At 38.2% G+C, this 72,089-nt stretch overlaps 2 protein-coding genes across 5 annotated transcripts in view; one reads left to right on the top strand and one right to left on the bottom strand.

The window, feature by feature from the left end:
• Nucleotides 1-2,447: 2,447 nt before the first annotated feature.
• Nucleotides 2,448-55,625, top strand: helz (helicase with zinc finger). 3 transcript variants are annotated; one of them, XM_016679221.1, is made up of 34 exons: nt 2,448-2,549; nt 12,847-13,089; nt 13,304-13,340; nt 14,605-14,729; nt 15,491-15,547; nt 15,628-15,676; nt 15,877-15,952; nt 17,088-17,286; nt 18,190-18,297; nt 18,432-18,573; nt 20,471-20,626; nt 20,723-20,993; nt 21,587-21,713; nt 21,888-22,100; nt 22,432-22,562; nt 26,766-26,945; nt 29,394-29,495; nt 31,145-31,323; nt 37,390-37,508; nt 38,669-38,814; nt 40,124-40,271; nt 42,604-42,787; nt 43,556-43,784; nt 45,422-45,743; nt 48,316-48,361; nt 49,786-49,973; nt 50,079-50,283; nt 50,392-50,474; nt 50,576-51,080; nt 51,845-52,100; nt 52,243-52,888; nt 54,480-54,723; nt 55,123-55,175; nt 55,206-55,625. In XM_016679221.1, exons 2-34 carry the CDS (start codon nt 12,865-12,867, stop codon nt 55,515-55,517), a joined length of 6,063 nt encoding a protein of 2,020 aa, XP_016534707.1. In that variant the 5' UTR covers nt 2,448-2,549; nt 12,847-12,864; the 3' UTR covers nt 55,518-55,625. The 3 variants fall into 3 exon arrangements, with proteins under 3 accessions (XP_016534707.1, XP_007567277.1, XP_007567278.1); XM_007567215.2 differs by having other exon boundaries at nt 55,123-55,625; XM_007567216.2 differs by having other exon boundaries at nt 20,474-20,626; nt 55,123-55,625.
• Nucleotides 55,626-61,010: 5,385 nt separating this feature from the next.
• The window catches only part of LOC103148437 (voltage-dependent calcium channel gamma-1 subunit), a 19,363-nt gene continuing 8,284 nt past the window's right edge, over nt 61,011-72,089 (bottom strand). For both annotated transcript variants that reach the window (XM_007567218.2, XM_016679222.1), the window contains 3 exons: nt 66,784-66,858; nt 63,185-63,331; nt 61,011-63,084 (listed from right to left, as the gene is read on the bottom strand). In XM_007567218.2, the coding sequence (XP_007567280.1) occupies nt 62,852-63,084; nt 63,185-63,331; nt 66,784-66,858 (455 nt within the window). In that variant the 3' untranslated portion in view covers nt 61,011-62,851. The remainder of the gene's footprint in view (nt 63,085-63,184; nt 63,332-66,783; nt 66,859-72,089) is intronic.

Below are 72,089 nucleotides of genomic sequence, written 5' to 3' on the forward strand. Positions count from 1 at the left end.
TGTCTGAATAGTTGCCCATTACTGGCTTTTCAGCAACTCTTTGTCATATTATTGAACAGAAAACAAGCAATGTTTTTATTCCGTTACTCATTCAAAGCCTAAAATATCAAATTTGTGGTTTTGTTTTGTAGTAATATAAACTTTTTTTTTTTTTTTTTACCATGTATTGCTTGTTGGCAATACACACTTTAATCATTTAATTTCAAAGACTCACTATTGCAGCTTTAGAGTCAAAACATATTTGACAAATGGCCAAAGTTTCTCATCCCTTTTTTTAGGAAGTCATATTTTATAGATCAGTAAACTGTTCTGACTTTGAGGTATTTGAAATGTGGCGTCAGCTTGTTCAGCAAGCGCTTTTGATGCACACTTTTAGGATAAAAGCTGTTCAGTTTGTGAGCCGCAGGGCCAGTTGTTTAAAGCAGTAAGTTTGCATTGGGGCTGACAGATATTAGGCCGCTAGCCAAGGATAAGGTGTTCCCCAGGAGGTCACAGTGTACCCTCCATATTCTGATGCGTAGCAGCTTTATGTAACCCGTTCCTTTTCTTTTTTTTTTTGGCCATTAACAGTTTTTTTTTTCCTGACACAGTGAATCTCCCAGTTGTTCCTCCGTTGTTGTTTTTGACATATTCTTACTTTCAGGATGCTTTTGTGCTCCACATCAGCTGACAAATGATAAACTCACCAGACATAAGAGGGGCTTATAATCTGCAATTTATGGTGTGAAATGTATTTTTGTATCGACTACAGATGTTTTTTTATTTTAGCAAAATCCCAAACTGTTTGAATGTCTGGCTGTGGCTTTAAGTGAACTGGATCAAAAAGCTCAACGTTAACCTCTAGCGTGTGTCTGCTTTGCTAGGTTCCTCCCCTGCTTAATCCTGTTTGTTATAGTTGTTCTCAGTTTTTCCTGTTTGTCTGACCTACTGCTTCTTGCAAGGATTCAACCGGCGAGAGATTTCAAAGTTGTTAATAGAATCGACGGTTTTCTTAAAATAATCTGTGGAACTATCAAAAAGTTGTGACTTACAACTGGTTTAGTCAGACTCGGTCATTTGTCGCAGCTTGTTTCAGTTCTTTAATTGTGGAAGTTCAGGTCTAAAAAGGCCGGCTAATCACCGACTGCCGCCACGTTCCCATTTTTTTTTAAACGCCACGACGGACGCCGCCGTTCGTCTCCTCCGAGCGAACCTCACGTCTCCAGAGAGACGGTGTCTTCATCGTGAGCTGCACCCAGAGATGATTGTTTTGGTTCCGCTCTTGTGGAAATCTGTTGCAATCCGTGGAACAGGAGCACATGCGTTACTGTGGGCGCCGGGATGAGCAAGCTTTACTATAAAGTCTTGATCTTTTACTGAAGGACACAACATTAGCTGAACCGTACCGTTTGTTTGCCTCGTCCACCAAATTCCTCTCTGACTTTGACTTCGTATCTCGCTGAACGTTCTGTTTTCATGCAGCAGAGCGGTTGCAACATTCTAGTTTGGTCTAATGAGTCACCATCAACTCATCATCTCAGCCCCTGATGTAACCAGCTACTTACTCCAACAACAAAGCCAAAATAATAATAAAATTGTCCTCCTTTTTTCTTATTTGTGTTTGGGCTGAAGCCTGTGCTTTCGGATATTGATGAGACAAAACACAGGTTGGAAGTGATGCACTGATTCCAGGAGAAGTGGCATCTGACGGTTAACATTTGGCAAATTTTTTTTTTTCCATCTCCAACCGTGCAACAATTAAAAACAAAGTAAAGTTTGAAATGCTGTTTAAAGTTTTTCTTAACAGTTTTTCTGCTATTTCTATTGGCAAACATTAACTANCTGGAATGCCCACGTGGGTAGTTCTGTCATTCAAAATACTTTCTTGCTATATAAATAAAGTATGAAGACAAAACGGTCAATTTGTTTGAAATTCTTTTTATGTACTCTATTGAGGAGTTATTAAAATTTTACAGTAGTTGGGGAAAACATAAGCTAAATACCTTTACTTTTCCCCCCCAAGAAAATGTCTTGATTAAAATATATCAACTTTGGTATGGATAATATAGGTAATATGTGTAGAAACGATAATGTCTCACAGATTATGGTATTTTTATTTCATTACATAAATTGTCCCAACACCACAATACTTCAAATGGAGAAATTTCACTTAAAAATACATTTAAAAAAAAAGAAAAAATACTCAAAATACTTATAGAATTATTTGTACAGGAGCAAACGTTATTGATATATAATTTGGAGTGAATATGCAGTGAACAAAAAAAAAAACAGTAATGCTGGGTTATCAATGACTTAATGATGTGAGACACAGAGGACACTGAAGCAGCTTTAAAATAATTCATTAATTCAATTAATTCAGGCTGGTGATAACGCTTATTTCTTCCACCGAGTGTTGTACTTTTTTTCAAAGCAAAACTTTGACTCGTAAACGAGGCCAAAACATTGGCACTTTCACAGCAAGTCCTCCTCAACCTTCAGATCAGTACATCCCACTATGCTTTGCGATGGTCTGACAAGTGGATCCAAGATGGCGTAGAAAGTAAAGCTAGGTAAGTGTTGACTTCCCATTTTTAGCTCCTTTACTTGTCTTTTTCGTCGCAAAGCCACCGACACGAATCCCCCCCACAAATCAGTAGCACGGTGACGAATGTTTTGACTCCATGCACCGGTAGGAACAAGATGTCATATGAATTATATGTGCCTAAACACGGTGGCAAAAAAAATTCAGGCCCGAGTCCGTTTTGTTTCGGCGAACCTAGCCAAGCCAGCTAGCCTGCTACCATTAACAAGCCAGCCCAGCTATTCTTGCTGGGAGCTCATCAGTTTGCTGCCAAGAAAAGGCCGTGTTTTTTGGCCGCCGTGCTAAATGTTAGCTGCTTGTCCTCAGTTTAGGAGCAAAACTGTTACAAGCGATTCAAGCAAAGAGCGGATTTGTTGAGCACATTTTAAGCGATCTTTTTTTTTTTTTTTTTTTTTTGACGCTGCCGTCATCGTTCAGATTTGCAGCAGTCAAGATAAGTTTTCCAGACAAACAACAGCTACAACTCTCCTCTGGAAAACGAAATAACTCATAATTGTTGTCCTTTTTTTAGTAAATGCACGTTTCCGAAATGTACACGGGTTCAGTTCTGATGAATTTGCATGTTTTATTTTTATGTATTTTTTTTTCTGCCTCGCACATAGTTGCTAGCGGTTGTGTCAGCCTAAATAACTCTGTTTGGGCTGAAGCACAATTTTTATAAATCAGCTCGTAAGCTAACTGAGCTGTATGCAGATATATTAGTTTGACTTTATTACATTAAATGAGTACGATACCCACCTAATGAGAGCCGCCAAACTACTTGTTGTGGTTAAGAAGTGAGAGAAATTTTGCTACATTTAGGTAGCAAGGATTTTTTTCCCCAAGATTTTTTATATAGTTCTCAAGTGTGAGCGAATATTAACTTAATATATTGTAACAATTTTCTATCTCGTCAACATTCTTTGTTGTAATTCAAGCACATTTGATATGCTTTGCTCTTATTGACACCACCTTGCACATATTACTGTTAAAATGTCAGCATGATGTTACCATAATGATTCTTTGTGACTCTCTGTGTGAGTCATGTATTTAAATTAGTTTTATGCTTCCAGCACATAAAAATATACTCACCAGCATCATGACCTTGACATGTACAAGGTATCAGTAGGTGCTGGACATTATAGAAAGCAGTGGCCGCTTCTACAATTAAAGTCTGTGACGGTATGAAATCTTTCTGAAGCTAAGGCCTCGCCCAGGCGAAGCTGGAAATTTGGGAAAACGAATGGATTTTTGTGTGTTATGGCCTGTTATCCACACAAAAACTTGCTTTTAACCAGAAGCTATTATTTCGAAAAACTCAGACTAATGTTTAGATTTCAAAAACCTTTTGTTTGCCTGAGTGTATATGGGAAAATAAGAGATTTGAGTTTCTAGCACATTACAGTCTGCAACAAATCTACCCACATACTTGCTTTGACACAATTCCCAATCGACATTGTCTTGTGTTTTGTTAACTTTATATCCTACTTAAGAGTAGTTCAACCCATGTGTCCACACAAATGAATCCCCTAGCACCATGTTTAATCCCTAATAGGAAGTTGAGGTTTTGAAGCAATCTGATTGGCTGATATAGGGTTTAGCGTTGCACTACACTGCCCCCTAGGAGTTTGGAACGTTTACGACAATGCGTATTTGTACGGGTTTGTGTGAATGAAAGTTATCTGAAATTGTGTGAATGAAAGTTATCTGATATTGTACCGTGCGTACAATATATATATTTTTTTAACCAATATTGCAGAGATAATCTCACCCAGTTTAACAATAAAATTTGGTATGACATTCATCTGTCAGTTTCGGACAATAAAGCATCACTAATCTTTATCAGACAATTATTTTGAAGAGGAAATTGTCTGCTAGGCATACACAACCTACAGAAAGACTAATGTTTTAGTCCAACACTGTATTTTCTTTGTTGTTGATGTTTTATTTCCAAAAGTTCCCATCAACTTTAAAAAAAATGTTTAACACAAAAACACAGTGTTTTTGTGTTAAACTACCACCAGGCTTAGCTTGTTTTTTGGAGGAAGCCCTCACTTTTACGCATTTTGCGTTATATGTGTAAAAGCAATTTCATCTTAATCTACTTGACTACGTTACACCTTAACAAATCATTTAATATCCTTGTACTTATTAGTCTATTTATGGAGAACAAAAGCCCCCCTTTGGTGACCAGATTTGGTCAATGTTCAATTTTACCGGCCTTGATCGGTGACCAGTTGGCCGGGTTCATATATTCATAAACTGGGTCTTTTTCTGATCAATGCCTGCATAGTTTGTAGCAGCTAATGCGTCACACCGGCAGCAGCACTAAAAAAGACTTGAAGTTGGTTACTTTCAGTATCACTGAGGTGTTTTAAAAGTCAGGAAGCGCAGAAAAGCCATCTAAAACAAAACTGCATTTCCTGTCGAGGCAATGTGGGCCATTCATTCAGACTCCTACAGCAGATAGCCAGACCACTGCAGGTGCTGCTGATGTTGTAATTTTGCTGATTGGGTTGTTTTGTCTTTTATGAGTACAAAATACAGCTGTGTGCCAGAAGACATCAATTTGTAGCTCCATTGGGAACATTTCTGCAAATTGTACCTGGATCCGATTTCAGCAGTTAAGAGAAAGTCTCAGTGTTCGACCTTTAATGCCAGGTTAGTAGATTTTTGACAATATCAGAATGATTAGGTCTGTATTCCCTTGAGAATACACACAGATTGATGTTTACTTTTAGCGATGCCAACTGCATTGGAAATGCTAGCATTTCCAATGCAGACTTAAATGTTCTAGACATTTAAGTCATTGGCTTAAATGTCTAGAACCCTGTTTTAAAGTGACTATTTTCTTGTAAGTCTTCACCTCCAGTCCTGTCAAAGTAATAGCAGTAACAACAGGAAAACTACAAACAATTCAGAATTGGTTAAAACCTCTATTGGCACATCAACTTTACCAAGAAAATACAATTTCGTCACAAATACTATTGTGTGTACGATGCAATGTTTGTACCGATAAATCCGTTTCCTGATGTGGCGGGGAAAGGGTTGACCATGTGGAGTTAGTTTGGTCATTTTAAAGTGATGAAATGTAGGTGTTGTGGTCATTTTCGCAGTGTTCAAATGGTAGGTAAATATTGGTATCGGCCCACATTTTCCTATCGGTACATCCCGAACTCGGAAAAGTCGACTCTGATGAAACACGAGCGATTCCGACCCCTGATCAAAACAAAGTAGTTCTGAGCAGCCACTGCCAAGCAGGTATTATTTATTGTAATCACATAATCGTATTTCACCACAGCAAACTGTAAATTATGGAAAATTATGTTTAAGCATAGGTTTTTAAAATGGAATGAAACATCGCCGGGGGCGGTCAGAACAGAGGCACGACATCTGCAGTTCACACTCCAAAAACCTCTAGCATGAAAAAAAAAATCACAACCACACAAGAATGAAACGGTGAAGCAGTGAAATGGCCTACTCCCATTTACACATTATGATGCAGTAACCACCTGGGTAAACTAAGTGCATACAAAAATATCTCCTTCCATTTACTCAATCAAGTCTTTTGAACAATGATACACACACACACACAGTGATGTGAATAGGATGGAGTTCTGGCTGCGGGCCTTGTGTGTTTTAAAGAATGACCCGTAACACTAGCCAGGGGTCACATTACATTAATGTACAAAACGCACAATTTCCGCTGCTATTTAAATGAGTTGGTAAATGAAGTCACTGATTGATTCTTCCACTAGTTATGGAAATAAACAGAACCACAAGTTAAGTAGACCATGAACCACTTTGATTGAACAACTCTGATATCTGGCAAATCCCTTTCATTCATAGGCTGACTCTGCTGTGATTGGCAGATGTGTTTCCTTTCTGTTGTCTCTCAAGAGATTTCCCTGTTTCATACTTTTAATGCCTATTTTTTTATTTTTTAAGGGGGTGGGGGGAAAAAACACTGCTTTTCCATTTGTATTCCAGTCATGTTGCTGTCGGTGAAGCAAAATGAGGGATAACTACGTCGGTCTGTGTTACTGCGAACCCACTGAAGTCTCGGTATTCCTTTGAACACGACGCGAGTCTGCATTAAAGGCGAGGCGTGGATTAATATAACTTTGGAGTCATGAGTCCTCCTTAGCTTTGCTTGTTAGTTACTGTAATAGTTGCAGCAAGTCCACTGTTTCCGCAGCATCAAACAGGAGGAAACGGTTTCTTAAAGTGTCCGCTGCAGTCTCATTTGCATATCAATATTTTTGGCTTCTCTGTTTCACAGCTATTTTGTGAAACACAACCACGCGTTCTTGTGAACTTGATGTGCATTTTAAAGTCCAAAATGTGTGTAATTAAAATTACATCTTCAACAATTTTTGGATTTTTGCTAGGAGTTTGTACCTTCACATTTGGAAAAACAGCAAATTGCTTGTCTGAGATGAAGTGAAACGGGAAGTTTATTTTTTACTTTTTTTGGTGAGCTAATAACACTTAAAGCCAATGTAGGATATAAATAAAAGCCTCGTGAATTTAATGTAAACTCTAAAAGCCATGACAATATGCCTGCTTTTATATCTGTCCTGTGACAAATTACATGCCAAGTGTTTTAGTTACTAGCGGTGGCTCTAAGGATATTAGTGTTACACTTAAACATCCTGGGGATGCACAGTGGCGCAGTTGGTAGAGCTGTTGCCTTGCAGCAAGAAGGTTCTGGGTTCAATTCCCAGCCCCAGTCCCCCTGCATGGAGTTTGCATGTTCTCCCTGTGCATGCGTGGGTGTTCTCCGCTTTCCTCCCACAGTCCAAAAACATGACTATCAGGTTAATTTGCCTCTCCAAATTGCCCCTAGGTGTGAGTGTGTGTGCATGGTTGTGTGTCTCTGTTGCCCCTCCCGACAAGGGTGTAAAGAAAATGGATGGATGGACTTCAACAGCCTGTTCTCACATTATGTTGACCACTTAAGAAATAACTTAAAGCTGTGGATGTAACACACTGGTAAAGCCATTTGGAGGCAGTATGAAGTGAATTTGACTTTTTTGAGCTTTACATCATGTTATGATGTTATTCCCTTATCAAAGGGTCAGCTAAATGGCAACCATTTAGCTGTGCAAAACGCCTGGGTGAACCTAGCTCTGCCTTCGAGGCGCAACTCCTCCTCAGAGTTGTAGTTTCCAAGCCGTACTGGAAGCCCCACTTGGCTCCTTCAGACTAGCCAGCAGCAATTAGCTGGAGCTGTGGGTTTGCTGAGCTCATTATAGGAGCCACTTCTCCCTGAAATGCTGGTGAAAATGTTGTTAAAGTGTTAATAGATTAGCCATGTTGTGATGACTTCCTAAAGGCGGAATTTCATAAAGAGCAGGAACTTTTAAAGGAGCTTTTTAAGTCATATTTGACATACGACATTTTTATAACAACTGATGGTAACTTGATTGGGCTGTGAAATGGCACCATGTGCCTGGAAAATACATATTGTCCCTTTAAAGAGTGATGTGCTGTGCTAATGGAAAGAATTGCAGGTGAAGAATCTACTCCATTTTGAGGAACAAACCTGTTTTTTTGTCGCCATATTTTATGACTCAAAAAATATTTACCAATATGGCATACACTTTCAACAGTGTTGTGTGAAGATGGTCAGCAACAACATTCATCTGAAAGGAGGCTTGTTGCAGTTTATTTTGTACATGTTTGATCAAGGTAGTCAACCTGTTGTTTCTGTCAGTTTTGTTTTCTTTATTATATTTTTCACATTGGCTGTTCTACCCCTAATTGCACTGAGCAAACAAGTTAAAGTTGTGTTGTTTTTACATGTTGGACCACGTTTGTGAAAACTATTGGTGTATGTTAGTGTTATGTACTGGTGCAGTGATCAAATGAATTGGTAATTCATTACATTTCTGATAAATAAAAGAAACATTTTAAATCAATTCAACTCTGTATCAGATCGGTATCTGCCGGTACTAAACCTCAGGTGTCAGTATTGTTTTGGAAGTGAAAAAATAAAAACTAGCCAAACCGTTGATCGTGTCTGAATAGTTGCCCATTACTGGCTTTTCAGCAACTCTTTGTCATATTATTGAACAGAAAACAAGCAATGTTTTTATTCCGTTACTCATTCAAAGCCTAAAATATCAAATTTGTGGTTTTGTTTTGTAGTAATATAAACTTTTTTTTTTTTTTTTTACCATGTATTGCTTGTTGGCAATACACACTTTAATCATTTAATTTCAAAGACTCACTATTGCAGCTTTAGAGTCAAAACATATTTGACAAATGGCCAAAGTTTCTCATCCCTTTTTTTAGGAAGTCATATTTTATAGATCAGTAAACTGTTCTGACTTTGAGGTATTTGAAATGTGGCATCAGCTTGTTCAGCAAGCGCTTTTGATGCACACTTTTAGGATAAAAGCTGTTCAGTTTGTGAGCCGCAGGGCCAGTTGTTTAAAGCAGTAAGTTTGCATTGGGGCTGACAGATATTAGGCCGCTAGCCAAGGATAAGGTGTTCCCCAGGAGGTCACAGTGTACCCTCCATATTCTGATGCGTAGCAGCTTTATGTAACCCGTTCCTTTTCTTTTTTTATTTTATTTTGGCCATTAACAGTTTTTTTTTTTTTTTTCCCTGATACAGTGAATCTCCCAGTTGTTCCTCCGTTGTTGTTTTTGACATATTCTTACTTTCAGGATGCTTTTGTGCTCCACATCAGCTGACAAATGATAAACTCACCAGACATAAGAGGGGCTTATAATCTGCAATTTATGGTGTGAAATGTATTTTTGTATCGACTACAGATGTTTTTTTATTTTAGCAAAATCCCAAACTGTTTGAATGTCTGGCTGTGGCTTTAAGTGAACCGGATCAAAAAGCTCAACATTAACCTCTAGCGTGTGTCTGCTTTGCTAGGTTCCTCCCCTGCTTAATCCTGTTTGTTATAGTTCTCAGTTTTTCCTGTTTGTCTGACCTACTGCTTCTTGCAAGGATTCAACCGGCGAGAGATTTCAAAGTTGTTAATAGAATCGACGGTTTTCTTAAAATAATCTGTGGAACTATCAAAAAGTTGTGACTTACAACTGGTTTAGTCAGACTCGGTCATTTGTCGCAGCTTGTTTCAGTTCTTTAATTGTGGAAGTTCAGGTCTAAAAAGGCCGGCTAATCACCGACTGCCGCCACGTTCCCATTTTTTTTTAAACGCCACGACGGACGCCGCCGTTCGTCTCCTCCGAGCGAACCTCGCGTCTCCAGAGAGACGGTGTCTTCATCGTGAGCTGCACCCAGAGATGATTGTTTTGGTTCCGCTCTTGTGGAAATCTGTTGCAATCCGTGGAACAGGAGCACATGCGTTACTGTGGGCGCCGGGATGAGCAAGCTTTACTATAAAGTCTTGATCTTTTACTGAAGGACACAACATTAGCTGAACCGTACCGTTTGTTTGCCTCGTCCACCAAATTCCTCTCTGACTTTGACTTCGTATCTCGCTGAACGTTCTGTTTTCATGCAGCAGAGCGGTTGCAACATTCTAGTTTGGTCTAATGAGTCACCATCAACTCATCATCTCAGCCCCTGATGTAACCAGCTACTTACTCCAACAACAAAGCCAAAATAATAATAAAATTGTCCTCCTTTTTTCTTATTTGTGTTTGGGCTGAAGCCTGTGCTTTCGGATATTGATGAGACAAAACACAGGTTGGAAGTGATGCATTGATTCCAGGAGAAGTGGCATCTGACGGTTAACATTTGGCAAATTTTTTTTTTTCCATCTCCAACCGTGCAACAATTAAAAACAAAGTAAAGTTTGAAATGCTGTTTAAAGTTTTTCTTAACAGTTTTTCTGCTATTTCTATTGGCAAACATTAACTAATACTTCTAAAAAAAATTAAATTCAAAACTTGGGCCAATTAAAACCCGAAGGGAAACAAGGTGCCAAAAACCAAAAGCCGGGGGGCCTTTGTTTCATAAGTTTTCATAATTTTTATTTTTCTTATTTAGTAGGGCTGAAACAATTAGTTGTGATTAATCAATTTTTTTCACTAATAGATTAATTACGATTAATCAACTCAGTAAATTATGATGTTACAGAAAGGTTCAAATGTATTTCTGTAGATCACTTTAAAAAGTTAAATTCATATACCATTTAGATTCATTACATACAGTCATCTATTTCAGAATTTATTTGATAATTCAAATTGGTTATTATTTCAATGATAAATTATTGAAATTGATTAATCGATTATATAAATAATTGTCAGCTAATATAGGAATCGATTAATCGCTAACTGGATTAACTGATTACTGAACCAATTGATCCATTGTAGTACAGATTCAAAAAAAGAATTGTACTTCTAAAGTGGTATAGTTTTACATTCACCAGGTTAAAAGAAAACCTCCTATAAAGCACCTTTTGATATCTAATTAATCGGCTAATCCAAATAATAATGAACCGATTAGCCCCACATTGTATTTGTATCATCCTTTGCTACAAATGATCAATTGTGCACTAAAGGAATGAACTGGTATTGCACTTTAGGCAATAAAATATTTATTTTCATATTCAAAAAATGAATTGAATTTCTCTGTTTGTGTTTTTTCTATGTATTTCTAATATTGTATATAAAAATACTTATGTGGTTAAATGAAAAATCTGCAGAATGTGCCAATCTCTTTATCAGATTAATCAGCAGAATAATCGATTACTAACTCAATCGTTAGTCTTGGCCCTAGTTTTTAGTAATGTGCTGACTTTGAAGCCAGCGTGTTTAACCCTGCGTTCGTTACTTTTTGACACCCTTTACGCTCCAAGTTTGCTGTGTCACCAGTTAAAATCCTGACCACTGCCAGGCAATGAAGCCAGCAGTGAAATCTGAAACCTCACAGCACCAAGGAGCTGGAGTCTGTGTTTGAACTGGAAGCTGCTGAAAGCAAAACGACAAAATGTTAGCTGCCGCTGTGCTCGCTGAGAGGGAGGAGGTTACTCTGCTCAGCTGCATCTTGCTCTTATTTTTGACAGTGAACCAGGTGTGGGTTCTCTTAGCAGTGTGGGTGGGAGCCTTGTCCTGCTACAAAACGAACAAAGCATCTCCATATGGCTCGGCCTCGTCTCCTTACAGTAGCTCTGCTTTTGGGCTGCCTCTGTAAACTTCAGGATGAACCTCAGTGAACCTCCAGGGACGCGTCTCTAGCTCCCCCTTCAGGCTGTGCGATCTTGATTTCCATGTTAATATTCTTTGCTTGTCCTGTCTCGGTCTTTGTGAGGTGGCAATTCAAAAGGATTTGAATTACAATCCGCTCAAACAAAGGCTGCGGTTATCACCGTGGTGCATCCATTTTTGACCACACCTTTTCCTTCCACTGAACTTTCCATTATTATGTTTGGGTACTGCACTCTGTTGCAAACTTCACTGGCACTGACCTTTTTTCTAAATGCTTACACTTGGTGTCAATGACTGCCCACTGTACAGATGTCAAATCGGCTCTAGTTCATGACTACGTCGGCTGTAACATGGCAACAAGATTTCGAGAACGTAGGATTCAATTAGCTGCAAGTCGTCATCGCAGTGAACATAAATAAACACACACTGTAAAATGTGTCAGCTTCCAAATTGAAATTTTGAAATAAATGAACATTTTTGGTGGTTTTATTTTTCCAAGTTTATTGAAATTCATCTGTATCTTATTTAGATTACTCCTCCTTGCGTTGCTCTTTAACTGCTATTTAGTAGTGCACCGATCTTTAAAAAGCCTGACTTGCTGATTACCAATGTTGAGTGATGCCATTTATTTTTTTTTTTTGTGACTAAAAAGTTGCAGTGATTTTCAGTTTTTCCCAGCCCCCAATTTTTTGTGAAAAACTTTTTTTTCCTCTTTCAGCCAACATCAGGAAAAAACAAGACACCGTTTTAGGATAGATAAAATGACCATTGATATTGATGTGGAGTATGAATAATACAGATTAAAAGTATTTTCAAGGTCAAAGTGAAAACTTTGAAGAAAATGGAATGGAAAATGCTTTTCTAGAAGTAGTGCACTGATGGCACTTTTTTTTTTTAAAATCTCAGATTCCCATGTTGGCTGATACCAATTTTTATTTTTTTTCTAAACTGGCTAAATTGACTATTGTTAACCACGCGTATGCAGATGTAATACTGATATCCGATCTCCCAAAATTGAGGAACTCGGGGGGCCGGATAATTTGCCCACCTGTTCATCGGTGCTCCCCTTTCCGCTGTTTCATCTCAGTTCGTAGCTCCGATAAACTCTGGAAATACTGACTGCGTTCGTCTCTGTCCACCTGCAGATGTTCTGTCTCTGAGTCATGGCAGACAGGAGAGCGGAGAAGTCATGTGAAGAAGCCAGCAAATCGTTAGCCAGGCGGGAGTACGAGGCGGCGGTCACCCACAGCACGGACGCCCTGGTGGTCCTCGCGCCCCAAGCCTCGTCACCCGGCGCCCCCGTACTGCCCAGCCCTCCCTCGGCGGTCGCCGCCGGACCCCTCCGCAGCCGCGCCCTGCTCTACCGAATTGCTGCCTTTCTACAACTGGTGAGCTACGGGTTGTTGGTTGATTTTTTTTTTTTTTTAGAAAATGTAGGAATAACTTGGATCAATACATTAAAAGAGTCTAGTCGTTTGCTTCAGCCCTGAAGTTGTGGAAACTTTCCCGTATCCTTAATTATAGTGTAAACGACTCTGTTTTCATTTAAAGACTCGTTTCCAACTGTAACGTCTGGACTTTGTTTTCTCTTTCCACCAACAGAAAAACTACGACGGAGCAGATGAAGACTGCAAACATGGTGGGTCGCACTTCTAACTGTGAATTTACTCTTTGGTTCGGTTTGAAGCTGCGGATTGAGATGTTTGTTTTAATGCAGCAAACAAACCAGAGATTCTTTTGTTTTTCTATAAAACGTTTCTAGGGTTTTATTTTCTTTCTTGGGGGTTTTTGTTTCTCAGTCTGATCTGGGATTTCCCAGCAGCTGCTTTGCAAACACTCTGAAACTCTGATATAAACTGGTTTTTCTTTTGTTTACAGTGGTGGAGGAGATATTTGAAGACCACTGTTTGGAAATTGGCTCAAATTCTATAAATGTATATTATTGTTAGCCGTTACATGCTAGTTTAAAATGCACCAAGGGTAAATAGAAAAGAGTCTTGATGACCAAGTACACATTTTGATAGACACAATCAATGACAAGTGCATTGACAGAACATAACGCAGAACTGTAGTGAACATTTATTGTTTTCTGGCAATAATTAGGACATGAATCAGTTCCTCTAGGATGTTTTTTTTTCAGTTGTTACAAACTAAAATTTTCAGATTTTTATTTATTTTTTTGCCACCTTTTTCAAAAATTTGCAATCAAACATTCAAAGTTGTATTTTTTGCCATAACATTGTCTTCCTAAACATAACATTCCCCCCCAAAAATGACAGGATTTGAACATGGTCAATATTTAAAGTGCAAATAACACTTTTAAATGCCTCCTTTTACATTAAATAGTAATTATGTCCTGAGAAGAGGTCAAAGTGCAAAACAAGGACTCTATATTTGGCCATCCAAGTTAATATGAACTTTTTACAGTGGCTGTTTTTCACATGGAAGATATGGGCAGTTACTCAGGGCAGCATCAAAGGTCATCCAAGAATTAAAAAATAAGATAAATAAAATTTTTATTTTATTTTATTTTTATTTTATTTAAGTGAAACAGGAAGTTCAATTAGAAGGAGTTTGGTGAAAGTTCAGCCGAGTTGCAGTGATTGGTCAGAGCTATATTGCAAGTGAAATGCAGAAAACGTGAAGGTGATCGGTCACATTTGTGTAAAAATTGCAAAAAAAAAATTCAAAGCAAGTTTCATTGCAAAAATTTGTGAATAATGAGTGAATTTACATTAATGGTTGCAATCACAACATTTCAACTTCCTGGATGGACTGATGAAGTAGGAGGCTAGCAGGCTAAATAACATTTAAAACCACTCTAAATGCTCCATCTTCACTCTCTCTTTACAACACAGCCTGGTTAGCGGAGCTTTAACCCGTTTCCTTTCACTCTGTTGCAGTTCTGGCAGACGAGGTTGCTCGGGGTGACGGCTCTCTACAGGCTAGTTTGCGCTCCATGCTTTTGGATGGCAGCCTGCAAGAGGTGGTCAGCATCCTGTCTAAATCCCTGTATGGAGAGCCAGTGGTAAGATTTGATTTGATCTAGTTGTAAAGGTGAAGTTGTTCATGCTCTATACCTGCTGATCTGTTTATCAGTTTGGAAGGGATTCTTAAGCCGTATTTCATATTAATATCCGTCTTAATGAGTTTATTATTTTGAACCAGAAGTTTAACTGTCAAAGCAGCAATATTACATCTTAATAAACCAAAACTTTAAAGTGTTGGTCCATCAGCCAAACTATATATATAGAGGAAACATATATGTTTCACCATTCCACAGTCTATATCAAAATAAGATGTTTTGTTCCTGCAGATAAAAATGATCAGATAACAAATCATTCCCAGTTGAATCAATAGAATGAATATATTGTGTCCTTTAAATTTTATTGAAAGTAAACAAAATAAATAAGAAATATAACATCAAAGTACTTGCTGTTGTTTGATGTGTTTATAAACTCAAAGTAGGTTTAAATTCATTTAATACATTCTTATTTTATTTGCTCATAGTTGCTATTTTATTTCATGTTTCTAAGGCCTGAACTCATCAGAAATGTCTACTGTACTTTATATGTGTTTAAATCCAGACATTTGGTCTGAAATATAGTGACATTTTGAAATGTAAAATGGTTAGAAACTGTGTAATATACCATCATCGGTGATTTAATGTTTTGTATTTACTATGTTAAGCAAACCTACATGCAATGAGTCAATAGTATAACTGTGATGAATATAAATACTATTTGCAGTTATGTTATAATGAATATAATATTTTCCTCCTCGCTCCAGAACGGCATCGTTACAAAAGACCTGACCAGATTAAAAATGCTCTTCTCCGAAATTGAGGTAACTGCATTTGCTTTTCTGGTCGTGGATGTTTAGTGTAATAGAGTTAAAAATAAACGTTTTTGCTCTGTTTCATGTAGGCAATAAAAAGAGAGATGGCCCCTGAATACACAGACGACCAGGACGAAGGTGAGCGCATCTACATCAGGAGTTTATTTCAACATTTTGCTTTGTTGCATCAACAGCTTCTGTACATTTTCTTTCCGTTTGGTGTCTTTCCTGCAGTCAGTTGTCACTTTGAGTCTTTTCCTACCAAATTATTGTCCAGTGAATTGTCTGGCCACTGTACTGTTAGAGCTCTAGTGTTTATGCAGCTTTTATATCGACAGAAGTCCAAGATGGCTGGCAGTTCCGGCCTCCTCCCAGAGGGGTCACTAGCAGTGAGGAGTACACACTTTGCAAAAGGTAATCAGCAGATTCTTCTTTTGTTATTTCAAATAAATGTATGTTTAAGTTGAGCAATGAATGAAAAATGTTTCCTTCCCCCAAAATAATCTAATTTATTTTCCACCAAAAATCAAATGTTATTTTTTTTGTTTGTTTTTATTTTTTTTAGGGGGTTATTGTTTCCTTTTTATATTTAGCATTTAATATATGCCATCTTAAAATTTAAATAAACAATTAACGTACAGGCTATAGGACGACAAAAACATATCCATATATCTTTGTAGGAATAAAAATCCTTGATCTTTATTATGTATTTATTGGCCATTCTGGACCTTTATTATGTTAAGAATAAGAAATATGATGATGCTCTGAACAGGAAATTAGCAAAAAAAAAAATTGATTTTATGGTTTTATGACATTAAAAAAAATTACTTCAATAAAATAGTATTCATTTGCCATTTCCACATAACATAGTTGTATTTGAGTTTTTGACTGGTTTAAATGTTATTTATTAAGATAATGGCACTGTCTATCAGGTACAATGTGCTTTAAACTGGCAGAATAATCGATGCATTTTTTTAATCATTACTTTTTATTTATTTTTGTAACAATAATTAAACAATAAAATAAAATGGATTAAATCAAAACAAAAAAGTTAAATAAAACAAAATTAATACTTTTTAAACTTGTTTTATTTTTGTCATGGATTTAAAAATAGAAAAAAAAGGAATGTTTTCAACTGTTTTTATTTTTTTTAATAAATAAAACATAAAAATAATATTGATTAAAAACTGAATGCTTGAAATATAACATATGCTGACCTAGTGTTCATAAACTGGGTTTTCAATACAGATTCTAGTTGAAATATTTCCTCCAAGTTTTTTTTTTGTTCAGAGTAAAATGACAATCTTATAAAATGACAAGCTACTGGTAAAAAGTCTTTTTCAACTTTTTACCAGTAGCTTGAAAAAGAAACTCATGCAGCTTTTTCTGTCAGCTCATTTATATAAAAGATGTATTTTTCTACATCCAGAATTTCATCTGAAACATCCTTCATCTTGATGCATGTCGAATTTTGAAAGTTCTAAATGTCCCAACTTTGCAAATCCGATCAGCCAGAATCGTCTGATGGAGCTGCTTACTGTCGCCGCAGGTACTTGGAGCAGGGCCTGTGTCGGTACGGGGCGCAGTGCACGTCGGCCCACTCGCAAGAGGAGCTGATGGAGTGGCAGAAACGTTACGCCTCCCGACTCATTCGCCTCAAACAGCAGCAGGAAAGCAAACACTTCACTGAGAACTACATGGAAACTCTAATCGAAAAGTGGATGAACTCCCTTTCCCCGGAGAAAGTGGTGAGCGAGACGAAAGTTAACGCGGCAGAACGCCTCCGGTGTGTCTGAAGTGAAGTTGCCTCTTCGTTGGAACTTTGGATTTGTTTTTCTGCTTGTGAGAATACCAGCGTAGCAACCGAAAACGTTTTTTTTCTCTCACCATGAGAGAAATGCGTGCAATATTTAGGGTGGATATTATTGTCGTATGTGAACTGTAGATTCTTCTGAGTTTTCTAAAAGACTATCAACATTTCCAAATCCAGTGTGTCATTGTGAGCAGAGGTTGATAAAACAGAGAAACTTTGCTGCATTTCATCAACTCTCTGTTATTGAATGAAAGCTGTGCTTACGCTTTTTTTCCTCATTCAGTTTTTTTTTTCTGAATTTACTGATACTGAAAGTTGCTGACATTGCACCGTCTCTCCTCAGTAACAGCGTCCACACCGAAGAGCGCAGCTCTCAGTTTGACTTCCTAATGCTAAAAATGGTGTGTTGCTTTCAGTATTTGGAAAAAGCCTGGTCAGCAGTCTGTGACGGTCAAACAGAAAGTGGACCCAGCTGGTTTTTCTCATCATGTTTTCATAAGACCTCAAACTGTTCCCAAGGTTTAAGTCCAGTGTTGGAAGGGAAAAAATAACCTCTAAGTTTGTCTTCACTTAATTTGTGAACTGATTCCAATAAATGGTCTCAACTTTTCTTGTCAAGCATTAGCAGAGAGGAACTACAACTTTAATAGAACTTTTATTTATTTAATTGTACTTTAAAAACCCATTTCAGTATCCGTTTTTCACTGTCTACACTACGCTGACACTCTTCTTGATTGTTGACATGCGTTCTTCAATTTTCTTGAAATTTTGAGTCATCTTTAATTAAAACCAATATATTTTTTTTAACCCAATCGCCTGTTTCTTGGTGTTTTTCTAGCTAAGTGACAGTCTGGAAGGCGTGACGGTTGAGACCAGCTCCGGCCTTTCTGTTACGGTCACCTCGAAAAAATCCTCCCATTCCTGGATCTTTTCCTTGTTGTGCAAGGTAGGATGACGCAGTCAGGTTTTATTTACATGGCTTTTTAAAAATTGTATGAAAAGTCAATTTCCTTTTTTTTTTTTATATATGTATATATTTTTAAAAATTTTAATTGTGCTCCATTGTTGTTTCTGAACTAGCCGGCCAGAAAGCTGTTCCGCATTGCCTTGCTCTACGACGCCCATCGACCGCACTTCTTCATCACCGGCGTTTCAGCCGGGGATCGCCTGCAGTCGGTTCCCAAAGGATGCCAAGAGTGGACGCCCGGAGACGACACGGCCGGTTCGTCTGATCTTTCATCATAACGAGGATTGTTTTAATCTGATGATGAAATGTAAACGACGAACGTTTTCTGAGACTCTGCCTATGTTACACCTAAAAAGAAAGCTGTGTGGCTTAACATAAACTATTTATACTTCTGTCTTTTCAAACAAATAGCCACCTGTATCCTTCATGTTGTTGGGTCAGCCTTTCAACCCAAAAGGCCGTTTCTTTGTTTCAGTTCTGCTAAATATCAATAAGTTAGAGCCACAAAACTTAAACCACCCTTTGAAAGTAACAAGCTAATTCATTTTTATAAACACCGACCTAAAAAAGTGCATTTGCTTAACGGTTAAAGAATCAAATGTAAACTAGGTTTTAGAAAAACAAGAAACTTTTTCCAACAAGTCAGAAATATTTCCTTAATCTGCAAATGTATGGAAAATGATGAAAACCATGTAGTGTTTGTGACTTAATGATGACAAAAAAGTAAAAAAAAAAAAAAATATATATATATATATTTACATTTTCTTTTTCTTGCAGAATTTTTGTTATTAATCATTGGAAATTCTGTCAAGACATTAAATTTAGGAAATAGGATTTCCTAACATTAGTCGTTTTAATTACATTTTCTATTAAGAACTGGTCTAAAAAGCACTATTTGTTCATAATCCGCTGTGAAGAGCCTGAAGAGCAACAGAGGCTCGTTTTTACTTCTACATCTCGCTGAGTTCTCTGACATCCATTTAAAAAATATTAGCTGATATATTAACACGGAATGCAAGTGTGAGCATAAAATCTTGTCCATTGATGATCTCTTTTGTTTTTGCCATTACCCTCCTCTTCCTCGTCACTTGAAGAAGCAGAAACTTCACTTTTTCTTCTTCGCTTCTCAGGAAATGAGTACCGACCCTCTCCTCTTTCTGACAGATGAAATCACATCGCCACCATCTGTGCCGTGTTGCTATATTAACCGGTTATTACAGACATTCTGATTCATTGACAGTTTCGTGGAAATACACTGATATGTGAAGTGACGGTGTCCTACGGCTGGAACGGCACAAATAACCAGTGTCACGGTTACAGTGATCGACGTCCTAAATGGGGATTTTAAGAAAATTCTGATGGTTAATAGCTGATGGTTAATATCTCTTTAAGAGATATAACTCTGAAAGAGTTATATCTGTTAGTGCATAAAGGATTTTGGATTTTATGTAATATATCGAATCCGTCTTTGTATTTTTACTGAACATTTATATGACGGGCAGCTTTTTTCCTTCTTTGTATACAAATGTGATGAACTGTTGATATTTAGTTTGACGTCTACTTTTGTAGCTGCAGTTGAAACCAAACGATTACATAATTTTTTTTTTTCCCTCTGTTCAGTCAGATTCTCTTGTTTTAGGTCAGTTTGAATTTCCAAAGCTATTTCTATTTGCCAAACATCATGACAAGGAGAGAAATTAGAGCTTTATTTGTTGATGTCTTCACAATCAGGAGTTTACATACAAAACGATTACTGTCTCTTTAAACAATAAGTGATGGCATTGATGATGATGATGTCATGACTCTGGAAACCTCTGATAGGCTAATTGACCCAACGTGTTTGACCCAAGTACTAGAGTTCACACGCAGTTCTACGAAATACTGAGGAAATGTGTGTAGACTTCTCACTTTGAAGACGTTGACAAATAAACCCCTGACATATACTTCTGTTATTTTGACATATAGCAAGTAGGAATACTTTTGGTAATTCTAATTGACATAAAACAAGACGTTTGATGTGATTTAATTTAGGGCAATGAGGAAAAACAGCTGTATGTAAACTTCTCGTTCCACAGCCTTTGTTCTCTAATGACCGTTTCTTTAACAGACTGTGAGTTTGTACCCACTTAGAAAAACCTGTGTTTTTTGTCAGCAGCGCCCGACAACGGCCTCGACCACTGCGTCTACAAAGTGGCGGTGGGCTTCAGCACCGAGATCTTTGGCACCTTCAGACAGACCATCGTGTTCGACTTCGGCTCCGAGCCGGTGCTGATGCAGAGGATCATGGTGGACGCCGCCTCGATCGAAGGTACGATCGCAACGGCACGTTTACCCGCAGGTACCCCAAAAAGAGCCGGTCTCGATTCGCCTCGTTTCGCCACGTCTGTCGTTTGTCTTTCTCCAGACTTGGAGCACCTACTGGCAGCCAGGCAGCAGCTGCTGATAACCGCCAAGCGCTGGGACTCGTCCTGTAAAACCATCGTGGAATTCACGCCCAACGAGACGGTGGCCGACCTGGAGAGGAGCCTGCTGGCCCGCTACCAGATCCCTCTGTCGGCCGACCAGCTCTTCACCCAGTCCGTCCTGGACAAGACGCTGACCAAAGACAACTACCAGGCCCGGCTGCACGACCTGCTCTACATAGAGGAGATCGCTCAGTACAAGGAAGTCAGCAAGTGAGTTCAGTTTATAGAACTCTGGGTTTGTTTCTGTGCAGCAGCGATTCGGCCTCTGAGTGATGAGATGCTAAACCACCAGCAGGTGTCAGGCTTCACCCTCGTAAATTTGCAGCGCTTTAATGTCTCAGCAGCTTCTTACAAAGCAGTTTGATTTAACAGAGGCTGGTTCATTTTAACTCTGTATGGTTTATTCATTTTTAATGTTTTTAGCTTTTAGCTCGTAGTAACCGGTCCAGTCATTCAGGACAATAAGAGCTGAAATATGAGCATCTGAAAAGGGGGTTTGTTCCTGTTCTGTATTTATATCATCTGTATTTTTATTGCTTTTGAAGGATTTTCACAAAATGAGACTTCCTTTAGATCTGGACGTTGCATTCTGTCGGTCGCTTTTTCAAATTTTACATGAAAATAACACACATTTATGGTTTTATGGGGGAATTTTTCTGCCATGATTCGAGACCAGACACCACATAGAAAACGATTCGACTGCTGTTTACTCTCCTCTGTGTTTGTTTTGTAGATGTGTTTTCATGGAAATAGACATAAAGGTTAACCTCATAAAACTAACGGCGCTCATTGTTGTCCACCAGGTTCAACATCAAGGCCAACCTTCAGCTGGTCACCAGCTTCATGCTAACTGGGATTTCTGTTGGAGCCAAGTACGCTCAGAACGGACAGCTCTTTGCACGCTTCAAACTCACTGAAACACTTTCCGAGGTAAACACAGCTTGTTGTTGAGATTAAATGTGTTTGTTTCACCTTAAAAATAGCAAATGTATCTTTCTTAAAAATATACATCACCTAAAAGCATCTGGTCGCCACTTAACCCACACACACACACACACACACACACACATATATATATATATATATCTTTTTTCCTTTTGTCAGGACACTCTGGCTGGGAGACTAGTAATGACCAAGGTGAATTCAGTTCTGCTGCTGCCGTTGGGGCGGGAAGGGTTCGGCAGCCATGCTCCCTCTGGGGTCAAAGAGCGCGTTTATGAGGCTGTGATAGAGGAGAAGACCAAGGATTACATCTTCCTGAGGATTTGCAAGAGCTGCTGTGAGGAGCTGATGCTGCAGCCTGACAGAGAAATACAGGTAAGAGTTTAAAAAGGACAGAACATTATTATATTGGAATATTTTGCCAGTTTTGGTGAAACACTTCCATTTTTTTTCTCAGCACTATCATTTTTATTAAAATATCAACTTAAGTGTTTTCCATGTCAAAATAAACATGGAACGGAAAAAGCTTTTCTAGTAGAGCTTCCCCAACATACCCGACACACAAAATACTTTTTGCGTCGCACTGAATTGTCAGAGGTTTAGTTGAACTTATTTGTGGTGTCCAGTTACATCCTCACAATAAACCCTCACTCTCCTGTGCGTGTGTGTGCGTGTGCGTGTGTGTGCGTGTGTGTGTGTGTGTCAGGTGGAGCTCCAGTTTCAGCTAAACAGACAGCCACTGTGTGAGATGCACTACGCCCTGGATCGCATCAAAGACAACACCATCCTTTTCCCTGACATTGGCCTTGTCCCCACAATCCCCTGGAGCCCAAACCGGTACGTATCCAACATGTGGACAGTCACACATGCGTGGAGAAATCCCAGCTCTCTTTGAACACTTCCTAAAAATCTCCTTTTCTCTTTGTGCTTTCTCTGAATTATTTAACTGAGTTAATTCTAAATGATCTCACCTCAGTTGCCACTTCCTCACCAAAGAGTATGGTCAGTGCAAAGCTGTTGGCACATAGAAAAAAATGTGGGATTTTAATTAACACACTTTCCAAAACTATTGCTGCTTTTTTCCCCCAGCAGTCTACAACTTTTACAAGCCTAAAAAAAAAATCACAAAAATCATCTAAAAAGTCATAAAATTTATTTAGAGCCATTAATGTTACATGACCTCTTAGGGGGGAAAAAAGATCTGTGAAGTATCTGCTGTAAGACATTTGTTAGTTTTTAGAGACCATCATTTTATTTTTTTATTTACAGACTTTAAAACAAGAAAAACGTAAAACTTTTGAAAAAATAAAAAAAGGGATACATTTTCTTCTTAGATGTTATTTGTAGAAAATAGTGGGGGGAAAAAAGCACATAGTTTCCAACCTAATGGCAAGGTAAAATGTTTTTTCTTTTTTAGATCAAATAATAAAATCAGCATTTGTTGTTCAAAGAGCCGCTGCTGTAACCAGATATTCCTATTACCTTGAGTTTTTACCTCCCTTTCTCAGTTTGCAGTACATTCAGTTGCTTCTCTGCAGTTTATAAATTAAGCTTATTAAGTTTTTCTTTGTATCAAAAAATATGAAAATCTGTCAAGTTTTTATTTTTGTCGTTAAAAAAACTTGGTAATTGTCACTGCTGCAGCTTTCATGCTCTATGTTAAAGCATTCTTGCTGATGCTAACAGAATATTGACGATAAATCAACATGCATCGCTGATTGGTTCAGCGATGAAGCTGAAAAATATTTTACGTTCAAGTTGATCTGACAGGAGGATTCCAGTTGTACAGAAAACGCGACATCTGCCTTTTATCCTATTACTATAAACGGCAGGAAGGAACGATTTGCACTCAGAAAATGTCCATTTTTATCTCGGTAAATGAACCCAATCATAAAAAGAGCTTATTATAAAGAAACTCTGGTAATACCACCACGTCATTTAAGTTTTGACAAATGCTTCCGCTGAGGGGACGTCACCTCAATTTGAGAGATAAGAGCATATCCGTCACCTTACTGGCCGTTCGGGAAAGCTTTCAGCTCCCTTCTACAGTTTTACTTCCTCTGATGTCGGACAGGTGAGGGGAAAAGACGCGGTAATCTTTATTGACAAGAGACGAAGTCAAATATAATCCCTGTGAGTTTTTCTTGGCAGCAGCCTTTCTTCTCAGGACTCCAGAATAGGATTTATGTCGGAGTTAGAAATGAAATTCTGATTAAAGCGAGGAAGAGTGAACTTGATTTGAAGGAACTTCGGTTGAATACAAGCAGTTTGTTTAATCGTTTTGCACGCATCTGGATAACTGGCCCTTTAAAGTGGAGAAAAAAAGTAATAATTATTAAATAATAAATCCTTGACAGCTTCACAAGCTTCTCTGAAGTATACTTTAAAAATCATCTTTTTATGATGCTACATACAAGAATCTTTGGATAATGTGGACTTTAGCACAGTCTGTCATAGATCATCTCATCATTCACGATAATAAAGAAGTTAAAGTAAGAATGCTTAAAATGAATGTTTTGTCTACTAATCATGTTTTATTTTTGGTCCTTGTAACTTGAAAGATGTTTATCACAGAGGTTTTTCATGTCGAGTTGATTCCACTGTAGATCTGACAATGTTTCACTAAATGTAGATAAAAATTTTACACTACAGACTTGGTTTTGTCAGCTGAAAAGTCGATTTGATTTATTTATTTTTTTTTAAGCCTGAAGGGTTTTTATTGTCTATCATTTATTCACCTCACTAAAAACACTTTTTTCCCCATGATCAGAGTTCTGAAACACTCTTAAAAGTTTTCAAAGTTACATTATTCCTTTGTATATGTGTTGCTCCAATCACAGCAATTTTATTTTGTTTTGGTTCTTTCTTCTGTCCATCTCATCTTTTGTTTGTTCGCCCACCATCTGTCCATCTCATTCCCTTCTTTCATCTGTCCCACTTTACAGTTTGGCTGTTATCTGTAGTTATTTCCAGTTATAAAGTCTTCATACGTATGTGTACTGGAAACAGTGAGTTAATATGTACACTCTGTCTAGCCAAAAAAAAAAGTCACCACCTGCCACAATTGCATTGTTTCCTGCATGATAAATTCTCCCAGAAATTGTTGCGATAAACCACAGTGTTGTCAATTTCAGACAGTTTTTAAGTAATAACAGTGGCATAAGTATGCAAGTATATCCTCTCGGAGATCAATAAATGTAAGCTTCTAAATTAACAAATAACACTCAAACTGGAAGATATTTTAAATATCCAAAACAAAACAAAAAAAACAAACAAAAAGCTAAAGACAACTGAAACTATAAGTATAAAATTACCCTTCAATTGCAGTATCACAAAATTAATTTCCACCCTGTGATAAAATTTGGCCTTCTTCCTCTTGGAACATTCCTATGCCAACGGGAATGTGAAAAAAAATCCCAATTGATAGAATAACCTGGTTGTTCTTGATGCAACTTGACCCTTCTAATACAGTCTATTGTGTTGTCCCTAATGTTTCCTGTAGTTTAATGTAATTCTTTGATTCAAAGTTGCATCAGTGAAATACATGCACAGAACTCAACATTTCTACAATTATACCTATATTTTGTATATTTCTTATTAATACTAGTATTACCCATTTGCTTTCTTTTGTAGCCTAACGTCTCTAAAAAGCATCTAACCCAAGTTACAACAAAGCTTTTAGGATTTTGGCCACATCTAGTCTATTACATTGCACTATTATAGGACAGTTTAGTAGGCCTATATATATTATTGCACAATCTATCACAAAGTCCAGATTATTTGTTGAATTTATCAGACAATCCCACTTCCATTTTCATAATCCACTTGTAGTGCACACTCTGACCACCAGATGGAATCAAAGCACTTCTAATCGCATCCATGGTGTGAGAGGCATATGTATCACCCAACATTTGTGGTATTCATGCATCCCCTTGACTGTAGTCTTTATGAAACCTGTGACTACAGCCAAGTAGTCACAAATATCACTTGTGCATAAGGTTTTAATTTTGGCAACAATGTTTTGCTGGGAGTAATAATGGGTTGGAACAACACAGAAGAACTCGACTTTAAATCTGATTGAGAATGTGTGGAGGAAGCTAAAGGTCAGTGTGATGATGCCAAGAGGAGCTTTCAGCCTGAAAGACTTGGATCTTATCACCAAATCAAAACATGTAAAAGGGAATTCAGGAACTACAAGAAGGTTCTGGCTGATTATGTAGACATTTTTATCATGCCATCTTTAATAATATAACCTTATTACAATTTTGCTGTAAAATTAGTCATTTTTATTTCAGAAGAAGAAAATTGATCGAAGCTATAATAAGTTGTTTATATTAATAAAGGTTAGGCCTTTTTCCACTTCAAACATTATACTTTTATCTCATATAAACACACACACACACACACACACACACACACACACACACAGACCCTGATTTATGTCTCAGTTGGAGTTCAATCAATTGATGTTGGTGGATTCACAGCTTCAGAGGATGCAGCCTTTATAATGAGGACCCTAATGTGTAGAGACAGACACACACAAACACACACTCTACATCCACAGCGACTCCCATCACTCACAAATATGTTTGCGGTCGCACGCAGAGCTGTTTCGGACACACACACACACACACACACACACCTCTATTTATCTGTTAATGTGTGGTGCTTCTCTTCAGTCTTTTTCAACCGCCTCCTTTTTGTTTGATGTGAAGATAATAATGATTGCAGATTTATTAGCAGCTAATTAGTGTGGGGCGTTTGACTATTGACACATAAATCTGAAACTGGCTTTATTCTGGTTTAAGTTGATCAGTAGATCGAAAGTGGCTCCACTTTCAACTTAATTGAAATGTCAGACATGTCGGTTGGTGCATAACGTAGAAACAGAACAATGATATGTTTTCCTTTGGTCAAAAGGTGAATAAGGTCTGCCTCGTGAGTTTGAAGTTGCTCTTCGTTGCAATTTGTTTGAGTATTGGAGGACAATTGGTTTGAGACAAAATGTTAAAATGAGTTTCTGTTTGTCTCTTGTTTCAGGCAGTGGGACGAACAGCTGGACCCCCGTCTGAACGCCAAGCAGAAAGAGGCCATCCTGGCCATCACCACACCCATCTCCATCTCTCTTCCCCCAATCCTCATCATTGGGCCCTATGGTACCGGCAAGACCTTCACCCTGGCACAGGCCGTCAAACACATTCTTCGCCAGGACAGCAGCAGGTAGAGATCTCGGCTCTTTTCTTTTTGGCTTGCTTTGGGATCCCTTCACTTATATGTGAAACTTTTGACCAGTGTTTATATTTCACAGGAAAATCTAGATTTTCATGCATTATTGATCAGCAAATCCCACAGAGACCCTGTTCAGTCTGTGGAAAGAGCATCAAGATGTTGCCGAACAAGATGGGAGAATGTCTGCACTCCACAATTCTGGCTTTTATGCAAAAGTGGCAGAAAAAAAAGCTACTGCTGAAAGCAGTGTACCATAAAACCAATAAGAAAAAGAAGTTCTGTTTGGGGTTTGCCGTAAACCATCCAAGGACCGCAAGGTGCTGACATGTTGACATTGTTTTTCTTTTAGGATGGAGCTGTTTATAGTAGAAAACCTGAGACTATTCGATACTTGAGACTGGTTCTGGACTCACCTTCCATCAGGAGCCAAAAGATTCAGCCAGAACTACAATGGAATTGGTTTAGTGTTGAGGCTCTCCCATACTTTATCTGAAGTGTCAAAATCAACTCTCATTGAAATCATATTGGGTCGATATTGGTATCGGCTAATGCTCAAAGCTGCAATATCGATATCAGAAGTGTAAACGTTGTATCGGGAGACTCCTCGCATGGGAAAGCCTTAAATCAGATTTAGATCCAATTAAGAATCTATGGCAGCTTGAAAGGTTTATATTCAGAGAAATTCTCTATTCATTCTTACTGAGCTGGGGATGTTTTATAAAGAATACATCAAAACCTCAGTGTCTAAATGGATAACCCTGCTGGTACTGCAAGGAAATATGGTTGTACTGACTGGGTAGCTAAAATACCAAAGACCTTCTAATATTACCAAATTATTAGAAGGGGTATCAAAAGTTTTTCTGTATAACTGGGCTTTCCAACAAGCTATGAAGTTGGAGCATCAGGGACTTGGCACATGAATGTGTCAGATTTTAAGGGAGGTCAATTAAGAAATGAGATGTGGCGTTGTTCACTCAGCTGTATGTATATGTGTCTCGAAGGTCCTATTTGTACTGAGTGATTAGCTTTGCTTTCCATTGTTGTGAGTTCTGTCACTTGAAAGAAAAGCACACTGGTCATTTGGCCGAATACGTGTCATTTGTCCTCGATGCACATGGTTGGCTTTTATTACGGCTCGCTCTCTGGCCTTGAATGGAAGTCGATGTGCAGCGCGAGCCGGTCAGTGAAGTTACGCCACGTCTGCAGGCCCCACAGTGATGTACAACAATGTAGCTTCTTCACTGGCATTTTTCTTCATTACGGAGCCGGCGCTCCGTGTGACGCTGCCTGCAGGACACTCTAGAGTTTCTTGAGCTGGAAAGAAACCGATGTAGCACCATCAGGTAGATGGTTCGCTAGTCTTTATGAAAAATGAATGCAATATGTCAGGCAGAGGCTTACGTTTTGTTTTTTAATAGGAGAACAGGGTGTATAAAAGAAAAATGGCCTTAAAAAGTGCAGTAACATATAATAGTCATTACTTGGGTATGGAGGGTGTCTGTGCATCTTTAAAGAGTCCTAAATTCATGTGTCTAAAATTAAGGCCTTAAATTGTCTTGAATTCATTTAAAAAGTAAGTTGGTCTTAAATATGTTCTTCACAGGTCTTAAATTTTGTCGTGTAAATTTTGTCGCTATTTAATCCAGGACACGATTAAATAGCCAGGACAGGATTAAATATATTTAATCCTGTATATTCTATGTATTTTTTTTAATCACAGGATATTTTTGTTGGCTAAGGGTTGAGTTGCATTCAGATGTTGTTGCTTTCTGTGACTCAAAATGTTGAAGGTTACCGCTAACTAGCTGCTAACATACCTTGCTAGCTTGGTAGCAAATGGAAAATAACTTTTAACTGTAAAGGACATAAAAATATCCCATTCCTCTTGTAAAGTCACGTTTCTTTAGATGTGCAGAAACTGGTTGGGGATTTTTCTCATTAAATCAGATTTACCTTTTATGAATTCTCTCTGGAAATTTGTTACTTCAAATGTTTTAAGCTCGTGTATTGTCTTGGGTTCAGGACACTGGTGGTCAATATTTCATCCATTTTGATGTGGAGGAACTGTGCTTTTAGATTCATTACCCGTGATTTTCTTTTCCCTTTGCTGTGCAGTTTGTTTTTCCTGTATTGGTGGATGCAGTCATAAACTTCTGACACAGAACTTTTCCTAAGTCATTGTTGTCTTTACTTTTGTGCTGATTCTGGTTTTGAATATCTCAATAATCCTCTTGTACTGCTTGGTTGATGTACTTTTTTCCATCTTTAATTGAGAAACGTGTCTTCCCCAGTCTTTCTTTTCTTTAGTTTTAAGTTTCTAAAACTGAAGAAAAAAAAAGAAAAAAAGTTTTGAGAGTCTAAAAGCAAGTGCCACTTTATACCATATGTCCTCCTGCACTGTAGTTTATTATTGCTGCTGTTTCTCTTTTGTATCTACAGGGTCCTGATCTGCACTCATTCCAACAGCGCAGCTGACCTTTACATTAAAGACTATCTTCATCCATATGTCGAAGCAGGCAACGAGCACGCCAGACCTCTCAGGTACTGCAGCAGCATCTCCAATCACCCTCTACTTTGTTCTCCAGCCTGCATTGTTGCAATTAATGCAATCTGAACTACCTCGGTTGTAATTTTGCATTTATTTCAGAGATGTGTTGTTTAATTTGAGGTGTGTAAAGCTTATTTTAGTTTAAGGAAGATACAGATTTATTTCCACCAAGTGTTGCATTAATTTTTCACCAAGTTGATGATGGGAGAGTCCAACCACTGTGCGAAGCCAGTCTCCAGAACCCAAAGATATTTCTTCTTGTGAAAGAAGCGCTTTCTGCAGCTTACTAAGATTACATTTTTTAGCTTCTATCTGCTGTTTGGTGTGACTAATACAACTAGCATTACTAAGACTGTCTGAAAGTGGAGCTACCAGCTAATTTTTTAACTCTGCAAATGATAGGAATTTTCTATTAACAAGAACATTACAGTACAATTCTAAGATATCAACTACAGAAGGGTGTGTCAAGTTAAAACAGAAAAATCTGTCATTTGGGAAAAAAATTTCTAACAGAAGATTCAAACGTACTAACTTCAAAAAAAGCCACAGTTGGATCAAGGACACACAAAAAACACAAGGTGTGCATAAGTGTCAAACCAACTTGGCAAGTCTTAATAGACTTTGTTAAAAACAAAAAATAAAATAAAAAAAAAAGGAAAGGGGCAAATAATGCATTCCAAGCTTTGCTTCGTCATTGGAAAAAAAAAATGCTGGGTCCAAACGAGGTTGTACAGAGTGGGATTCAAACAGGACCTTGAAGCAGCTCTGTAATTCTCCAGCAAATTCACTAAAGTGGATTCTCTCAAATCTTGAAATGCTTTACATAACTCTAAAATCCTTTATTTCCCAGTGAAAAGCAACTAATATTTGAGACCTTTTTATTTTTTGTTCTAATACAACTAGCATTACTAAGACTGTCTGAAAGGTATATTCAAGCAAATCAACCTTGAATTAATGCACAGAGGAAACCGTGTAAGCAATACCGAAGAAGCTAAAATCTACAGTCTGGTTATATTGCTGTAAACTTTAAAAAAATAAGTGGAAAATGAACAGATTTTAGATCAGTTGTTGAGAAAATGCAGTTTTCGCTTCTCAGCTGTCTGCCATTTTGATGTCAACATCCAGTAAAGTTATTTCCACTGTGGCCTCTTTGTCAGACTCCCTGAATCAGTGTGGCACTCCATCAATCCATTTTATCTGAATTACAGTTATTGAATGTTGCAGGCAGACCAATACATCAGCATTAACACAAATTGCTGCGTACCTTTGTTGTTTTCACCTTACGGCAGATATTTTCAGACCGTGAGGACGTGAACACAATATTTTTTTTTTTTTGAACCACCTTAAGGCGACTCTAACACAATTTCTTACTTTTCTTCAAAATATTTATGCAACTCCACAGGTATAGAAACCCTGCTTGTCTTCACATGCCCAGATTTTCTGTGAAAACTGTAGGGGTTTTTCTTGTCTGACATTGCAGAAAAGCATCATTTTTGTCTTTTTTAATTCTGCACAACACTGGAATAAAAGTTTATGCAGGTTAAAATGTGCACTTTTTTCTCTCGGAGTCTCTTGTAGAGAACATATCTTAGAACTTTGCATCTTCTTATCCTCATCCTTCCGCCTTCTTTTGTCCCTCCAGGGTATATTTCAGGAACCGCTGGGTGAAGACCGTCCACCCGGTGGTGCAGCAGTACTGTCTCATCTCCAGCACACAGGTCACTTTCCAGATGCCCACAAGGGAGGACATCCTCAGGCACCGTGTTGTCGTGGTCACCCTCAGCACCTCCCAGTACCTCTGCCAGCTGGATTTGGAGCCTGGTGAGTCCAGAATAATCTTGGATTAAAGGAGCTGGTTATGTTTTGTTTTTTTTATGTGACATTCCATCAGCCTTCAGTCATTCATCTTAAAAATAAGAAAACTTGTTTTTTTTTCACCCTTACTCTACATTAAACTACCCCATATTTTGCAATATAACTTGTTTTTCTATTTATTAGTTCGTAGATATACATTTTGTTAAAAACCGGTGCCTATTTTCAAACACACCTTTATGAGGGTCTTCACGCATTCTTTAATTCGTGCATCTAAAATGAAGGCCTTAAAATGTCTTAAATTCATTAAAGTAAATGTAAGTTGGCATTAAATATGTTAATTGCAGAACTTGATTTTGTCATGGCTGGACTATTTAATACCAAATAGTCTAGGTAGGGGTTTTTTTTTCAAAGGACTTTTTTATCAGACAGAAGTTTGAGCCGTGCACAAACATAATCACTCACTGCTTCCTGTGGCTCATGCCAGTTAATGCTACCAGTAGCAAGCTGCCAATACTTGCATGCTAGCTAGGAGCTAACATATGGCTCCCCGGCTAGCTAGCGACCCGTATACCATGTGAGAACCACAAAGATCCCAGGACATTCACAGTTTTGGTCCCCTTCATTTCTTTTGGACATCTCTGTCGTGATATAGGTCTTAATTTTTATTCATAAAAATGTCTTAAAAGGTCTTAGTTGGCGATATCAGCAAAAAAAAAGCTGCTCTGTGCATTAGACCTGCATTATTGGTTAGCCTTGTCACTTCGACAGTCAGCATTGGGAGATCAGAGTGGAATTCATTTAAGTTGTGCCAAAGTCGTGGAAAACAAACCGATTTGTCGGCGCAAGCTAATAACCGGCACTAATGTGTCAGGGGAGGGGGCTTTGTCTCTTGCCTGGATACGCCATCTGCTTGTTTCTAATGTATTGCACATCATTAGGCCTCCCACCCCATGTTGCATCTCTCCTGCTCTGCTGGCATTTGGTGATGAAAATCGACAGGAAACAAGGCAACAGAGGATGGCGAGTCTTCTAAGTAGCAGTAACGGATCTTCTGATGGAAACTCGGTTCTTAACTTTTCTTCCAAAGCATTTAATTTGAGGTTAATGCGTTTCAAGAAGTGCAGGATATCAGAAATCATGTCATTCCCCTGACATTTCTTAATGGTGTAATGCTGATATCAGTTGCGATTGACTCGCTTTTTCTTGACTGTTTGTTTCTTTTTGTTCATTACTATGTTTTCACCATTTTTTATGTGTTAGAATCTTAGCTACTGAAAATATGCATCATATTGATATTGAGGACCAAAACTGACTTTTTTAAAACTTTGTATCATGTTATTAGCTGGAAAAACTGAAACTAAATTTGAAGATCTTGGTCTTAATGTAAAACTTGACTTGGCTGATCATGATTTTTTTCAAACAGAACCAAATGAAGGGTGATTTGCTTAGGACTATTTGACTCTAAATTTAGTATATTTTTCCCATAAGCTGACATTTACACTTGTTCTTCTAAATGCCAGTTCTCAAGCAGGATGTCAGACATGCAGAGAACAATTTGCACTGTTCCAATTGGCTCATTATCTTAAAGTGAGTTAAAAAAAATAATCAGTTTTGTTGTTTCTTTCCTGCAGATGCAAAATGAGTTAAAACCATTTAGTAAAAGCAGCACCGTGTTCCTGGAATCAAGCAGCAGCTTTAATAGACCATTCTGTTTTCTTAATTTGCCAATGGCCACAATCTGTTTAGTCCATTTAACGATTCAACTATAACACTTGACCTGTTGCTGTTTTATCAGATTGATTATTCTATTTCATGTAAATCTGCTTGTACTTTTGGAGGTTAGAAGCTGCATTTCAACCATTTTTCATTCAAAGAGACTGAAAATAATCTCTGTTGTGGTTGTGTTAACTCTAAATAAGTTAACAGTCACTCATATATTAGAGTCACATGCGAGAGACAACCTAAACTGAGCAACTTTGTTCAGTTTAGTGCTTAATACATATTTTTAAATCTCAATTACCCTCACGTTTCATTTTATACAGCAAAAAAAAAGCATCCTAAAGTTGTTACCAGAATTCTCATTTCATTATTTTCACAACAGACTTTAATCGCGTCCCTCGTGGTTTCACCAGGATTTGATTCGTTGGAAATGAAGTGATCAAAATTTCATGCCAAATATTGAATCTTTTTTTTTATATTCATATTCCACTTTGTAGCAGCTTTTTTTCCCCTTTTGGAGTACTGCCCTGCATTTTCTCTTAAATTATTTAAGTTCTGGCTGTAGCGCAGTCTTTTGAACGTGTTACGTAATTTGCAAGCTGTCTTCAGATTCTGGCCAGCGGAGCATCATTTGCATCAAACAAAAAGTTTTTGTGTGAATAAACTGGTATCAGTAATTTTTAGGCTTCATTAATTAGATATGATGGATGCAGCAGAGGGAACATTACCTAATTCTAATAGAATCGCCTTGTTTAATGACCTCAAACGAAGAAAAGAAAAGGACTGAGAATTTCTTGTTTCTGTCTGGCTTCCAGATGATTATTGATATGTGTGAAATATGCAATTATCAGCTGGCAGAACATTCTCACCAACTTTTGTTTCATTAGGCAACACATCTAGGATTTTGTAATTGTTTTTGCAATCAAAATCTCTGATTTTGTGGTGCTACTTTAGAAATGTTTGCAAGGAATTTTGTGATATTTCTCCCCCATTAAGCCCCTTCCAAAATATGTGTTGAAGAAAAAAAGATACAAAAAAAACAAGCTGACAAACTGAACACAAAAATTTTTATTCTTTAAAGAACTTGCTGACACAATCCATATCCTGAACAGCTTAACATAGTTAGCTGTAACCTGCTACCAGTAACTTACGCGAACAGAATAGACTAAAAATAAGGCCTTAATTAGGTCTTAAGATGTCTTAAATTCATAAAAATGTAAGTTGGCCTTAGATTTTTATTAAATCTAAGGCAGAGCTATTTATTCTAGATCTATATAGTTTTTTTTTAGTTTATTTTTTTTACATTTCTGTCTGACAAAACATCAAGGAAGGTGCAGACATCTTCATTCATCAGGTGGTTGAGGCTACTGCTAACTACATGCTAATATACCCTCCGTAGTTAGCTAGCTAACTTTTTTGCATCTTATCATCTAAAGTGTAAATTTATCGCTCGTTGCCTGGACGTCTTTTCTTCCATTGGCTTCCTTTCTGCTGGCGACCTGTCCGAGACTAGGGGCTTTCTGTGCAGAAAAGCTGCAGAAAAGCTCAGCACTCTGCTATAGACAACATCGCAAAAATATTCGATTGTTTTTAAAATAATGTCATGACACAGGTCTTAAATTTCATTCATAATGTTTTTTTAAAAAGATTTTAAAAGCCTTAAATTTTAGTTGGTGAAACCTTGGTGTGCATAACTTAAGTATAAATTATTTAGTAAAAAAAAATATTTTAATCTATTTGTTTTTTTTTTTTTGTAGGTTTAAAGTTAAAATCTTAACGGCCTTACACAGGTGTCAAAGTCTTACATTTAGCCTGAAACTTGCTGAATCCTTTCAGTTCAGCTGAAACGGTTAATAATCAGGCTATTCTGAAACAGGTATAACATATAAACCCCTCCTGTCAGATTACACCTACTGTATATTTACATATTTATCAAACTCATGTAGTACAAAATAAATAATATAAATGATTCAGGTTGTAAACAAGCCTGGTTCAGAACATCTATAGTTCATGTATATATTTATAGGTTTTGAGACTTTGGGATTTTACAGCTCGGCTTTAAAGATTCCAGTCTGTATTTAGGCTTGTGTCAAAAACTACAAAGTATTTCTCTGATCTGATATTAAGTCGTGTCCTAAAGGGTGTCAGACCGTTCAGCAGAAACCACAATACATCAAACGGGCTCTGTAATTTTACACATACAGAATAATTTATGACCAATCTGACAAACTTTTTTACAATCGTGGATTTACAAGACCTGGTGTGGCTTCATTCACAGACCTCTTGGCCAGACTTTCCAAACCTCCCTTGACCTATTAAAGGGTCGGACGGTGTTTCGAGGGGCCGTGCAATTAGAAGCAGCTGCCATTTAATTTGAGAGTTTTCTCTTCTTTCTGATTTTATTCGCATCTGCTTATAAACTCTCCCTTTGCCCCCTAAATATCATGCTATTATTTTCTCCAAATGCAAACTTCACTATTAGCTCTGTAACGTGTAGAAAAAGTAATTTGGACCCCTAATAGCGAGATCCATTCCCCCAACGCTGGCAGCTGTTTCTAAGGTGAAACATCAAGCGCCATGTTCCTTCTTTGCTGTCTGTCTGCCAACATGTTGATCATAAGGACTATATTTTTCCCCCTCCTGTCCTCTGATTAATCTCCCCTTCCTTGCCTTGAGGGGTGAAACATTCCCATCCCTACCATCTCCTCTACATCATTTGTAAGCTTTTATTGGGTTGTGTTGATGTGGACTGGGGCTTCCTGTTTAATGCAGTTTGTATCAGGAGGTTAACAAAAATCGGTTGGACTCTGTAACTACAGCACAGCTTTTCCGCACCATGACTCTGATTGGAAAGTTAAACAAGTTCTAGAACAATGGCGCTCGCAGCGAGCTCTGGCAGGAGTTGTTTGGAGATGACGGTCCCCACGTGTAACACTAACAAGACATGTGACAGACTCGGCAGATGTCGCCGCAGTTTCGGCTCGATACATTTGTGCGCAAAAACACAGATGTTTGCTACTTTGTCTATGATGAAAGATTCTTCAGACTGGCACTGTTTTTACCAGATTTTACAGTGGAGCTAAAAATGCCCAGAAGCATGTTTGCATGCATTTGTTTGTTCGATGGGTTCTGCTAAAGACTAAAAACTCCTTTCCATATCCGATCGCCCCTCTTTTTATAATTTTATTCGAGACATGTTTGTGGTGCTTGTTTACTTTTCTGACAACCCAGAAGTTTTATTTTATTTTTTTTAGCTGTCACATTTCATGTCTGCATGCACCTCCCTGTGAAACTGGTTCAGCTTTAGAGGCTGTTCGCTGGTTGTTATTCAGCCTCTCGTCTTTTTTCCCCTCCACTCCCTGCTCCAGCACTCATTTGCCATGCCGTTTTATCTCCCCCACTCATGCTGCCGAGCACCAGTTGAGCTTTTGAAATCGGGGTTCAACCCTTCTCTCTATAAAACCCCTGCCTTAGGTTTGCAGGACCGGTTAAATGAGAGTGTAGAACCATCTTGGAGCCCTCAATGAAAACAGAATGTGAAGATTTAAGTGCTAATGTGTGTGTTTGCACCAACTGACGTCTTAATTAAGCTTCTTCTTTATTGTCAAATCTCTCTCTAGCCGGCTTTTGTCTGGTTCAGTTTTGGCCGAGTTGGGTCTGCTTCCATCGGCACTGTGTGCCTCACTGTGTGGTGTGAATGTGGGCGGGATGTCTGATTATGGGCGGGTCGTAAGTGTTCAAGAGCTGTAGTCATTTTGAGTTTTTACCTTTGGGCGGCCAGTTTCTCTGGAGTCTCTCTGCACATTTGTTTGTTGCGGGTTGCCGTGTCCAGTTGACAATTGATAAAAATGGTTTGGACCTCAAAGTTTGACTTGAATCATCGCCTTCTCGCCAGCTACTGCGGTCTCACCGCTGGTTGAAAATGGTGGTCAAGACATTACTGACGTACATCCAGGGAAATTATTTGTCAATTATTTTTCTTTAAATTGGAAAAAAAAAAGAAGAAAACTTCAGCGGTTTAATCTTAAGGTTTGATTTTTAAATAAACAAAACAACCCCTTTATTTAGCAATAAATAAATACATAAAATAAAATTAGGACTACATCGCAAAGAATGAGTTGCATCCTTTGGTGTTAGGCTTGAAATTTAAACCCACAATGGATTCATTTGACTCTTGACTGTTTATATGTCTCTGTTTGGTAAACTTTGGGTAAGAAAAACCTTCCTACCCATTTGACTCTGCAGAATTTTTCTCCGTCCACTCCTCACCCCCCCCCTCTGTTCCTCAAAGTGTCTTTGAGGAACAGAGGCCAAACTAGTAATTTGTGTTTTTTGTTTTCTCTCCCCCAAAAGGGTTGTTCACCCACATCCTGTTGGATGAAGCAGCTCAGGCCATGGAGTGTGAAACCATCATGCCTTTTCCTCTTGCTAGCAAGACCACCCGCATCGTGCTGGCTGGGGACCATATGCAGGTGAGACCGGAGGATTTGTATTACTGAAAATAAAGTTTGACTTAATGCTTGGTTTTACTTTTATACTCAATTTGCATTACATATGACTCACTATGAAATGCTTGTATGTTTTTATTTTAAGTTAAGAATTTGATATGAGAAAAAAAAAACAATAAGAATTTGGGACATTTGTTACCTCCTTTGACTTTTCCGCTCCACAGATAACAGAAACAAAGACTTTTGTCAGTCAGGCTTTCTGCGCAAGCAAAAGGAATTAAAAACCTAATTTTCGTCATCCTGTGATTTCCTGTGCGCAGTATTATCTGGGAGAGCAGGACAAAGACCCCGTGAGAGTCTGGCATTGAATAATTACTTTTTACAAACTCTGTCTTTATCCCGTTTCAGTCAACACAGAGCAATGGGATGCAAACGCAGGATTCAGTTTGTTACATCCCTATTTTCCATTTGCTTTTCTAACCTGGAAAACAGGTTCTTTGCATTTGCAGAGGAAGGAAAGTGGTTTCCTTTTATTTTGCTTTGTCTATTCAGTAGTTTTGTGTAATATTCATAGAAGACTGTGGCCTTTACTGATTAAATCAAACCAAATATGTTAAATAAAGATCCAGTCTAATACCTATCTGATCTGTATAAAAAGTGGTCAAAGTAGAAAAGGTCAAACATTTTTGATACTTAACCTCAAGTCGAAATAAAGTTTGAGGTTCAGGTGATATTTTTGCTCTGTTTTTCAAATCCTTTTTCTTTTAGTATTGCTTTTAAGATGAAATGAATCAAATGCTACCAGTCGTCGGGTGTACAGTTGTCAAGTATTATTCTGCAGTTCTGCTGTTGAGCTTGTAAAATAAATCAATTTTTATTCAGAAAGCAGTAAGCATGTCAGTTACTTCTTTCAGTGGACTTTGATAAAACAAGCCCACTGAAAGTAAATCAATTGTATCCAAAGTAGCGGTGCACCGATTGCAGCTTTCTGGCTGACCGATTTATCGGCCAGTGTTTTACTGAAGTGATGTAATTTTACATTTTTTTGTCGATCTTGTTTTTAACTTCAACGCTTCTGTGAAACGGAAAGCAATAATGGGCTTCATTTTGCTTTAACGAAATCAAAGTCCTTGGGTGACACTTTGAAATGAACCAAATTTCCCCTTTCCTCTGTTGCCCTGCAGCTCAGTCCGTTTGTGTACAGCGAGTTTGCACGGGAGCGCAACCTGCACGTGTCACTGCTGGACCGGCTGTACGAGCACTACCCCCCCGAATTCCCCTGCCGCATCCTCCTGTGCGAGAACTACCGCTCCCACGAAGCTATCATCAAGTAGGTGTGAGCACTCAGTGCTGCCGGCAGCGAATCGGTTCTTGGACAGTCGGTATTAAAGAAGGCAGTGGGAGGTTCTGCTTATTCTGCATGCCGACGTTAAGGAGCAGAGTCTACCAGTGGTGTACAGACGTGGTGGGAGAGCAGTTCTCACACCGCTGTGGTTGCAATTTATATTTGGAAAGGATTTTTTTCATACAACAAACATACATTGTCACAAGTTATTTCCTCTCTTCTTGTCGATTGTCACAGAGAAGTACATTTAAATTTAAATATAACCGTTTCATTGTATTGGTGTTTTCACCAACATGGTATAACAAGATCTGAAGGATTTTATTACAAATGAAAAATTACTTTTGCGATAACATGAAGGAAGGTGTTTTGTTAAACATGTTTGTGATTGAGATTTTGATATACGGAACATGGAAAATAGCAGAAAGAAAATGTAGACTCAATTATTTTAAAATCAGTCACTATTTCAGGCATGACTAAGAAAGATTTTCCTATTTTATTTCTTCAGCTAAAAATATTTTATTATGAAGGATGTTGGCTGAAAGAGTAGATTTCACAGGTGTAGACATTTTTTTTTATTATTTTTTTTGTTCGCGTTCACATTTCAAACCTTGACGGTTTCACATTTAACAGTGAGTAGTTTCCCCTGTGTTACACAAAAACACACACAATTGTCGGCACATTTGTTAATTCATGCATCTAAAATTAAGGCATTAAAATGTCTTAAATTCATTAAAGAAAGTGCAAGCTGGCATTAAATACGTTATCACAGGTTTTAAATTTTGTTTTGTATAAACTATTTAATCTTGCATATTTTATGTAGACTTTTCTGTGATGCAGAAGTTTGAGTTGCCCACTGATATTTCACTCACCTTGTTAAGTGAAGTAAAAGCTGCTAATGCTTGTTTGCTAGCTAGCTTTTTGTACCTATCTAAATTTACCAACTGTTGACTGGACGACGTCTGTCTTCACCACTGGCTCGCATTTGTTGCCAACTCACAGCTTTGGCCAAATTTACTAAAAAAAAAATCAATTTCTTTTGTACATTTCTGTTATGGCCTTAAAATTTTCACTTTTAAAGTTTTAAATTTGAGTTTGTGAAACCTGTTTAAATTCTGTTACAATTAAACCATGTCGAGTTTGTTGGCAAGGAGCAGTTCTGTATAAAATCCCTTTAAGCCTTAATATGCAGTCATGTGTCAATTATTTAATTTAGTTTTAAGGAGAAATATTAATTCATAAACTTCATATTCATTTCCTGTCTTTCCTGCCATCCCTCTGTTTTTTCTTCCCAAAGCTACACATCCGAGTTATTTTACGATGGGAAGCTAATCGCGAGTGGGAAGCAGCCGTGCCATAAGGATTTCTACCCGCTGACCTTCTTCACAGCCAGAGGAGAAGATGTCCAGGAGAAGAATAGCACAGCCTACTACAATAATGCAGAGGTACAATTTGGAGCATTTCTACTTTATGCAGTTATGTGATGAAACTAATATTTCCATTGCTTTAACATTGTCCTGCAAGTGTAATTTAGATATTTTTCTTCTAAACCTATAATCCATTCTTGTTTTCATCCTTAAAAAGAAAAAGAAAAAAATCTTAAATTTGTGTATTTAAGCTTAAGGCCTTAAAATGTCATAAATGTGTTTTAAAAATAACTTGGCCTTAAATATGCTAATTGCAGTCATGTCAGGACAAAATTTATCTCGTACATTTTATGCATTTTTTCTTTTTTTCTTGCCGGACTTTTCTGTCAGGCAAAAGTTTGAGTCACACTTCTGTAACTTGAGACGGTTGCAGCTAACGCTAGTTTTTGCTAGCTAGATGCCAAAATGCTATCAAGCTAGCAATGATAAATGACAAATTTGCACTTGTCATCGGTAAGTGCAAATTTATTCTGAGTTGACTGATCAAAGTTCGTGCATTTTTGTGACAAAATAGGTCTTAAATTCCTTTCATTATGGTCTTAAAAAGCCTTAAATTTGAGTTGAAACCTGCAGAAACCCTGTCTACAGACCTGCAGTGTGAATTGGACTCTGAACATTCAGTGAAGGAGTTTAGAAACGTCTACTTCAATGTGTTCTGTTTCATTTACAGTTGTATAGCATACTGTAGTTAAAATAAAGATGAAATAAAATAAAAAACTCACTAACTGAATTCTGACTAATATAAATAATTAACAGATTTGTTATATTTGAAGTGATTTCTTATCTTGGAATTTGGAAATAAACATTTGAATAATCTTTATGCTTTCAGAATGATTAGGTTTTAGGTCAGCTCGACTCTGAACCAAAAACGCTTCTCTTCATATTCCAGACATTTTTCAGCTCGGGTCAGCACTGATATCCCAGGTTTTACAGATCGTCTGCTTTCATTAAACCACAGCTTCCTGTTTTGATGGACCATCTTTGATCCCTCACCGCTATGCAAGTCATAAAAGCACCCTTTATTCTTCAAAAAAAAATATTTTTTTTTTTACGTTGCCTTTTAGGCTCTGCGAGAAAAATATCCACAAATTTGCTCAGTGCTATTTCAGGTCAGGTGTATGTAAGGCATCATGATGTGAAAACAGCATGGTGTCGCCTCCTTTTCTTCTCATAAGTCTCATTTCAGGGTCTGTGAAGTCAATTTAAAAAGGGGACGGGGGTATTTTTATTCAATAAAGGCCTTTTAGAAGTCTGTTGAAACCAACAGTGTGTCTCTGTGTGTGTCTGGACTAACATGGTTTCTCTTGATAGGCAATATGAAATTATAACAAAAGAATCTTAATCAAAGTAAATTAAACCAAAGGCAACATGATTGGCTACTTTTATTTTGCAAAAAAAAAAAAATTTAAAAAAAAAATGCAAAAATGTGTCATATTGCTGCTGAAATATCACTGATAATAATGATGGGAGAGAGATGATCATCTACTGAAATGATTAATCGTGATGAATCACTTTTTGAAATAATCAACTAATTTAGTAACCGATTAATCGTTAACTAGAGACTCAGGAAAAGGTCAATTGCTGAATGAACAACATATACAGAGCAATAATTAAGCCAAAGCTGTTGAAAAAATTCATACATATTGCACATAAGATTTAACAAACTTTCATTTTAAATGTTCTACCCAGAACTCCTCAAGTGGTAGTTTCAGCGTCATCTGGTTCAAATTCTGTAAAAGAATAAATAAATAAAAACTCCTACTAAGCAAATCACAAATTAATCAACAGATTAGCCTTACAAATTATTGATAAATCGATTATAAAAGGCTGAGCTTTTCACATGTTGATGTTAGAAATACTTTTTACCCACAGACGCATCCTTTGCTACAAATAATTAAGCAGTTCACTAAAAAACTAAAAGAATGATAAGTGATTGAAATTTAAGCAGTGAAATCTGTCTCTTCTTTTAAAAAAAATGTATTTTATCTAATTCTCATAATCTTAAGTGGTTAAATGAAAAATCTGCAGAATGTGTTACTTTTTTTTATGCAGTTATATTATGAGAATAATTGAAAGAATTGCAAAACTAACGGAGCCTTATGTTTGTCTTTTAAACATCCACATTTTGGTCGGTTGTAGATACTGTTTTCTCTCTACCGTTCGTGTTTAAATAACAGCTTTAACATACGTCTGCTTAGCTGTTTAAGCAGATGTATGTCTGAATATGAACTTCGGTTCATATTCAGCTAAAATAAATAATATAGAATTATTGTGTGAGCTGAAATATTTCAAGTCTCTTTGTGGCGTCGAATTTGAAGCCCCGTTGCTGATGCCCCCGATCACTCCGTAGGTGTTTGAGATTGTGGAGCGGGTGGAGGAGCTGCGTAAGAAGTGGCCGGTGGCCTGGGGGAAGCTGGACGAGGGCAGCATCGGGGTGGTGTCGCCGTACGCCGACCAGGTTTTCCGCATTCGTGCCGAACTCCGAAAGAAAAGAATGCACGAGGTCAGCGTTGAAAGAGTGCTCAACGTCCAAGGTGAGCAAAAAAAAAAAGAGAGAGAAAAGGTTTAAATGATACAGAAAATTAGCCGTGTTCACTAGTCTGTGTACCAATCTTTATTTCGATGGTGTGGTAGTTTTCTTTCTCTAGATTTGCCTGAATTTTTCAGTTAAAAACAAAGCAGAAAAAGTAAAGAGAAGCTTTGGGTGAAAATGACAAATATGTCGTAAAACTTATTCTTTACGGTATGTCATTCTGGTTTGTCAGTGGTTCCATCTTTCTTTGTAATACTGAGACTTGTTGAGAATTTAGTTTCTTTTGCTTTTCTCTTTTGCTCTGGCTTGTGTTGCATCCAGCTGCTTTGTTCATGTCTCATTATTCACACATGAAGCAAAGTGCAGCTTGCAAACAGGAAGGAAAGTTTTCTTAGCACTTGGATTTTAAATTTCTTGCACATATAATCTCTGTTTTATCAACAAGCTCTGGAGTTGGACAAATATTAGAGTATCATGTCAGATTTTCTGCAAATGTGATCATTTTGTTGTATTCTTTTTAATATAGCAACAAGAACTAGGACAATATTACCAAATTTGACTCTTTATTGAATTGTAGTGATGGCTTTTTTTCCTAATACATCTTGGCTAACATTTAAACCTGCTCTGTACCTGAATTAATAATACAAGATTAAATATTTTCTCTGTTGCTAAACCTAAATGTTTTATTGGATCCTGCTGGATTGATGCATTTCCGTAAAATAACCAATGTAATAATAGAAGTAAATAAAAAATGAAATGTCTTTTTCAGGTAAACAGTTCCGGGTGCTGTTCCTCAGCACGGTGCGGACGCGGCATACCTGCAAGCACAAGCAGACGGCCATCAAACGCAAAGAGCAGCTGGTGGAGGATTCGACTGAAGACCTCGACTACGGCTTCCTGTCAAACTACAAGCTGCTCAACACGGCCATCACCAGAGCCCAGTCCCTGGTCGCGGTGGTGGGAGACCCCATAGCGCTCTGCTCTGTGGGACGCTGCAGGTAATCCCTTCAAATCTGACATTTGACAGATTTAACGCCCGTATATTAAATATAAGGTAAAAACTGATGTTTCTGCATAACAGACTAAATCTTACTGTAACATTGGTGTTAAAAGTGTAAATTACATTTTTGTTTAATTTTATAAAAAAAAAAAGAAGCTCATTTAATGTTTTTCCATATTACGTCAAGCATTTGCTAAAATAAAAAATAGTACTTTTTATTAAATTATTCCAAAAGATTAGTGCTGCCCCTCTTAACAGAGATTACAATACAGATTGTGTATTTGTTGAAATACTTATGTGTTCATTATGTACTTGTCAAATTTATTTTTAGGGGTTTTTCACTGTTATGTTCACCAGATATTGTGACTTGAACATAAATTTGGATCCAAGTGATTTAAGTATTGGAATAGGCTGCTACACGTTCCCACTACGACGCTTTGTAAAGTGACATAAAACAAAATGCTTGAAAACTGTAGCTTCAAATAAGCGGTAAAAAAAAAAAAAAAAATCTAATTATATTTAACCAGTATTACACAAAACTCACTTCTCTGTGACATTTCAAAAATTGTGGTCTCTGTTGTTTTTCATACATGATGTCGTTGATTTATCACTCAGATGCTAGGCTGCTGTTAGCATGTTAGCCCTACTGCGCTGCTTTTGATAGCACTTGTTGATTATTTGAAAGAGTGGGAATTTTTAAAGCGACGGGTCCAATCTTAAGGTGTTAATTTACAAGGTAAAATTTCTTTTAGGTGACGTTCGATATATAGAGGATTTTTTTTTAAAGAACTGAAGTTAACATAGTTACTTGATTATGCTTTGTGTGCCTGGAAAACACATAATACACATAAACACTATGATCTGGACCCCAAGATAGGAGCTGGGGTTTGATGGTCGCACCCAATTAAGATAAATTTAAGGAAAGAGGAATAAAAGGAGTATAGATTGCAGCACATAATTGTGCAGCTCAAGGTGGCAGCATGTTGGAGGAGCTCTGTTACATTCAGATTTATTCTTTCTTTATAAGATTTGTTCCTCTTTTTATGGAAGAGGAATTTTTTCTGCCCTTAAGATAAGATGGTGTAAAAATCTTCATAAAATCAAGAAAATGATGAACAAGCCTGAGCATCCTCTTCTTAAGACTGTTATCCCACAACAAATCTTTGAAGAACATTGTGTTGCATTTAGTTTTCTTCTGGGGTTGGATAAAGTATTTTCAAATTGAATTAATTTTAATACAACAGCGATTACTTTTTGGATTAATCTGACTAAATTTGCTCCTTTACTTGGATATGGGCTGTAATTGATCCAACATGCTGTCGGCTCATTGTTTGAATCGATGTGGACCCGCCTCCACAGTCGTCTCCATAATGGCTGCGGTTTGCCAACGCGAGTCAAAATAACATGTCAAGGATTTCACTGTCTGGCTGTGGGAAAATGTCAGCCTGTCAGCATCCAGCCAGTAAAATTGATGCGATTAGGAGGAGCTCGCCGTTTACACAGATTTCCAGCAACGAAAGGTCGAGGTCAGCGGCGCAGCGGAAACTTCGCTGTTAAAAACGGCGAACAGAAAGATGCTTTGATTTTAACGTGCACTTTGAAGTGGCTTAATTTTTGTTTTTGGTTTCTTTCCAGAAAATTCTGGGAGCATTTCATCTCAATCTGCCACGAGAACTCCAGCCTGCACGGCATCACCTTCGAGCAGATCAAGGCTCAACTGGAGGCCCTGGAGCTCAAGAAGACTTATGTCCTCAACCCGCTGGCCCCAGAGTTCATCCCTCGGGCCCTCAGGCCCCTTCAGGGACACCAGTCTTCCTCACAGGGCCTTCATCCCCACCATCATCCTCATCCTCAGCACGGTTTGCCTGGCTCCAACAAGCAGGCCGTGCAGCATCACCAACAGCAGCAGCAGCAGCAGCAGCAGCAGCAGCAGCAGCAGCAGCAGTCCCCTCCGAAGGTATTGAGTTTTTCCATGGAAATCTTCACAGCTGGTAGAAAAAAGAAAAAGATCCAGCAACATTTTCTATTGTTTAGTTTAAAAACTATAAATAATTACAGCTCAATCCCTTTGATTTCAGATTATAGCATTAGTTATTGATGAAGTCATAGCAGTGATTTAGGATCTCAGCTATCAGAAGCAAAAACTTTAGGGAGTTCACTTTAACACACATTGGATCAGGCTTTTGGTTGAACTTTTACACTTAAAGTGGGTTTAGTTTTACTTTAAAATATGTAAATGTTACAGAGCAGTTTACTTTTTTTGTTTGTTTGTTTTTCTGTTAATATTTTTAGTAGAGAATTAGTGAGAAGTTGAGTGGTCTGCTACATTTTTCAGTTTTAGCGAACACCAAATTATCAGAAACTTTTTCCGGTCTTGAATGCACCGTACCAAGCCCTACCAGGTGAACAACTCTCTTCGGTGTGGATGTTGTTACTGACAGAAAACCTGTTTTAAAGTATCAGGAAGGTTTTTTTTTAACTGATGTCGGATGTAAGAATCGATATCGAGACTTTCCTCCAGTTTGTCCAGACTGAGAGAGAGAGCAAGATGTTGATCAGATAACAGGAAGACTGAGAGCTGCACATTCTTTTGAGCTTTAAACTATCATAGAACATAGAAATATTGTAGCTTTAGGTAATCGTCTATGTTCTCTATATGGAGTGATTACACTGTTGGATTCTAAAAACATATTAAAATGTCCACTGTGTGAATAATAAAGTGTGTTTTTAGTTTAGAGCTTCAGAAGTATCACAAAGTTTTCTTTAACATACAGAATAACTTCATCTCTGGTTCTAACATCAATATTTTAGAACTGCTAAAGGCAAGACATATTTCCAGTGTGATTCATAAAATTAAATCAGAACTGACTGAAATTTGCATAAACAAACCTTTACCAAAAAAACAAACAAAAAAAAAAAAGTTTGAGAATCGATGAAATTCTAAGCAGTTCAGCTTTATTGTTTCACTTTTGCATAATTTTATGCAAAACTGCAACAGAGCCCCTGCTGGGTTTTCTTCTCTGACTCTCAAACTAAAAGGCAGATTTATAAATTGATTTTGTTTTTGGATATTTTAAACCAAAATCTGAAAAATAAATGAATAAATAGACATTTATTTTATGTGTAGTTTAATCTGGAAAATATTGTAGGACTAGTTAGATATTTGGTCATATTTTTATGCTTTAGAAAATCACCAACGAAATTACCATAATAATGCAACTTCTTGCAAATGGAAAAAGAAAAATTCTCTACGCTTTCTGAAGGTGGGAAACAAATTACAAATCTGCTAATAAGGTTCTCTTATTAGATTGTTTGGCTGGGTTTAAATCGTCTTTGTGTGGCTGTCTGCTCTTGCCGCCCGCCCTGAGGTAAAGGTTAACGAAATCAGCAGAGCTGCCAACCTGCTGCCATCACCCACTGGGCCTAATGAGCGCCGGCTCCGGCAGCCAGCTTTAGGGATAAACACACACTTCCGCTCCGCTCTTCCCTCCCTGCGCTGCTCACTTCACAGCTCTCTGAGACACTGAGCTGCCTGTGAGGAAACTACAGAGCGGGCGCTTTCTGTCATCGCACCATGAACATTTAACAACCAGGGCATTCAGATTGCATTGAATTTAATACAAGTTATTCTCAAACGTTTTAAAAATGTCCATCTGTCTTATGTTACTTAAAAACATTGATTTTCAAGAACCAGATTGTAACTTTTGTTTGTGCAGGTCTTATGAGAATTTTGCGGTCAATTTCCTGTCTGAACCTTTTTTTTTTTTTTTTTTTTTTTTTTTTTTAACGTCCAGTTAATATTTATTTTAATGATTTGGATATCAAGTGGGAAAAAAATGGCTAACTTTATTGCCAGTAGATAAGTTTACAGACTAACATTCCTCTGATATAATGGTGAAAAAAACAAGGATATGACAAAAGGAAAAAAATACTCAATGGGTCAGTATGGGAGAGTGCTGTTACCATAGCCACCTGGAAGATGTGGTGCGTTTTAGGAGATTATATTTTAGAGTTTCTGAGCAGTCAATAGTGCCGATCATGGTACTATCAATCGCTTAAACAGTGGGCAGGTTTTATAAAGTTGAAATTGTGAGTGAGGGTGCACCGATGGCCCATTTCTTGGCACCAGTTTCGTCAGTCTTGGGTTGATCGGCTGATACTTGCATGTGAAACTGGTCATATCCACCGATCTTCTCTATCTCCACAAAGACCTTAAAATAATCTACTGTCCTTTTTGCTCTCACCAGTGGTCACCCAACAAAATTAGCAGCTTTGTTTCTTTATTTCAGACTTTAAAAAAAAAAAAAATCAACATCAACCAAAATCAGAATCGGTAGGTCAGACTTTTTAAAGATTGGTAATTGGCCAGAAATCTGCAGTCGGTGCACCGCTGGTTGTGACCGCTCTTTATTAGACACTCAGAACCGAAAGGTAACTAATCTGCTTTTCTGTGTCATTTTACTGTCGCTGTACTCCTGCTGTTCTAAAGTAACTGTGGTTTCATAACTAATTGCTTTGCTTTCCTGTAGGGGAAACAGGCGAACCACACAGAGCACCTCCCACCAGATGGATACGGTGAGCATCAAAAGCCCGTGTGTTGTTAGTATTACCGAACTGTGTATATTTGTAATGAGTGGTCCGTTTAGGTTTATTTGGGATTCGTACCTGCCCGCATGCCGTTTTTATTGGCAAAGAAAATAGTCAAGAACAACAAACATGCAATTAGATTATTTCCCTCTAAATGAACCCAGCGTGGGCTCTCTGATGCAGCAGCCCAGATGGATACACACAGGCCTGGGGCTGTTGACACCATCAGAGCGAAGCAGCCAACAACACAATAATCTTTCTAGGGAAGCACAATAAGTTTGTGTCAGCAGGCTGCACTAGTCTTTTAGACTTTTATAAAACCAATCTGTGAAAGTCTAAAATCTGACTCCATCTAGGGAATGAGGCTGGTTGCATTTTTCCTCTGCAGTGAAAAGGTATGAAATTTGAAGGTCAAGGTGCTGCTGCTCAGGAGCGTGGGGGAAGAAAATGAAGTTAGAAAGCAATTTTTGCTATGATTAAAATCTTTGCATTAGCAAACTTATTTCCTTGTTCTGAGGAAATAAGAACAAGTCTGTCCTTCCATCTATTTGGGCCATGTGGCTTAAAAATACAAGTTTTCATACCAGACCCAATTTCCGATTTTAATCTACTTCGTTCTCACAAAACAGATTTTAAAAAATGGTAGAAAATATTTTCAAGAAGTGGCTTTTATTGTCCCAGCTATGAGTTACACAATGGACCATTAGGACCAGGTTACAGGATTTAAATTTTATGTTTTATAACATTCCTCATTTTAATTTTTCATTATTTTGTGTTCTAGTTGTCTCAAAGTGACGACTTCATTTTCCTAATTTTATGACTTTATTCTGGTAATATTAAAACTTTATTTGGCATTATTGCCTTCTGACTTTATTCTTGTTATATTATGACAAGAATAAAGTCAAATATTATGACTTTATTCTCGGAATTAAGAAGAAAAACAATCTGGTCCCAATTTTCCATCGTCATCGACTTGAACTTAAAGTCCAAATAAACAGAAACTGTAAACATGCTTGTCAAACAAGATGGCAGCCAAAAGGCGTGCTGACATCAGTCTGAACTGTGGAAACCAAAGAAGTGCATTGGTGGAAAAATAACCCAAATTTCCAAAAATTAAATCATAATTGTTCAATCGATAAAATTGATTTCCATCTATTGATCCTTTCTCTAATCCATCCATTTATCCCGTCTGTTTTTTTGTTTTTTTTTGTAGATTTTGTATCTAATGTTTGATCTTGACAGAAATCTACCTTACATTTGTATTATTATTAAACCACTAAATTTACCAGAAAACCTCAACGAATCTACTTCTAGAAACGTTTGTAGTTTGAAAATAGTCATTGTCATTGAAAGAAGTCCGTTCAAGTGTATTTCTTTTTAATTGTACTCCTTTGTCACCCTTCACATTTTAGTGCAATCCAGCCCTGCTGTGTTGATGGGAAACCCCATCCGGGCCTTCACGCCCCCTCTGGGTGCCGCGCCGGCCGGCATAGGGAAGTCGCCCAGCCCCGTGCAGCGCATCGACCCGCACACCGGAGCCAGCATCCTCTACGTACCAGCTATGTATGGAGGAAACGTGGTCATGCCCATGCCTCTGTCGGTACGTTTCCCCCCAATAACCTGAATTGGTCATCTGCTCCCTCACTGTGTGCGATGCACCGGCGATAAATCTCTTTGATCAGTGATCTAGTTTTGTCGTCCTTAGTTGCCCTGGCCAGGTTACCAGAACCGCTTTGCTGTGGACCCTCGCATCATGAGCCACCCAGCGGCCATGGCCTACAACTTAAACCTGCTTCAGCCACAGAACCGAGGCTCTCCCATCCCTTATAGCGGCGTCGCCCACCCCTCTCCTTTAGGACTGGCCCAGCTCAGCCCAGAGAAGGACCTGCAGGCCGACCTCATCAGGAACGGTCTGCTTCTCTTGTGCTTAAACTTCAGGCCAATCAGCTGCAGCTGCAAATAAAGTGTAAATGAGAAACACTTGAGTTGACTGAAGGTGGTTATGTTGTGACTTCTAGGTAAAGTAGACGGCTGCACAAAAGCCGAACAGACCCGTCTTCAGACGCCAGAGAGGAAAAACGCAGACATAAGGGAAAAACAGGCAGGTTTACCCATTAGTCGATTAAAACGCATTCATGTTTCGTGAAAGCTCCTTTATTATTACAATTATGTTAAAGTCCATTTTTGTGTGTTTTTGTGCAGGGAGACTTAGACACCGGTCAAAGTCGAAGTTTAGATTCCCAACAGGAGGGTCTGGTTGGCTTTCCGAACGCTTTGCTTCACCGAAAAGACCCTTCAGCTACCCAAAGATCCCTCAACTACCACCTGGCACCGCCCAACCCAGCTTTTCCTCTGCACCCGGCTGGCGGAAGAACCTTCCCCCAGCAGTACCCCGTTCCTAGACTTCCCTACCGGGTCGGCCAGCCTCCACATCCAGGGATGCCCCAACAGAATCAGCAGCAACAGCTCAGTCCTGCCTTCACCGGTGGAAGCCACGCTTCCTTCTTCAGCGGCTCCGTGGCCGCTCACCGATCCGTGCAGTCGCCCACCATGGACGGGGCGGAGTCTTCGGGGGCCGAGGAGATGAGCGGCACCGTTAGGACTCACATGGGCCACCAGGGGGCGCAACACCCAGGCCTGCCACAGCACAACAGGGTCAGCAACTTTGGGGAGGATGGACAGGATGGGAGTCTGGTGGACGGTTTAGGTGGGTTAAAAAAATGCTTTAATGTCAGTGAGAAAACGTGAAATGCTTGTACTTCGATAGTGGCAGAATGCTAATATAATAAGTGGAAAAAAACTACCATGTGACTGGTTTGGTTAAATCTCAGGCAAAAACAAAATGGTGCATTAGGAAAAACAATAGATGCAACAATTGAAGCAAAAAATAAAATATTTGACCATTTCAAGTCACTTAAGTATTAAGTCTAAAATGTATGCATGTAAAATTAAGGCCTTTAAATATCTTATGTGAATTTAAAGAAATCTAAGATGCAAACATTTGATGTCTGTGAACTTCCATACTGTGAGGCATTTGAGGCTAGCTGCAAATATACACCTGGTGGCTAGCTAGTTAGCTGGAGCTAAGTTGAAGCAAAAACTAGGCCATTTGAGGAGTTCTGGGTGGAACATATTTACAAAGTTGTTTTTTTATCTTAAATACAAATGTATATATTTTTGTACAGTTTTTGCTTCATTACTGCTGAGTATGAAGTTCTTCTAGCAAACCGCCTTCTTTCTAAGTCTGTTTACTCCAGTTAACAATTAATCGATCACTAAATTAGTTGACAATCAATCAATCAACCACTTAAAATTTGACTAATCGTTTAATTCCTTGTTTTGACTAAGATGTGATCGGCCTTTTTACTAATTTGTTGTTTTGAAATGCAAATAAGTAAATAATTGAAATTCACTGAGTCAGTGCTTTTCAAATGACAACATGAACCAAACCCACATTTTTTAACCTTTCAGACCTCCAGAGTCCCCTGACTTTAGAAGCGCTGAGCCAGCAGCAGCAGGCGGCCAGACTGGGCCAGTGGGGGGAAGCAGCAGGCCCCTTCCTCCAGGGCAGTGTTGCCTTTCCTCTGCCCCAGCAGCTCGCCCACCTCGCTCAATCTGGCATGGCTCGCTTTCCCCCTCAGCTGCTCCGGGCTGCTACCTGGGGGCTTAGTGCCAATATGGACGACGAAGCCGTTTCCTCTGCAACCGCGGGTCCAACATGCTCCAGGTTGGCCTTAGTCTAAAATGTGTTTTTTCTTCTTTTTTTTTTTTAAATGTTTATCATTTGAAATATCGTGTTTGTGTTGGATTGGACACAATCCTGAAGTCAAATTTCAAATAAAAAAAAAAGTCTGTCACATTGCTTTAAGGTACCCGGGCCTTTTGCGAGAGATGCCCCCACAGGAGCAGCCGGAACCGCGGGAAGCGACCGAACTGCAGCCACCGCCTCAGTCCCGCCTGCTCCAGTATCGACAGTCCCAGACCCGTGCCTCCGGCGAGCCCTCGTCTTCCTTAGCCCCCCTGTCCAATCACGCTGGCCCCTTCCCCGCAGGACTGTACTCCCACGAAAGCGGCCGGAACCTCCTCAACGAAAACCATCTCAACAACCCGGCTCTGCAGCAGCAGCAGCAGCAGCACCCGGGGAACCCCCTATACAACGCCGGCAGCTACCCGAATCAGCCACCAGCGCAGTCCGGCGGCGGCAGCCCCCCACCATCGAACGTGAAGTATCTCCTGCAGGAAGCGCAGTGGTCCCACGGCGGAGCGGCGTCCGTGTCCCATCAGAACCACCTCCTAGGGAACCAGAGCCATAGCCTTCTGTACGGACTGCCCCTGATGGCTCACCCCAACAGGCCGGAGCAGGTGCTGATGCAACTCCACCACCACCAGCAGCAGCAACAGCAGCAGCAACACCATCAACAGCAACAGCAACAAAATCAAGGCCCGGACTCTGAGTCCTACCACCCTCTGTCCCCTAGAACATCAGCAGCCGCAGCCCTCCACAGCGTAGACGAGGTACACCTGCTTCCTTTGTCGTTTTGCACCAATCCACTTTTTTTTCTTCCCCCTTCCGATGTCTGAGGGTGAGTAACGGCCGATCCCGATTCAGAAAAAACCGGGATAATTGACTTTAAATGTTTCTTTTTATTAAAAAAACACAGACATATTAAAACAAAACAGCCACATCTCTGAACATGTTATCATTAATCAATCACTAAATTAGTTGACTACTATTTTAATGATCAATTAATCACTTAAAATTTGACTAATCGTTTAATTCCTTGTTTTGACTAAGATGTGATCGGCCTTTTTACTAATTTGTTGTTTTGAAATGCAAATAAGTAAATAATTGAAATTCACTGAGTCAGTGCTTTTCAAATGACATGAACCAATCCCACATTTTTTAACCTTTCAATGACATCGTATAACAATGATGTCATTGTTATACGAGATAAAAATGACATCATTTCCCCTAATATAAATCTAATTTCTGTCATGATTTAGTTGTTCAATTTCATTCATAATGGTTTTTTTAAGTTCTTGAAAGGTTTTGTGTTTGATACCTGAAGAAACCCTGAATTTTATTAAAAAGCTTTAAAAAAGAGGAGAGCAAACTCAGCTCCAGCAAAGTACTACTAGATCTTTGAGGTGCAGAAGGGAAGCGATTCCTTTTTTAATTACTGTTGCTGTAATAACTTCCTTTCTGTGTTTTCTGTTTCTCTTAGAAATGCACCGATTCACTTTTTTCACTTCCGATACAGATATCGGAGGTTTAGTATCGGCTGAGACCGATCCGATCTGATACGATACAAACAGTCCTGAATTGACTTAAAATGTTTTTTTTGTTTAAACAGAGACGTAAACGTACTGAATTACTCTTTTATTTGATAATTCTGCATAAAATAAAACACTTAAAACCTTGATGAAACACATAAAAATAACACTATTTTTTAGTTGGCGCAATTAGGAGTAAAACAGCCAAATTAAAATCTTTTTTTGTTTTTTGGCTCTCGTGGCCTTTAATTGATAGTTAATTGACAGGAAAGTTGGTAATGAGAGAAGGAGGAAGGCATGCAGCAAAGGTCGCCAAGGCCGGGAATCGAACCTGCGACAGCTGCGTCGAGGACTAAGGCCTCCATATGTGGGTTGTCCTTAAGCCCTGCGCCACCACAGCACACCCCATAAATTAAAATCTTGACAACCTTGGTCAAATGTAAAAGTAAAACTACAACAAACCTCCTTTCAAATTTTTCAGAAAGTTATTTTAGGGATTCTAAATATGATGTAAAATAAATATTAAATCATGACGTCATTCAGACAACAAAGTTAGAATCTGACTGAATAGAACCGCCCAAATAGAACGGGCACATTGTCACTAGTATCCACTCTAGAGTTTTTGAAAATTTTTTTAGAATATCAGGACCATTACAGATATGAATACAGGATCGGTGCATCTATGCATGTTATGTAGCCGTTTCCTCCCCTCTTTAAATAAGCTGCCTGGCTGTGGATTCTAGATGAAATCTCCTGTCAGTGTCGTGTTGAAGCCGAGTCCAGGCAGATAAATATAACCTTCCTGCTCCTCCACCCTTCTGCTCCCTCGCAGTATGAACCCAGAGGTCCGGGCCGGCCCCTCTATCAGCGCCGCATCTCCTCCAGCTACCCGGATGAATCATCTCCAGCCCACCCCTGTCATCCCGAGCCCCAGGATCACCCGCAGCAACCGCACGGCTCCTACAGCTACCCCCCCCACGACCACCTCTGGCCCAGCAACGGCGGGGGTCCCGGTCCATTCCAGAACATTCCATGCAACGGAGCCAGCAAACTAGTTCAGCATCGTGAGCTTCTAGGTGGGCGGGTGTGTGTGTGTGTGCGTGCGTTTGTTTCTAATACCTTGTGGGGACCTGGCACTGTTTGAATTCCTGATTTCGTTACCAACGTAAGTTTTGTTTTCTGAGCTTGAAAAGCCAAAAATGTCTAAAATTGAGATTAAAATTAGAAATTTTCTTAAAAAAAAAAAAAAAAAATTAGAAACAGAATCTACAAATCTTTGACTTTTGAAACTCAGAAGTTCCCAAATTTTCAGACTAGAAATCTTCAGATTAATCTCAACATGTCAGTTTTTTGCCGTAAATTTACTCCTCCTTTTTGTACCTACAAATAACCATGATACGTTGTCATAGATTTCAGTTCTTGATTTCATTAGCAAACGTAAGTTTTTATTATCGTTTGCCTTCTCCCTCCTGCAGCTTCAAAGGTCCATCGTCAGACGGACGAGCAGGTGAAGGCGGAACCGGCCGGCGTGCAGCAGCAGCAGCAGCAGCAGCAGCAGCAGCAGCAGCAGCAGGCGCATCCACACAACCTCAACTCCCTTCAGCACCAGTTTCCCCCTCTGATGCCCAATAAGAAGCAGCAGCCGCCACCACCGCCGCCACCACAGCCCCCGACAGAGCCCACCCAGGGGGCCCCCAGTTTAGTAAAGCCGCCCACCATGTCGTACGCGAGCGCCCTCCGAGCGCCTCCCAAACCGAGAGCCGTTCGGCCCGAGCAGGCGAAGAAGAACAGCGACCCGCTGTCCCTTCTGCAGGAGCTGAGCATCGGAAGCTCAAACGGTAGCAATGGTTATTATTCTTACTTTAAATGAGAGCCGACTCTCTCACGTAGTAAGTAAAGCGGAACAACAAAAAAAGAAAAAGGAAAAAAAAAATTGTAAAAGTTTTGTAAAAATTTCTAAAAAAAAAAAAAAAAAAAAGTGGAAAGTGCATTTTAAAGAATTGTTTGTAATAGTAGATTTTAGATTTTTCTTTTTTGTTTCTTTTCTCTTTTATTTTAACTTCTGGTTCTTTTCTCTCCTGACATATCTGTGAAGAAAGTCAGTATATATATAGCAAATGCATTACTGGTATATATATACATACTCATTATGTATATATGAATATATACTTATATTATCTACACTTGTACATGTACGTAATGCTTAGAAAACAAAAATACAAAAAAATAAAATAAAACGAAAGATCAATAAAAATAAAAACCCCCGACTTATTTGACCATTTAGCTATCTGCTTAGTTTTCCTGCTTTAGTTGGTCTCTTTAAATACATTTTTAGTTCTTCCTTTTTTCTAACTCCTGTTTTTTTTTTTATTTTTTATTTTTTAACAACCATTTGGTTTTAAAGTCAACACTGACAGTTCACACCACTGCAGTTTGTTGTATTGCATGAAAGCTAAGTGGTCGACTGAGTGAAACCGAAAGGAACAGTGTATAGAAGTAGATACATTTTTCCTCTAATCTGTACAGAAAAAGAAAATAAAAGACTGAACTGTATTCCACAAAAAAAAAAAAAAAAAAAATCATATTAGTATTTGCATTATGAGGGTTTTTTTTTCGGTTGTTTTGTTTTCAGTTCTTTTTTCTTTTCAGTTCTTAGTCATCATTAACTTAATCTGGTGATTTAGTGATAAATGTGATTATTTATAGAAAAAAAACAAACAAAAAAAAAAAACTTTTCGCCAAGATCTCACCGGGGGAAGTACAGTGTGCAGACGTCAGGACAGCTTTCATTCCTCTGTCAGCTTCAACCGCAACACGTTTCTTTAGGCGACAACATGAACTGCTCTGCTTCGATTTATTTTATTTATTTTTTTCCTTTTTAAGATAATCTTTTAAATGTAAAATCGTTTCCCTGCTTTTGCTCAACTTCCAATTTGGATTTTGTGTTACGTGGTTTGGAATAATCTGATGGTCTGTGTAAGTGAACTGAGAGTTGTTAAAATGTGTATCGTGGGATTATTACTTCCAGTCAGATGTTTTTGAACAACAAAAAAATACTTTAGGAGTATACCCATGGAAAACAAAATCGGAAAATATCGCATCCAAAAAACAAACAAAAACAACAACAAAAAACGAAGACACTGCCGCACCCATTAACCACAGTTTGAAATGTTATACATTATTTTTTTAATATTTGGATTTGGGGTGGTCTTAAAGGCATGAAGAAAATCGGTAGCATTTCATCTTTTTGGTTATGGAAAAGTAGATGATTTTATTAACATTTTACAAATGTGACTCAATTTTATTCATTGCTTCAGTTTAAAAAAATGTAAAAATACAGCTTCTTCAGAAATCATAAAACTTCTGTTTACATATTTTATCTTTGTTTCTTTCACAACGAATATTAAATAAACACAACACTGCTAGCTAAAACTTCAGCTAGCAGTTTCATTTCTAGCTAAAGTTTCACTATTTTAGCTAGCAGTTAAGATGCTAGCTAAACTTAAGCTAGTAGTTTCACTGGCTGAGGATTTTTTTGGCTACAAGTTTTATGAACAAAACATTTCTGAAATTAATGTCGGCTTTTGATTTTTTTAAAAGCAAAATTATTGCTGTAAAATATTTAGGCAATACTTAAAACACTCGTGAGCCGGTATGCAGTGGTTTTAGTGCATCATTAAATTCAACGCAGAAATATACAATATGATCTAATTATTTATATTTTTAACAGAAAAGCAGTAATGTATTGATTCTTACAGGCATAAAAATGTTTTTTTGTCCACCATTTCATACTTGTTTTTCCCCTGCTGTGAATACATTGATATTACCTGCTTAATGAGTTGAACTATCTGCCATGGTAGGGAAATTATTAAAATGACTTTATGCTTTAAGAGCAGTTTAATGGAACATCTTGGCATTTTTAAACCAAAACGTCTTTAAAATGTCCATTACTTTAATATCAGGAACTGCCTAATTGAGGAGTCCAGTTTTTAACTTTTGCATTTGCTTAAAAATTTCCATCCAAAAACTAATTTATTTTTTATTTTACCAAACGTGACCCTGAGAAACGAGAGCAGCTTCGTTTAGCAGATTTTTTTCCTGTAGTTTCCAGAAGGTCATTTTAAGTTTTTGTTCTATTAGAGGATTCTGTTATTTTGAGGAAGACGTATGCTTTCCAAGCTTGAGTTTTATTTCTCTGCAATACAAAAATGTATTTTTTCTTGACCTCCCCTCCTAAAAAGAGAGAGGGAGGTGGATAGTTTGTTCAAAAACCTTTGACTGTTGGTATGTTTTTTTTTAAGATCTGCATAATTGAACAGGAATGATGTTATGGAAGTCATGATTTACATAAAAAAAAACATAAAAAAACAGATGGCCCACTTCTTTGATTTAATCAGATTTGTATATCACTGCTCCAGCAGCTGATCGATGCTCTTCTGAAAATTACTTTGCTCTTTCTTCCTGCTCGCTCTTGAAAACCGAATCTTCAAGTTTAGTTTGAATTCGAGTTGCTGGTTTTCCTGCAAACTGATAAATTTAACAAATCTCTTCATTGGTAATCGTGGCTTTATATTGTTGCAGTTAGTCTCTGATGTTTTTCCTTTCTCTTTAAAAAAAAAAAGCCTTACAGCCAGAAACGAAGATGTTTTAAATGTTGAGCTCCGTAGCCTTTCCTTTTCAAGTTTTGACATTTTAAATGACACGATCCTGATCTTTTCTTTCCTTTTTTTTTTAAATTTAGCAGATAAAGACGTACTTGTAAATATACATTTTGTATGTATTTACAAATGAGAACTTTGGGAGCGCCTCGATTTTGTAGAAGCTGATCAATGAAGAGGTACGCCCTTTTTAATTATGCAAATTCACAAAAAATAAAGAGAAAATCTAGAAACAGTAGTTGCATCACCTTGTAACTTTGTAGGTTTTACTTTTCCTTTTTGTTTTTGTTTTTTTCTGTGTTTTTTTAAGAAGCTGTCCGGCTTGTTTAGCAGAGGGGAATTTCTGTTGCGCCTTTTTAAGACGACCTAATTTACTGTACAATATGTATTTTTAAGTCCACCTTGCTGGATTCGTCCTGTCATGTTTTCTCACCACAGCTGTACAACAATCAACACCTGGATTCATTCTTCAATGTTTAATCTGTTTTTGTTTTTTTGCTGCTTTTATTGCATGTTGCGATGACCTTGTTGGGTTTTGATCCCCCGTTTCTATCGGTTTGTAATGATTTCTGGATGAAAAACGGTAAAGAAAAAAAAAACACGTTTTTTTGTTTTCAACCTGCAGAGTTAAATTTCTGGTATTTTTATTTGACGTGTACAAATAACTTGTGACATTATACATAAAACTGTTACTTTTACTAATGTGTCGATCAAAAAAAATTGAATGGTCGTATATGTTCCCCCCCTTCCTTTTTCTTCCTCCTCCTGCAGTTTGAAGGGCTAAAGCTGAGGTTGCTCCCTGGGGATCGTGCGGGGAGTCCGTTTTTTTTATTTTTATTTTTTTTATCTCTTTTGTTTTGAAGTCGTTGGCTAATCTCTAAAGTTGTGCAATACTAATATTTCACTGCTTTTTTTTTATTTAGCTACAGTTCTATTTATTAAGACAGAAGAGATTGAGCCAAAGACATTTTAAAGGGATTTTGTTAGCAATTTTTTTTTTGTTTCCTGGTTTCTAATATTTCAATTCTTTGCTCTGTGTGTACCTCGTTAATATGATGAAGTAATCTGAGTTGGATTTGAAAGCTCCCAACATTACACCACATTTCATGGTATGTCCTAGATGTGAAACCAGCTGTAAAGTTTGTGAGTGGCTCACAATAAAAAAAAAAAGCAAAAAACAAAAAAAGACAGAGAGAAAAGGTAAGGGAGCAACCTTTTGCCCGGCCAGTAGAGAGCACTGTGTTCAGCCTCCTATAAGCGCCGTCTCCTCCTGTTATCCGTTGACCCTCCTCTGTTCTCCTCCCGCTGCAGTGAATCAATGGCGCACCTGTTCCTCCCTGCTTTCCAGTCCCCATCGGTTTCTCCCTCGTGGGTTCAAAGTAATGAATATTCATTTCAACTGGTGGTTGTTATGAGAACTGATTTAGGCTGTGTTTTAAAGGTTTTCTTTTCTTTTTTTAATTGTTTCTCTATTAAAGTGTTTTTATTGAAACTGCTCGAGTTTTCTCTTTTTTTTTTTCCTTCTTCTCACTCTGCCTGTGCGGAACGAGGCGACATAAAGGCATCTTTGTGCTCGAGTTGTGCGAGACATAAAGCTGTTTGGGAGACTGAAAATCTCACAAAGTGTACATCCAGCAGTAGTCTGGCTTTGCCATAAGTGTTCAAACAAAAGTAAAATAGTGCAAATAACTTTTCTACTGAATTTATAATCTAAACCAGGACTCAAGATCTTTAAAAAACACATTCCTGCTTACAGTTGGCCAACTCATTTCTTAAAGGGGCGGTATAATGCGTTTTCCAGGCACATGGTGTTATTTTGTAGCACAATCAAGTAACTGTTGCCTTCACAGTTATAAAAGTGCTGTATGTATCAAATATCCTCCTACCAGGAAACAAAATATTGTCCAATCACCATTTTTATTAAGTCCCACAGTCTTTGTAAGGTAATAAAAGGTCTTATGCACTTACTTTGTCTTGTCCCATAAAATGTGTTATTACTGCTGAACGCCATTTTTATGAATTAGAAAAAGGTACATACAAAAGTCCCACCCCTTCACATGTGGCATCATTGAAAAGCCCTAAATGTCCCCTACAGATACCAAAATGAATTCATTCAGTAGAATGCAGGGGGTGGGAGATATTCTACAGAGGACAAAAATGAACTACTGGTAGTAAGGAGGATATGACTTGAAAGACATTTCACATTGTAATTACATGCCTTGAAATTGGGCCCCTGTCTCTTTAAAAACTCCTGTTCTTTCTGAAACTCTGCCTTCAGAAAGAGCTCCTCTATTAACCCTTTAACAATGTTTTTACCAGCATTGCAGGGAAAGGTAGTTCAGATAATGAGCTCAGTAGATGTGCAGCTTCAACAAGTGTTTGCTAATTGCTACTGGCTAGTCTGAAGGAGCTGAGTGGACGGGCGCTGTGATTCAGAAGGTTGGAAACCGCAGATCCAAGAAGAAGCTGCATCTCGAAGACTGAATACACAATTTTGTGTTTCTTCCTCGTTTTCCTTAATTATGATAATTTGAAGCAAAAAATGCAAATTCGACAGTTTTCTTGATTTTCTTCTTTTTTTTTGGCTTTTTAGAAAAACCCTGAAACATCCTGATCTGAAACATCCGATGACTCTTAGACATGCAGCAGCAAATATGGGTCTGAAAGAACTCGCATCCGTACAAAGTGATACAAAATGTGTCAATTTTTTTATTTATTTTATTTCCTTAGAAATTTGTAACGAGTAAGAAATACAGAATCGACGCCATTCCAAAGCTTATTCAACTGCATGCTGTATAGAGAAAAAGAAACGCATCACATTATGGTAACATTTACCCTGAAATGTGACCATTTTATTTCATAACACAGCAGCAACAATTTAGAGAACTAATATAAATGAATGATTTCATCCAAACACATTCCTACAGCTGCATACCGTTCATTTCTAAGCAAAGATTAAGAGAGCAACAAATCAAGCTGAAGTAGATCTTACTGAAAATAACTACATTTTTTGCCCTGAGCAAGGTTGAGATTCTGGTTGTTGCAGCTCTGACAGAACGATGCAGTCAGTTTCTGACGTTACACCGGAGTTCTGTATAAAAGGTTAAGTTAACATTCACACTGGTCACCTTTACGCATGTGATCCCCAAGCATTTCCAGTGTGAAGTCGAGCAAAGTCAAAACGAATGCAGAGGCTTTCTCAGTCACATCATCCACATTGTCTGTACAAGTTTCTGGTTACATTTCTTGAATGTCAGAAAGTTTTGTGTTCATAAAAAACAAAATAAACCAGTTTCTTTTTCTCCCCCCCTCACCTCCACCCACGCCTTTTACTAAATCTTACATTGAAAGGCAACAACACAGAATAATCTGCATTGATATTAAAGTCGGAACAATTTCTTCTTGGAAAACAGGCTGGAAGATGACTAATTAAAGGGATAGTTTGGGTTATCTGAAGTAAGGTTACTGAGTTTCTAGGAAAGTAAAGAACCCCTCTGAGCAGTGAAGGTTGCACTATTTTAGTGGGTTTGTAGCACTTTAAAACAACGCTAAGGTAGTTCGAACTAAACTGTTTGTACGACTAACAAACTGCTTGCTTATCACAACTCTGACGATTTGTTTACTTCACTTCAAAACATCCAAAGTATCCCTTTAAAGGACAAAGTGTCACTTGCAGCACTTCTTTTTCTGCATATCCTGATCTTCTAGGGTATAAATAATCTGCTGTTTTTTTTTTTTTCCACAAAAAACAGACCAGCACACATTACATAAATATAATTACTGTAGATTTGAATGCTAAGAAGGTTAATCGTGTTTGGTATAAATAAAACTTTCTTCATTTTGTCAGGGTCGTGGATCAGTAAAAGGCCTGGTATGTATGCGCAAGTGCACCTGCTAAAGCTGAACCTTTTCCAACATGGTTGGTGCTGCAGACTGTGGGAGTGTTTAGCATTCAGTCTGACACACACACACACACACACACACAGACACACACGAAAACTTCTTCTTAGAGTCAGCTTTTTTCCCCTCCATTCTCTTATCTGTAAAGCTTCTTTGAATAATCCTTGAGATGCCTATTTGACATTGTCGGTGAGCATTTTAATGGCGACGCCATTAAAAGTACATAACCTTTCCTGTAAAGGTGTATATTATGTGGCGCTGAAGCTGAAATTACTGTGACGTCAGACTTGTTCTAGAAAAATCCTTAGGGCCGTTTTTGTAAAAAAAAAAGGTACATATATGGGTGTAAGACCATGGACACATCAAGAATGATTCATGGGTATAATTGATCAAAACAAACAAACAGGATGTCGGTAAATGATGAGCTGTACACAAAAAAACAGCATGTGAATTGTGTTTCCGGTTGTGTTCACTCCGGACGTGCATAAGGGTCATGAAAACACATTAGCCTTCTCACAAAAGGCCTCATTCAACTGCTGTTCGAAGAGACGACTATGATGCGCAAACACCAACAACATGTTTCTTTTTTTTTTTTTACTGGAAAACCGCAAGAAAGAGATTCACCGCTGCGTTCGGTTGGCCTGCATCACTCTACTTGCTCCGGCTCGGCGTCCATGCAAGTCTCCCAGGGGTTCCGAGGCATCTGAGGCATGGAGAGGACGAGGAGTGCGATGCCGGCCAGGAAGAGGAGGACGAAGCCAGAGCAGGCACAGGCGAAGGACCAGGCGTAGTAGTACGTGATCCAAATAGTTTCCTTGCTCTCGATCATGCGTTTCACCGACTGACGCATCACCTCCAGCGAGATGAAAGCGCAGATGCCTGAAGACAGAGAGGCGTAGGGTGTGAGCGTGATGGTCTGCGTAAAACTTTAGGTGTGTGTGGACTGTGAACGCTGCTGGAGAAGGTGAACGGAACCGACCTGCGAACGCAAAGAACATTCCGGCGGGTTTGAGAAGGTAGTCCCTTCCTTTGCCTTTACCAGTGCACGACCCGAGCAGACACAGAGATCCGAGGATCATAAAGGCCAGGCTGAAAATGGAGATGGCTGCGGCGGAAATGTTGTACTCTGGAAGGAAAAATAAATAAATTTTAAAAAAGCAGGAGGCGGGGGAGAGGGAGTTAAAATATAAACAAACAGCTTCAGAAGCTCATAAGAGAAAAAGGCATCAAGAGAATCCCTAGTATGTAGAAAACATACTGATGTCCAACAACCCTATAGCTACCTAACAACACTGAGGTTATCTGATTGTAAAACCTATATATAAATCTAGTTTCTAGGTGTTTGGACTTTGTTTGAACATGTTTGTTTTTTAAATATTGGTCAGATCTGAATAAGAAAGCTTGAAGCTAGCACACGTTTCTCTCTCTAAGGCTACGTTCACACTGCAGCCCGAAGTGACAATTACGATGTTGTTTTTTTTAAATTGGATTTTTTATTTTTTAGTTTTTAGTTTTTGCCTTGGTCGTTCACACTTCCAAATATATGCGACCTGTATAATTGTTCTCCAGTGTGAACTGGAGTGTAGACGACCTGAAAGTGTCCCGCATGCGCAGTAGACGGCAGAGAGCGCGTGTTCAGCGTTTTGCCCATAGACATAATATATATATGGTTTTGCCAACCGCCATAAAAATTTAGTGCTCAGTGTTTGCATAAGTAAACATGGATGCAAACGGTGGCGTATATCTTACGATTTTGAAGTTGTTGTCCGACCGGAGCCAGCATATTAACAACTTAGTCCATGTTATTGTCCGTCATGGTTGTTGTTTTTCTTCCCGCTTGGGAGTAACGGCGTATCAACGACGATCCGGTTGGATGAATGCGACCTGGACTTTGGGTCAAATTTGAATCGAATATGTATCGGATATAAAAGTGGCCGTGGTAGCATTCGAAAAAAAAATCCGACCTGTGTTCAGACTGTCATGAAAAGGTCAAATACAGGTCGCATTACATCAAAAAAATCGGAATTGGGTTACTTCAAGATAAGGCTGAACGCAGCCTGACTCCAGTTAGCTAGCTAACTGGCTCACTTTTCTTTCTAGCAAGGAAGAAAGGAAAGCTAACTAGTTAGCTAGCTTAAGACTGACTATCTATCTATCTATGGCACGAGATTGTCTTTTATTTCACATGAACGTAAACTTTGTCATGATAGATTGTGTCATTTATTTAATCTTATTTCAGAAGAAGATGCCTCACTGGCAACAGTTGGAACATTTTAGCAGAATTATTTATTTTATCTCAATTGTCTTTTCATGGATTGTTTTTTGAGTAAAAAGAGCAACACAGAGACTTTCACTAACTTTCAAAGGCAATAATCTTGATGTTCTCAAATGTACCAATATAAATTTGCTTTACTTTTATGTTCGCAGATTCCATGTGTGCAATGGAAACAGCAGCTGGTTTGTATTTTGCAGTGCTGGTTATGATCCGGAGCGTTTGATCTGCCGCCTGTTTGCCTGCTACCATGCCATTGGGGGGTGAAGCACTCCTTTGGGAGCCGAGAACCTTCATCTTGTGCTGGCAGGAGAGGACGGCCGCCACACCTTGAGCATTCTGAGCTTTGAGGCCATTAGTGCATCTCTGCAGAGCTCTGGCGTGCAACTTCATTTGTATTTTATGTGAAATTTATATTTATAAAAAGTGTTTTATAAAAGTGTGACATAGGCATACCACAGTTAACTTAGTTTCTAGTCCAAGGAAGACTGGAGCATGTGACTTACCAAAGAAGCTCTTATGAAAATTATTAATTATTAATGAGAACTATTTAAATGCCAGACTTCCAAAATGTTCTCCCAAAATGGCTGCTGAAAATATAGCTTTAAACTACTCCTTTTCTAACTTCCTGCATGTTTCAGTGCAAATCCGTTAAATAAAAATAATAGTACCTGCTGCTTGACTACATTTTTTGAAAGTGTTTCTGTCTGTGAGTATGAGAGGAAGAAAATAAACTTACACTCAACAAATACACACAGTAAAAAAAAGTCAGTGTTCACAGTTTCTACAAAATCCAATGTTTATTTTATTTTTATGTCTTAGTTTATTGCTTTGTCCTTTTATATATATAGCCCTCCTATACAGATTTTCTTTGCAGACTGCATATCCAATCAGTCTCCAAAACTGATACCCCTCAGTTACATCAAGTGAAACCACCTTCAGAAGTTACCTTAAATTGTAAAGTCAGTTTGTGTGTAATTGATTGTATAACCTCGGCGGCTCTGTGAAAGCCTCAGAGGTCTGTTAAAGATAATTGGTGAACCAGTTCACAAAGACAAAGAGACAGCAGAAATATCATTTCTGGAAAAGCTTAAAGCAGATTTAGGTGATGAAGTAATATCGTAAGATTTGACATTCTCACTCAGCATTGTTCAATTCATCCTTTGTAAATTGGAAAAGATTATAGCACAACTATAAGCTTATGAAGACATGGCCGTCCACGTAGAGCAAAGTTTCGCATTTCCGCTGCCTGGTATATTGCAGACGTATCGCCGTTCCAGAAACACCTGATTCAAATGACTGCATGACAGGACAGTGGTTCCTGAGGATTGAAAAGCACTGACCTAGAGTCACTGGCCATGCAGGAAGTCAGTGAATCAGATCATTTGAGACTTATGCGAACACTAGAGAAGGCTAACTATTGTTGCACGCTACATATCTGATGTCATGATAAGAGAAAAAGGCCACAAGTCTGGTGGGAATTTAGAAAGAGACTTGTGCTACTACTGTGGCAACGATAAAGAGTGATTCATTACTACATTTTAAGGTAACTATGACTGTGACTGTGTGTCACAGCAGTTATAGAAATACCATTGGTAGCACGCATCTTTAGAACAGCAGACACATGATGAAGCGTGATTTGTATCATGACACTGCAAACATATTTTCAAATGTATTGACAATTATTGATGCTTTCATTGAACAAACAGTGGAGAATGTAGTAAAAATTACAATCTTGACAATACAGTTTATTTTTTAACAAAATTAACTGGAATTTATCATGACAAGGATTATTATTGCGTTAAAGAATGTATTTGATAAATGATGTACTTTTCTTGTAACTGGCTGACGTGTCTGTGGAAAATCATTTTTCTACATGTCTGATGTAATCTCCTAATTTTCTGCTCACTAAATTTTTAGCTTCCATTAGCTGTAAGCAGCAGTCATCAAAATTTTAAATATATCACAGCGTGTGTTCAGTGAATCCAATTAATAAACGAGTTTCGCTTTTTGAGCCGAATTGCAGAAATAAATTAGCCTTTCAACAATATTCTCATTTGTTGAGCTGTATATATGTGTGTGTGCATGTCCACGTGTGCGCACACACACACACACACGACTGTTTAAGTGGTGCACATTTTTAACTGTGGAACAAAAACTGTGTTTTTGGTTGGACCATTTTGATGACCTATGTCACACAAGATGGAATATATTCACCAAACAAATCTGTTTTTTTTGTGCTTCAGTGTTTGGACAAGATGGAGTGAAATGACCTTCAAGCAGAGAACAATTGGAGAACAACGTACCTTTTTGTGTTTTGTATTCAAAAATCTCTGCATCTTGTCCTGGATTGAAGTGCCGGAAGTAAGTGCAGTTTTCATCTGTGAAAATAGGGGGGGGGAACAGATTTCAGTGTCAAGCCCTGCAAGCGAAATGGCTTTAAAAATATTTAAAGGAGATGTTAAATCTAAAGTATTAGTGTGAAGCTGCCCAATTTACACAGAAATCAAAAGTAATTAAGATACAAGTCTTAATTGCTATGCCTTTTAGGATAAAACTAAATGTCTATATGTCATAAATTGAAACAAAAATAATAAATAATCAAAATCAATGTAAGTTTTCATCCTGCAGCTGGGAAAGTTAAAATGTTTCACGCATCAGAAAGGACATTCAATGTGACGATTAACGACTTCTCATCCTGAACTGTCTCTCTGACGTCGGGTGTGCCTCAGGGCTCGATCCTCGGGCCCATGATGTTCTCACTGCACAGGTGAGCGCCAAACACAACCTCCAGTTTTGTTTTTATGCAGATGATGTACAGGTTTATTTGCAAGTTGTCCCCAACAGCATAAATACATTGGAATCTATGCTAAATGGGTTTTAAGAATTTCTGCACCTGAATGAAAATAAAACATTCTGTGTTTGACTAAAATAAAAAAAAAAAAAAACATTGTTACAGCAGTTTCTACTGGACTGTTGCTTTGTCTTAGATACTTCACCTTCTTTCTTCCTCAGCTGAACCACTGAACCTTTTCACACTCCCATTTAAGTCTTGCCCCGCTTCTTTTCACACCATTACGGGAAACCCTACTGCTGAGCACCTTGTGAACGTCTGGCCTCTCTTAGCACACTTCACACCGTCTCAGCTCTGTCACATTTACGCTCTAAAAGCATCTTAAAACTGACACCCTCCGGATAACATCGACGGTAAAAACCGGTTCCCATTCATAAAACGCTCGGCTTTGTGCTGCAACTGCGGTTGCAGCACAAATCACGGTTCTGTTTTTTTTCCTGCAGATGATGTGCTAAAGCTTTGGGATTTGCTTGAGTAAAAATGGAGTTGCTCAGTGCGCCCATGGAGTGATTTGGTAGAGGAAAGATTCTTTGATGTTGAGCCACGTCGACAAAATGTTGAATCCAGTTTAGGAGTAGTCTGGAATTAATGTCAAATCTAGAACACGTTTTACTTTTATCGCTCACTTTAGAAGTATATGATGAGAGCCAAGGCCGTTTATCACACATCCTGGAACTGTACATGCTATATGAGCTTAAGACAGAAAGCATCAAATATAAAAAAATAATTAATAAAAAAACTGCTTGAGATATCACGGTAAAGGATTAATCTAAGTCAGTGTAAAAAAAAAAAATCAGCCCTCAATTAGTAAGAAATAAACACTGTTGTGTGGAAATGTGCAAAAAAAACAAAGCAATATAGCAAGTACTTAATTTTCCATGTTATGAAAATGTTCATAAATCTGAAACAACACAAATTATCTTATTTGCAGAGGGAAAATGATCTTTCTAAGGCTTCCCAACCCCAGCTTTCACTGTCATGTACCACACTGTGTGGGCCCGCATATAAATAAAGATGTTTTTATGAATGAGAACAGGGACTGGCCATAAAGAGAAGGAAGATCGAAAGATGGTTACCAAGCAACAAGCCCCACTGTTTTCACTGTTGACGGCACATAAGAGGTGAAATAGAGGCTTGTCAATGAGTTGTACCTCTGAGTCAAAGCTGACGGAGAAATGAAAGGCTTGGTAACAGCCTCCAAATCTCAGAAAATAGTTTTTATTTTCCTGTCATGAAAAGGCAATCAAAGCTGCTATTCTTATTATTTTTTTTGTAGGTTATGGTGGGTGAACAGACAAGAAAGTTAAATCCAGCCAGTGGTGTACACAGATATTTTGGGAGAAAAGATGGTAAAGTATTAAAGAAGGGGGCTACCTTAGTACTGTTTGATTTAATTTGGGCACAGACCAGATTGTAAGCAAAAAAGAGGGATTTCAGAAGGGCACTTTTTGTTCAGAGGACAAAGGGCAGATGCTCTAGCACCAAACTGTCAACATTACCACACAAGATTTATCTGAAAAGTTTAACGCATTAATATTACATGATCAGATTACCTATTTTGACCGAAATGCCACTCGACACACTGGACACGACAGTGACAGCAGCGACAAAAGTAGGAACATTTTTCAACTTTCCTGTGTTGTGTCTCTAGCTGTCTGTGTGTACGAGTTTGGAATTTCACTCACAGGAAATTTGTCGGCCTCTTTGGCTGAAGGAGGACAAGCGATTGTACTGGGCTCGGCATTACTTATTACAATGCAGAGTTGCAAAAGCAAGTGGAAAAAACCCAATGGAAGCTTTTATCCAGCTTCCAATACCTAAAATACAAGCACTCTGTAGTTGACATTTCTAAATTAACCTTTAAAACAAAATAACTTCTTTTAAATTCTTCTGAAAATGAAAACCTGGAAAATTGAGACTCTTCAGACCATTTGATTTGAGAAAACAGAAAATTTTCTGAAACATTTTCTGAAAACTTGCATATTTATATGTCAAGCTTACAAAGTTAAGCATAGTGATTAATTGTGATTAATCGCAGCACTAATTGTGATTAATCGTGATTATTTTTGATTATTTTTTTTAAATCATTTGACAGCACAAAGACAATGGTATTTACTCCTAATTTTAAAGCTATGTGCCCTAGCCATTTAACAATACAACACAAGAAAGTTGAAAAATGTTGTACTTTTGTCATTGCTGTCACTATTGCGTCCGGTGTGTTGAGTTTACCCTGAGTGGTTTATGGGACAATTCAAAGTTAAAGGTGGGTACCATGTATTGGCAATTTCCACTGATTTTCTGAACCACCCATTAAAGACTGAGTAATGACCTAGGTGGGGCGCCCGACTGTTTTTACCAATGCGATTTGTATTTATACAACACGCCTATCTTGATCCCAGAACCACTTAGTACACATTTAATCTTCACAAAATCCCAGTGGGGCCCACATGGGTGGGGCGGTCACATGCCAGTTTCCCCCCTATTTCCTGCCACCATAACAGGAAGTCATTACCTTTCCCAAGCTTTTTTTTTTTTTGTTCTCATTTTACACTTTTTCAATAAACTATAGCAAATATGAAGACAAACAAATTTCAAAAACTTTAACACTGTAATTATCTGTGAAAATGTTTCGGGCCCCTCAGTGACACTCTGACACTGTGTTTTCTCTATTATTGGCCCTTGTCTTGCTGGCTGTGCTGACATGTTGTGTAACGCCTTTCTTGTTCTAAATAGGGCAGTCTGTCATGTTTCCAAGAATCAGGTGAGAACGCCGGTTTTAGCGTCTCCGCACGCCGTCATGTTGCTTCCCTGTCTTTTTTTGATGTGTGCCATCGATTCCCTTTGTCAGAAGAGGAAATGTTAGGGCCACTAACCACAGCCAAAGTCTTAAGATAATCCAAATTTAGTCGATTTTACAAAGTCGAAAACTCTGGACGCCAGATAAAGTGTAAAGACGTTGCAGACATTCTGTCCGCCTGTTTGATGGGTTGGTTGTAAACTTGGTAGGATTGATCCCCAATCTGTTTTGGAGTATACCGCCTGTCCCGGTGCAGTCCGAAGTAATTTGAGTCCTGCAAGGAGACGTGGTGCTGTAGTCAGGTCTTGAGGGAAGGGTTTGATGGTGCTGCGGGTCTTAGAGTTATGCCAGACTCTGCCATGAGGCCCTGTCACTCAGGGAATCCACAGGCTTGTGCATGAACACTTGACCCCCATGGCTCTGCCCCAGCACAGCTGAGTATTTACATGCCTTATTTTTGTAGCTAACAGCAGTGCTTCACTGCGTGCAATATAAAATAAATCGCACGCTTCCTATTTCTGGAACCTCTCAGATAGTTATTGTATTGGCCCTGTTGCAGCACCGTGGCCATGGAAACGGCCAAAGTCCTGGCCTGAAAGTTTTTCAAGCAGAAAAGGTTTGAGAGCTGAACGGAATAACCATCGTTGCCTATTTATAACCAGTAGCGTCTGTGAATAGCGATTAAACTAAAGACGATAATCAGAATAAAGTTTTCTGTCCTTGGATTGAAGAAAGCCATTAACAACAGAAATAAGTCACCATCTACTTGTCAGCATTCTGCTAAAAACAGGGCAACCCACACTTTCCACTTGTGGATCTCCTTGCCAAATGCTTTTTCATCAGATGTTGACAACTGTCTGCAGGCATGTATCCAAAATTATCAATGACTTCCCTCAGCAAATCCTGCCAGCTGGGAAATCCATGCTGTCTGGAAAGATTTGAGAATTTCCTTTGGAGAATAATTAGCCTAATTTGAGAGAGATTGTTTGGTTTGTTATTTATTTACACAATTATTTTAGCAAAATTAATTAAATGCCACGGTCAACCATAGCGAACCGCTGCCACTCATAAATAATCAACATTATTAGTTACGGTGCTTTGAACTTAAAAGTGATTTTCAAAACAGAAAAAAAAAATACTAGATGCCACTTTAGTCAGCCATATTGGTTATACCAAAAATACTTTAGTATTTAGAGTGACTGATCAATAGATTAAAAATCAATTCTCTCAAAGGTTATTGATTTCAATTCAAATTCAGTAAATTAGTTTAAGAAACATTACTTTTTCAAAGTGTTTTTCTTCACCTCTGGTTTGCTTTGTGAACTGCTTGTTTGAACAAATTTAGCTTGGAGCTAATTTGGTCTCACCAACAAAACCGATCAACACAAACCTTGGTCTTTGAGAGTACATATTCACACCACGTAATGGTGGTGTGAATATGTACACCATATTATATGGTGTGTGAATATGTACACCATATTATATAATATAGAAAGATATTATATATCTTTCTACAGGTTCTTTCGTGCTCATTCTTGCATATTTTGCGTATCTGTGGGAGGAATCCATGTAATAATCTGGTTTAACTAATCTGAATCAGTTGAAAACAAATTTAACCTCATTTCCAGTTTTTCGTCATTTCATCGTTTTTCTGGCTCTATTTTTACATGTATATTCTTTCCGTTTTACTTTTAGTAGTTTATTTCCTCATTATTTCATATTTTACTTAAATGTTACTGACTTAGTAAGCTTATTAATTAAGTTATTAGCCGGTTGAATTCTTTCTGTTTAACTTTTTTATGCTGGAGAGACGTTGTTTGGTCATTTTGATCCAGATTACTAGTTTTATTGCTAATTACTTTCAGCATTTATTAACAGTTATTCATAGCTAACCTAGACTATTGTTGCACAGCATTAAGATGATCACATTCATTTGTTTTTACTGTGAATAAATATTATCC

This window comes from Poecilia formosa, unplaced genomic scaffold, assembly GCF_000485575.1.
Source record: "Poecilia formosa unplaced genomic scaffold, Poecilia_formosa-5.1.2 Scaffold205, whole genome shotgun sequence".
Classification (NCBI taxonomy): Eukaryota; Metazoa; Chordata; class Actinopteri; order Cyprinodontiformes; family Poeciliidae; genus Poecilia; species Poecilia formosa.

Coding starts and splice junctions, on each gene's coding strand:
- helz (XM_007567215.2), top strand. CDS start 12,865: ATGGCAGACAGGAGAGCGGAGAAGTCATGTGAAGAAGCCAGCAAATCG. Junction 29,496..31,144: donor GAGCACGCCAGACCTCTCAG/GTACTGCAGCAG, acceptor TTGTCCCTCCAG/GGTATATTTCAGGAACCGCT. Junction 37,509..38,668: donor TGGCTGGGGACCATATGCAG/GTGAGACCGGAG, acceptor GTTGCCCTGCAG/CTCAGTCCGTTTGTGTACAG.